This window comes from Accipiter gentilis, chromosome 11 (genome assembly GCF_929443795.1).
Source record: "Accipiter gentilis chromosome 11, bAccGen1.1, whole genome shotgun sequence".
NCBI classification, from domain to species: Eukaryota; Metazoa; Chordata; class Aves; order Accipitriformes; family Accipitridae; genus Astur; species Astur gentilis.
Genome location: NC_064890.1, coordinates 17,696,783 through 17,767,959, shown reverse-complemented (window position 1 = coordinate 17,767,959; position 71,177 = coordinate 17,696,783). Strand labels below are relative to the sequence as shown.

Below are 71,177 nucleotides of genomic sequence, written 5' to 3'. Positions count from 1 at the left end.
TCTTTTCACATTAGAATTTTCAGAAATATAATCTCTTACATTCTATTTTTATTCTAGTGGCCTTATAGAAGCAGGCTGAAAACAAATCTGTAACTGAAAATTGTAATTTTATGTAAGAGGCAGCTTTTAATCTCTTTAAACAGTACATACTACATATTGATTAATACATAATTAATACATATTAATAAAAAGTGTTCATAAAGTCTGAGTAGAAACAGCTTTCCTTTCTAATTGTTCATTTTGCACCAGTTTGGTATTTCTACTATGTGTTTATTCTAAGCTGGGCTGAGGGCATTATAGGGGTTAACACATGATAATGCCAGTATAAGGTAGAAATGTTGATTGTAGACTGTGAAGTTGGTAGGCCCAGCACTTCCTATATTTATTCAAAATAATTACGGGTGCCAAAGGTAGAATCCCCATGACTATTCATGGGAACTGCACTGCTGCAGTTCAGTCTAGTGCCCAAGCATATAGAGAGGTCAACGGCACTGCAGCCCATGGAATGAAGAAGTATAACAATTAAAAAGCACTCATGCTGAATGTCGGTAGAATATTGTAATAAAATAAAGCAAGCTTCTGTAATTGAAACATGTTCTGACAAGCCATGGAACTATTCTTAAAGTTGCATCATTTTGCATCCAAGAGAAAAATCTTATAATCTGTTGAACATCCATTTATTTGATGAAAGCTCATGGCCTCTCAGAAATAAGCTGAATTTCAAAGCATGATGGAAGGACCTGGCTATCTGAGAGAGCTTCCCTCAGGCACCATAAAGGTCAACAGAATTCCAAGCCAAACATTTCCCTGCAACAAATAGTAGCAAGTGAGATTGCATCTTAGGGACTGCATTGTTCATGCTATTTTGTGTGTTTGTGCTAGACAGTGCCCTAAAACAATCAACAGTGTTTACTTCTGAACTATTCTAGGCTACAAAAACTCATGTAGGATTTGATCATTCACTAGTAGCCTGCTCTAAACAAGATATTTAGTTTGCAGGCTGATTTTTTGCTTCTACTATCAGCTTTCAAATATTGATGACTCCAAGGAAAACAAAAGATTATGTCCTAAAGAGGAAAATACATTATGCCTTCCAAATTCATTGGTAGAAAAAAAACTTGAAAATTGATGTGCTTATGTAGTTTAGCTATTGCATCAGCATGAAAGTCGCTTCTTCACCAAATTAAAGTGACACAGCACTTCTGTGCTTACCATGCTCCTGTATGAGTCAGAGATTTTGCATAAAAGATGCATCCACCCATGGATTCCCACTTGTGGAAAACTGCAGTGAGAGGATTCTGGGTACCTGCTCTTAATGAAATAGCATGATGCCTTTCCAGTTTTAGTCGGATTGATTGAATGCTTTTTGAGTCATTAATAACAATGTCCCAGCAGCACTGGGTAGTAGGTGTGGTTTGGATAGACTACACAGAAGTGACCAAGCAATTCCCATACAGTGAGCTGGAACATGTGAAAAGGAGGATGCATGGTAAGATAATACTTCAAAGACATCCTAGGAGCACATTTGACTGATCACACTGCTAGCTAATGCTTCTGGATTCCTAAACCAAAAAGAGGACTCTTCCACACAGGGAAAAGTAGCTACAGGTGTTAGCGTGTTAACACCTACCTCCTTATGGCAACAGCGTCTTTGACTCTGAGACCATGATAATGATGAACATGATTCTGATTTCACAGAACTGCCGTTTCATTACCTCTTTCAATGAAAAATAGATAGGAAAGGAATTAGATATTCTATATGATTTATATAAGGTGCTGTAGAAGATCATTTGTAGAAGTGGACAAATAAGCAGTATGTGTTGTGTTATTGGTGGACTGGGGAAGAGCAAATCATGGCATAAGTTACACAGTCAAATACTGATGCTGTACAGGGTGTCTCTGTAGATTCAATCCTAGATGGGTTAATACAAGAATACAAGGCATGATAATAGCTTCACCTTTGCAAAACTGTTAAAAACGAGGATATTTTAGTTTGGTGGTTAACAAAAGGTTTCTACATTAGCTGCTGTGTCTTGAAGGTACCGAGATATCAACTGAAGGCCATTATAATTCAGCCATCATTTTGCTTGAAACCTGTTTGTTTTTTCTAATACTTGTACTGTAGCAGGAACTTGAAATGCAGTCATGAAACTATGAAAGATCAAGTAGTGACCATGTCCTGGGTTCAGCTGGGATAGAGTTAATTTTTACAGGAACCTGGGAGGTGGGGGCATAGCCGGGGCAGCTGACCTGAACTAGCCAAGGAGCTATTCCATACCATGTGCCATCCTGCTCAGTGTATAGATGGGGAGCGGGCCGGGGGGTGGTCTCTGTTTTCGGTGGGGGAAGTGGCGGAGCGTCGGGTCCCGGGTGGTGAGCAGTTGCACTGTGCATCACTCTTTTTGTATACTTTTTCATTAGTGCCGTTGTTGTTGTTGTAATCTCTTTGTGTTTGTCCCAGTAAACTGCCTTTATCTCAACCCTCGAGGTTCCAGTTTCTTTTTCTTTTTTTCTCTCCTCCGTCTCCTCCCCATCCCACCGGAGGGGGGCGGAGGAGTGAGCGAGCGGCTGCGTGGTCCTTTGTTACCGGCCGGGCTGAAACCACGACAGGCCATCAACTCCTGATTTGCTCTAACCCCTTTGATACAAAGGAGGTATCTTTTGCCAGTTGCCCATGTAGATTTGAAGCTTGGAAATTCCTCAGATGACATACAAAGGCAAGTAAAGGCAGGAGAGGGATTTTTTTTAAAAGAGGACTTTCTAAACCGTGGAAGCTATTTCACCAAGTAGTGAAGCTGATAAAACTATGGAAGTGGTCTGGCCTAGTAGCCCTGGGCCAAATCTAAGTTTTGAACATATGGTGTAACCAGGTCTACATTAGCAACTTGGTTCAGAGCCATAATGCAGTTTGGAAGCAAATCACTTGGTTATCTCCATTTACTCTGTATTAGTTCATTTCTGAGGACAGTTGTGGTACCTGTGAAACTGATTCTGTTTGGAAGGAAACTAAATCAGAAAGGTTGCTCCAGAAGTGCTGCAGTGCTCTTCAGGAGCAATAGGTTCCTAACTTATTTGTGGACTATACCACCAAAAGGTCTTCCAGTTCATGCCTATCACTTTTTCTTGAGCATTGAACCACCTACATAGTGGAGATGTTTGACCCGGGAAACCAGCCGATATCTAAATCGGGGTAAGCCTCCTGAGCCCCCTATAATGGAGATGTAAGGAGCCTTAGAACCAATCTCTTTGATCTGCTCATTGCACTTCTCGTAGGGGACAAAATATGTCTAAATCATTAGAAGTTCCCTTGGCTAAGACATTAATCCCAGGATTTAGGTGACAAAACTCTTGAAGTCTGCCTGCTAGAGAGTGTTACCAGACATGGAGAGTGATATTCCATTGCCCAAACCTAGGCATTTAGTGCTGTTTTAGAGGTAGAATAGCTGTAGAGTATCCATCCTAGCTACCAGTGCTGCTTCAGAGCATGTGGGTCTTTTCTGAGGCTCTGTGTCATATCTGCCTGTTGCAGGCAGACATCTGGGCTACCCAAAGGCCTCCCGATTGGCCTTAGGCACTTTGGTTTAGGCAGCTAGATCACAATTGGGTTCAGCATCCAGGTCTGTGCTAAACAAAAAAATCTGAAAAATCCCTAGAGCTTTGAACAATGAACTCCACAAATCAGACCAGGTTAGAAATCCAATGGCTTCCACGGCTTCTGTCCAAACATGGCATTTTGGTGTCTGTCCAGGAAGTGGGATGGGGATAGGAAGTGATGGCGAGGAGTTTCGTTTTAAGTCTGCTTTACCCACAGGTGTTTATGCCTTTCCAAATAGTAAGCTACTTATACATTTTAGGAGGCAAGACTCTAACACTCTCGCTAGGCTGTATCTCACTTTCCATGAAGCAAGCATTATTTATTCTCATGTATCATACTCTCTGTACAACTAAATAGATTACCAGAGAGGAGAACACAGGAAGGAGAAACTTTAAAGATTTTTAGGATTAGCAAATTAAGTTTCAAAGGTAAAGAAGACTAGCTACATTATACTGCCATTACTCTGAAGCATAAAGTAGTGGGTGGGGTGTTAACACCATTATTACCCAGTGAATTTGGAGATTCATGTAAATATTTTTTCACCTGGCTGTACATGCATGCCTGCATGCATACCCATACACTTTCTAGTCATAGTGTCTTCAGAGAGTGAAAGGAATCAGTATTGTTTTGTCATTACTCATGTTGCTTTTTTATCTGATAGTTTTCAGAAAGCCATGCTGGCATTGATTCAGTTGTGTAGGAACAGTTTGTGTGTTTTAACCCAACTTCAAGCTATGTTGCTGTTAACCCTGCAATGCATGTTTCTCTAACCAACCACATGCAACGTTGCTTGTCTTCTGAAACAGCGCAGTAGGGTTTTGTGCTTGTAAAAAGGGGAAGATGTAGGGTTTTACCTCCTCCTATTTTTGTCCTGTTTGTAGTTGGGCACTGTCAGCTTTTGTTAAGCCTATAGTTGTGTTTCTTTTTTTTACTGAGAAAGTCCATAGCACACTTCTCTCTTTCTCTCTCCCCGCTTCATGTTCTATCCCAGAGTGTTTCAAAACGCTTCCTTCCAAAACCAGAATGATTTGTGATGTTGAGATTATCAACCATATGGTATAGTGAGTGAGTCACACATGTTTTCTCAGTAGCCAGTGGTTGCTGGCTGTGAAAGACACACATAGCATTACATTAGTTTCTGTCCTAAGAATTCTAGTCACAGTCTCAAAATTTGCTAAAAAAAGCAAGAGGAATGAAATGTTGTACAAGTCCATTTTAGATTGAATATTTACTTCAACTCAATACTACTTATCTGGTTTCTATTATGGTTGCTGTTCTGACCCTTCATAGGTTTATTGTACACCCACCCTACTGTGATGGAGGAGGAAGTTTCTTATCTAAATCTAATATGAATGTGTTATTAGTTCAAGTCTCATTATTGCATTTCCTTTTCTAATCAAGGGAAAGAATCTGCCATTAGCAAGGTAATCTCTTTTCCTGTTGACTTGCTCTTATAGATACAACCATAAAAGCAATTGGTTTGAATGGCTCCTTTGCACTCAGGTTCTTTTTAAAAACATTGATTACTCCTAATTGTCATTTCTTAGCCACAGTGATTTAGGATTATGTCTTTCAGAGTCATGATTTTTGCAAAACTATTCGTATTAAACTGTCTGGAGATGGTTTGGAGGTGATTGATTTTTCAAAGCATTGCAGTGAAGTTTGATTTGTAGTTCTGACTAAATGAGCTGGTTGACTAAAACCCTGTGCATTCTTGAAAATGTATCACTTTCATCAAAATCTACAATTTCTGTAAATTTTATTTAGAATGACATGTAGACTAGTCAGCTCTAAATATGTTTCTGATAAAATGGTGTGCTCCAAATTAATTTGTCAGCCATTGCCACCTGGCAAGACAAACAGATTACAAATGTTTATCAGATTACTCTTCAGTCTTTGAATTTTCTTTTCAACATATTCATCCTCAGGATGATTGGCATCCCTTTGAACAACTACGAAGTCAGGTACAGTAAAGTTTCTTAAATATATTTGTTTGCTAGAATTAAATATTGAACTTCAGTTATGAAAAGATCCTCTTTGTTCTCCATTGCCCTCTTTTTTGGGTAGCTGTGTCTGATTTTATATTCTCTTCTTAGTTTCCCACTTAATTTTGATACTAGAAAATCAAAAAGAGAGGACGCCAATTCAAGTCAACATGCGTGCTGAGATGTCAAAAGGCATAGTGCGGAAATAGCTCTGCTTTGCAGATTTTATGCAAAGTATCGGCATGTATTTGCATTATAGTATCACTGATTCAGACAACTTCATACCAGCTGTCATCATCTCTACTACAGTAATCAGCTGAAAAACAATCAAAGTGAAAATTACTCTATTCAGATAAACTGCTTCAATCCATCTTTGATCTGATCATTCAGAATCTTGGTCTTTGTAAGAGAACTTCACCTGCATTTCTAAGCATTTACTTTAGGTTTATATTGTACTTTTAAAATATTGTACGAACCACAGAAAGTAACATTTTTAATAAATTACATGAATTAATTAAACCAGTTTCAAGGAGACAATACACTGGCATTTAAAGACAAAAACCCCTTCCTTCTACCTTAAATCCACAAACGCAACTTTAAAAGAATCTACAACCAGGATCTTTGTCTTTGCAAACGTAAATGTTATTAAAATACTAATTAATGCACCTTTGAACTTTCCAATTATATAACAAATCAATAACAAGGCTGATGAGACTGTGTCCAAAAACTGATAAGATTGAGAAAACCTATATATTTTTTTTATTTCATATACTCTTATCTTTTCTGAATTAATATTGTTCTGATACAGGGATTGTGTAGGTTTGCTTTTTTCTACTGAAACTGAAATGGTGGGATAGTTTGAAAATATTGAGTATAAATCATGAATTTTTCAACATGGACTTTCAGGGAAGTCAAGTCTGTGATCTAATGCTACTTGACTTCAAAATGACAGTATTCACCAGAAAGAGAGAATTTAATGTGTCAATTTTTATTTTTTTCAAGTTTAGCCAAACATCTTTGCCCTTCTGAGCATCCTTCTTCCTCATATAGTAACTATGCTATCTTGTAAATAGTGGCTATGTCTTAGAATATCTCTTGCTCTTGTAAGAAGGTGGACCTCAAGATCCATCTTTAACTGCAGTTATTTGTAGTCTTGTAGAAGTACTGAAAAAAGCATGAGCTTGTGAATATCAGGTCAAAAGTAGATGTCTTCCAAGAAGACTGGTGTGAATGTTTGTGTTTCAAGGTACATTTGATAGGTGATAAGTTCCCAATAGCAAAAATTGATTAATGCATTGAAAAACCTTCTAAATGTCGAGAAAGGGGCAGAAGGACTTTTTGGTAACATGATTAGACATTTTACTAGCTTCTGAGTGAGCTCAATCTACCTGTGATCACAGGCATGATTATTTTTTTAGTTAGAAACAACACATCAATGTCATTTCCTCAGTGATAAGAAAAAATTATTGAAAATTATTTAAAATATTAATATAAATTAGGTTTATGTTTCATCTGATTCAGTGTGCATCAGCTAGAGTTTTAATCCTGGCAGCTATACAGAGTCAAAAAACTTTTTTAAAGAATGTAAATTCTTCAAAGATACATTCTGATTTCTGTGTTGTTTATGGTTTTCCAAGTTATTAACATTGGGAGGCTACAGATACGTTCACTGATTCTTGGAAGTGAAGAAGTTATTTGAGTTACTTGTATGACATTGCTGTTAATATAATTTCTATTTTATTTTATTTTATTTTATGTAAGACGATAAAGACCGTAGTTGGTGCTTAAAGAGATGCTTCCATGGTTGTCTAAGTCATAGGTACTTTATCTGTTTTTGTGTGCTAGGTTAATTAGTCTAACTAAGCATATCTTAGGTAATAGTTGGTCTGGAGTATCATGATAAATAATGGGGCTGTGCTTCTCATATGTACTTATTTGCCTGTGTTGATGATAATCTGATTATCTCTATTTTTATTTAGTTCCTTTGTTGTTAATAAGGATATCCAAAACTGAAGAAAGTAAATCGTATTTTCCAGTGGAATGGTTTCTATATTGAGATTGTTTTATTTTCAGATTATTCCTTTAGTTGATTACTTTATGTCTGATAAATATACTCTCCAGATTTTCCTCTTCTGTTTCAGAGAATCTTGCTTCTGTTTTGGTTTATGTTCTCTTTGCAAAGAAACTGTTGCTACTGCCTCCATAGTCTGTGTAATTTTTTTTCATATGCTTTCCTATACTTTTACCTGGAGTGTTGATTAGTAGTTTTACAGTGTGTTCTGCTAAAAGTAGCATAAAAATATGTCTCTCCATCTTAAATGGAAGAATAATCTTACTTTATTCTTTAGTTTATGAAGGCCACACTTTCTGGTATAAGTTGGAAGAGCCCTGATATGGATTAGAGCCCTACCTGCTGAAGCAGAACATCAAAGAAGCACTCTGGGAATAAAAAGGTCCAGTTAAAATGGCTCAAACTAGATGTCTAAAAATGAATTAGGAGAAAAAATGTTGCTTTGGTGATCGTAGAAATTTTTATGTTAACAATTCTTTCATCCTGAAACTTGTTTATTGCATAGATTGGAGCCCACACTTGAAATTTGTCAATAGTGTCATGCTGGTGGCATACACATGGCCTGTAATTGTGTAAATAAGTCTCCAGGCAGAGTTATAAATGTTCACAAAATCTTACCGTTCTTACACTCAGTAAGTATAGGAGTTAGTATTTATGATGGAGGTTACTATTGAACATGATACATAGTTTGATTATAGTTTGATACCTGAACTATAAAAAATTGTCTGCCTGCCCAGAGTTACCATCCTTAGAGCTCTTCTTGAGAACTGGTCCATATGCATGGTTCTGCAAAAAAGCATGTGGGCATGCTCCAGGCAGGGTCTGCATTGGCCTGGTGAAGAGCAATTTTTCTGCAGTTTGAAGGACTGGGAATATCAGCAAAGCATATCTTGCAGAGATAAATACACTCTTTTATTAGAACAACTGACATAGTTGAGGGGCGGACAGAAGAAAGAAACTTTTGGATGTTACCAGCATTTTTTCAGTTCTGCCTCTTCAGTTATCCTTGCCTACAAGCACTGCAGGGAAAGACCTACTTTACCTATTCAAGCATTCTTACCAGAGCAGAGCAAACATTTCTTATATACCCCCGTACATACTGTGTACCATGCAAAGCCATCAAGAAGATAACAAAACTCAGATTCCTGTATTGGTCTCTTAAAATAGAAGAATAAAGGACTGCAATCATCCTTTTTGACAAGCCTTTAAAACTGCTTTTTTCCGGATCATTTCCAATAATAACTGTAATTTAAACTTTTATGATAAAAGCATAGAAGTGCTTTGAAATAGCTCAGGCATTTTTCTAGAGAAGGTGATGTCATTCTTTCCATCAGCAGGAAGAATATTCTAGTCATGCTTTAGTCTTTGTTTGCTGATAAGTACAAAAGCAATTAGAACATTAGTCAGTATTTTGGTATTTAAAATTAATTACTTTCCTCTGTTCTATTATCTTTCTTGGTTAGTTTCCAGTTTCCAAAAGTCTTTCAATTGCTAAATTTGGCCTTTGGGTGTATTTACACTGTTCTAATGGGACTTGCATGTGTGTACTTGAGAACAGAATTTGATTCATGTGTATATTTCGATTTGCCTGAGATGCACCAAGATAAAAATTTGTTATAATTCCCAAGCATCTGTCTACAAACTTTCTTGGGGCATTCTCTCTGTGGAAGAAAAGAAATATTTCATAGTTATCAATGGGCAGCAAAAAATATGAAGAAAAAAAAAAAGTAAAAAACTTTTCTTGATTTTTGTTCCAGTTTTAAATTCCTGAGCAATGAGATTAAAGATTCAGTTCTGTACTAGCTGTCAACTGGACAAGACCACAGCTGGCTCTCACATACATGTTCAAGGGACATATTAGGAATATCTTCACTGATCTTCAACTTTCTTCTCTTCCCTCATTGGGATTGAGCACCACTGCAGATGATTCTTGGGACATGGAAGAGTCCTTGAGCCTGGAGCCATCTCCCTGGGAGCACAGGACATATAGCAGCTGAAAGGCTCCATTCCATGTCTGTGACTGTGTTTTCCAGAGTTCTTGGTGAAAATCTGTGATTCCCTCTAAACTTCCAACACAGAACTGAGTAGAGTGGCAAAAATATGATAGAATATGATTCTTCATTGGTCTCTGGCGCACTTACATGGGTATTATCTAGCTTTCACTTTGGTTAGGATATTTTACATTTTTTCACTTCAGACTCACTTTCTCAGATATGGTTGTTTACACAGTACTTTCTACTTCTGCCAAGATACTACAAGGACATGCTTGATTTTCACTGTGGAAAATATCAGATGCAGGGTCCTAATGAATAAGTACGCCTCTGAAAGATTTGGAAGAGAGATAGCTCAAGTTTGCAATGATTTAAATCAATATTTTGGTAATGCAAGTCATGCTGAAGAATACCTGTCTGCTCCTGTTGATTAAAAATATGTACCTGCTTAGAAGTGTTCCTTAATTAATTGCCTACATTATCATGTAATGATCCTGTTCAGTACAACATAAGGTTGCTAGGAGTAAGTACTTTTTATAGGGATCGTAGACTCATAGAATGGTTTGGGTTGGAAGGGACCTTAAAGATTATCTAGTCCAACCCCCCTGCCATGGGCAGGAACATCTTTCGCTAGATCAGGTTGCTCAGAGCCCCGTCCAACGTGCCCTTGAACACTTCCAGGGATGGGGCATTCACAACTTCTTTGAGCAACCTGTTCCAGTGCCTCAAAACCCTCATTGTAAAAAAATTTCTTCCTTATGTCCAATCTAAATCTACACTCTTTTAGTTTAAAACCAGTAGCCCATGTCCTATTGCAACAGGCCTTACTAAAAAGTCTGTCCCCATCTTTCTTATAAGCCCCCTTTAAGTACTGAAAGGCCACAATAAGGTGTCCCCAGAGCCTTCTCTTCTCCAGTCTGAATAACCCCAACTCAGCCTTTCCTCATGGGAGAGGTGTTCCAGCCCTCTGACCATTTTTGTGGCCCTCCTCTGGAGCCGCAATAACAGGTCCATGTCTTTCTTGTGCTCAGACCCCAGAGCTGGATGCAGTACTCCACGTAGAGTCTCATAAGAGTGGAGTAGAGGGGGAGAATTGTCTCCCTTGACCTGCTGGTCACGTTTCTTTTGATGCAGCCCAGGATACAGTTGGCTTCCTGGGCTGCAAACGCACATTGCCAGCTCATGTCCAGCTTTTCATCCACCAGTACTGCCAAGTTCTTCTCCATAGGGCTGCTCTCAATCCACTCATCCCCTAACCTGTACTGATAGGGGTGATTACCCTGACCCAGGTATGGGACCTTGCATTTGGCCTTGTTGAACTTCATGAGGTTTGCATGGGCCCACTCCTCAAGGCTGTCAAGGTCCCTCTGGATGACATCCTTTCTCTCAAGAGTATCAGCTGCACCACTTGGCTTGGTGTCATTTGAGATGAATGACCTATTATGAAATCAGACACTGAGGAGAGAAAGTTGGCTTTAAAAGTTATGTTGTTTGCTAGATAGGTAGCAAATGGGTCATAGAGATAAACCTTCTAAGCTGTGCTACCTTCCTGCATTCTTCCCGTTTGACATTGTGAATTGTACTTGTTATGCAATGTATTATTGTTCCCAAGTTAACTACAATTGCAGCCATTACTGTGGCCTCTGTGGACCTGTGAACAAAGTAAGGTGCTTTTACAACCATGCCATTTCTCAGGGTGGAGCCCTGTGATCAGTCATCTTTAGCACCAAGATTTTAGGCTATAAATCCTGCAGTTTACTGGCATCGCTGCATCTGCAGTTCTGTCCCCTCAGTGGTAATTAAAGGCTTATGTAATAAGCAGTAAAACAGTAATTGACATGTGTGTGCTTTAGCCTACCGAATCAGTCATCCTTTAGCAATTCTTTCTCTGTTAAGTGTCAGGGAAGAAAATCATAAAGTACTAAAACTGATTGAAAAAAATATTGTGTTAGCTCAAATTTGACCTTTACTTTCTAGGGACAGAAGCACATGTTGGTACTCAGGGGACTACCAGCGAGTGCCAGAGCAGACTAGACACAGCACTGCTAAGAATTCCTGCAAGACATTCCTGTAGTAGCATGGAGGGTCCTAAATCATGGACCAAAACACTATTACGTTAAAATGGTGTGCAAGGAAGAAATAAGTGGTTTCTCCTTGTCTAAACAAGTAAGAAATATGGATGGGAAATGCCATTCCGGCTAGTGGTGCTAGTACACCTTGGTAGGCTTCCAGTAGACCAGAGAATATTTTATCAATTCTGTGTTTTACAGTTGAAGGCTTTAGCCTTAGCTAAGCCAAAAAGAGTTGTCAAATTAATAAGAATAAAAAGAAATAATCATAAGCAAGAATGGTAAAAAGAATGAACTTTTTACTTCTTCAACTAGCATGGATCACAGTGTAAGAATATTAATTCAGGTGACTGCAGACTATAAAGGATTATATCCAATTTGCTCAGTGGAGGAATGATAAATAGGTACCCCTGTGTAACATTTTTAAGAATACAGCGTTATATTAGTGATCCATTGGCTCCTGGAGCACGTCTGAGGGGGTCAACAGCAAAAGTCTCTGTTGCATTGTGACTGTCAGCATTAAGCTGTGGTTTCTACACAGCTGTTCTGGCTTGCAGAAGCGGTTACAAATAATGGCAATGAAATGTGCTACATGTGGTACAACCCGAAACAAAAAGGATGTTCCTGGACCAGAGATCTTACCATCCAAGTGTAAGAGGGATAACACATGATGTAGCTGGCAGAATGTAAAGAACCAGTGAGATGCTAATGGCTGCTCAGAAGTGGATTTGGCAGACTAATGTTCAGAACAGACTTTTGCAACAAACTTGACTTTAAGCCTCAATATAAAGAGCTTTACAGGTGTTTGTGAAGGATTAGAAAATGTAAAGGGCAATACAACTGACAGAAACAAAGTGTTCCTTGAAATTGTGGGTGTGGCATACCTAGCTATTTTCAACAATAAAGGTGGCAACACCATGTGCTTCAAGGCCAGAAGAATGAATGTTGCAATATCGAGATAGAGGATGACAGAGTACTCGTGGCACAGGAAGACTACCTTGAACGCATAACTTGGATGACAGTGCCTAACTTTTTCTTTTTTTTTTTTTTTTTTTTTTTTTTCAGAAAACGAAATGTGAGTACACTGCAAGGTTCAGAGCGGAGCTCAAGTACAGAAGCTTTTTAGCCCTGCACTGGCTCTGAGCAAAGCCAGCTGGAGTGTCTGTATCGTCCTCCTGAAGCAGAGAACTGGCCCCAGGCTGGACCTGCTTAAGAACAGACAGGCAAGTGACATTTTTCTCCAACCTCTATAGGAGAAATTCAGAACCAGTAGGTTCGAAGCAGGGTCGGGGTGGAGCAGCTGCGGCTCACTCTGGCCTGTATTTTGGGTAGGATGCTGATGGTTATAGTGGTACGGTTCAGGAACACCATGGAGGACCTGAAAGGCAGCAAAGAATTAAGAGTTTAATCATAGTGAATTGCCGTCAACATCTTTAAGGCAAACCCAAAACGTTTTTTATGGAGAAGGCGGCGCGGTTAGATCGAGAGGTTGGTGGTACCGAATGTTTGCGGTGAAGGTATCCATTACGTTTTCACCATCTCGGTAAGGGAAGAGTTCGTCGCCACTGCGATGGGTGCTCGATCCTCCCGCACAAGCACGGAAACACTCCGCACGCCTTTCTCCGCGCTGAGCCACGGCCGTGGCGCCGGTGCTTCGCGCGTGCCGGCCCGGCCCAGGGGCTCCGGCCGGGCCAGCCTCCGCTGCGGGCCGCAGAGCACCTGGCTGTCGCCCCGGGGTGAGGAGGCAGAGCGGGTCGGGGCCTGCGCCTCCGCCGCCTCCGCTCCCCCGCAGCACCGGGCAGCCTGCCCGCGAAGGCCGGCGAGGGCCGCCCCGGGCGGCGGAGCCAGGCGTCCCGGCGGGGGAGCCGCGCGGCCCCCCCCCAAGGCCCCGCCCCGGCGGCGCTGGCGTAGCCGCTGACGCCGCGCCCCGCCCCGCCCCGGGGACAGGCCGGCTAGCGGCGGGCGAGCGGTGCCGTTAGCTGCCGGGCCTGTCCCGCGGCGGCCGCCCGCTCCGCTGACGCCATGCGGTAGCGGGCTGCGGCGGGCCCGGGCTCTCGGCGGCCATGGAGCAGCTCCCGGGAGGCCGGCGGCCCCGGCTGGTTTCCTCGCTGGGGCTGGGGCAGCGCTCCTGGGAGGTCACCTTAGACGAGGAGCGGGGGCGGCTGGCCTGGCGCGACCTGCGCCCGCCGCGCCGCGGCGGCGGTGAGTGGAGTGGAGCGGAGCGCCGGGCCGGGCCGTGGCGGGCGGGCGGGCGGCCGGCCGGCCGTTAGCGCACCTGCCGCGGCCGCCCGAGGGGCCGCCTCTCCTCAGCGGCGCGGCAAGGGCCTTTGCGACGTCCCCGGCGGCGTGGGGCAGCGCGGCTTCGGGCACGGACGCCGGCGGGGACGGCCTGCGGCCGGCCCTGCCCCCGCCGGGGCGCTGCCGGAGCCGGTCTCACGGCGGCGGCGTGCGGTTGTGGTCGGCTCGGAGCACGTTGGGCTTTCGGAGCGCCGCGTTTCCTGGACTCGGGCGCCTTTTCGCCCGGCGGAGGAAGGGCGGCAGTCGGCGGCAGCCGGCGCCCGCAGCAGCCGGCGCCTCTGGGGTTCAGAGTCCGGCGGCGGAAGAGGGAGGGCGGCTTCATCGCTCGCCGGGCCGGGCCGGGCGGCGCCGGAGCGGGGAAGCCGCAGCGGCGGCAGGACTGTGGCCGGCGGAGAGCCGGCTGCGCCCGGCGCGTCCGCCGGTTAATCGCCTTGTGCGCTTCGGGACGAAGCTGGGGGCTGCTCGCGGGGAGCGCGAGTGCGGCGAGTTGCCCGCTTTGCGGAGACGGCAGCTTCAGCATCTGTTCGGAGCGTGCGCGGGGTAACAAAGGAGGGAAACCTGTCCCTGCAGCTGGACGAGGAGAGCGCGGATTTGTGTAGCTGAACCCCATTGTTTCTTGGCGCCGCGAGCGGGTCGCAGTCTGCGTGGCTTGTAACCTTGTATTCAAAGTAATCGCAGCAGGACGTGGTAGACTTGCAGTACTTTGAAAGCAACTTTTTTATTTTTAGTTACATGACTTAGTTGTGCTTAAAAACACTTTCATACTGAGGCAGCGTTTCAGGCAATTGCTTTTTTTTTTTCTTTTTCAAATGATGTTTTTTTAAAGCTCTTTGCTTTATTAAGGGCTTCGTGGAAATTTCCGAAGAACGTTTTAACTTTTGCGAGTTAAATATTTAATGTAGGCTAATAGTTTGTACTGGGGTAATAAAGCTGTTTATAGTTCCCCTTTTCTGCGATTAGAATAGTGCCAACTTACAAAACTGCAAGTGGAAGAGGTTACTGATGAAGTTACCTGACAAAATTTCAGGATAATTTCTGCAAAAGTCTGCACATACAGTATATCAAGCTGTCTACTACACTTTAGGTAGGATTTTATCAGAGTCTTTGACCTTGGGTTTTTTATGTAGTAATTATTCTCATTATTAATATAGCCCTATCGGCATGGTGTGTGAACATCTGAAAATGTGTAATGTCCTTTTCATGGCACCTGCTGTAGAGTGGAAAACTGCTGTCACCCTCATTTTAGAGGTTGGAAGAACTGAGACAGAGGGAAACTAATAATAGAAAGGTTGACTAGAAGCTTATCTGAGAAAGGTTCGAATATAGATGTCTCCGGTCCCAGGCAAGTTCGCAAACTTACATAGTTAAATAGTTCTTCCCTTCTTACTGTGTAACTTTCTTAAATATTTTCCTGATTTTATCATAATATCTTATTGGCTTGAGGCTTTTTGAAAAAAGGTGAGAGAAAAGGGAGAGGGAGAACTCAAAAAGAACTGTAAGAATTTGATGTTGTAGCCTACATACTGAGAATTGGTCATGTGTTAAATACATCTCTTAGTCACAGTAACATAAGAATGGAATTTGTTATCATTCCTCTGCTATTGTGCGAATACAACTTGACATAATCTAGTTTTTATCAGCAGTACTGCTGAAAATGTATTTGAAAATTCTTCAACTTAATTCAGATGCGCAGCTAAATGAACCTAAGACTTTGAAGACAGATTAGTTCTTTAATTCTGCTGAGCTTAATATATTGGCGTGAAAAATAAGCTGTATACTTTTCAAAACGAAATAAAATGAGTCTAAAGAAAGGTATCTGGACCTTAAATTTAAAATACAAAGTTTTACAGCCTTTTGGAACAGTTGCTTCCACTGGGTAGAGTTAGCCCCTGCTTTGGAGAAAATTTTGTTGACTTGTGCAAAATCCTTCTAAAAATGCCTTTGTAAAGTTACCAGCTGACTTATTTGTAGGCTAGAGCAAGTTCAATGGGAGCTCCATTCTACTGTGTGATGACTGACTTAAGACCATGCAAGAGTGCCACAAAATCACACTAGCTCTCTTACTAGCACTCCAAAGTTTACAACTGCTTAGAGTGTTAGGTTTTTCCAACTTTGTAAGTTGTAATTTTTCCCGACTTACTCCTGGTGGGCCAAAAAGATTATGAACCTGTCGTGAAGCCTGTTCCAAAGTAGATGTCAGAATGCCGAGAATGGCGGAAGGAGAGTGAGACATAGTAGACCAGACTCTTTCTGAGGCAGTTTCTGAAGTGGTACACAGTTGGAGATTCCTTTGGAGGCAAGTCTGGTTACTGAATGTGGTTGCTGTTCTGTAGCACAGCTATTTACAAGATTTTGAAAAAATACGATGTGGAATCAGGAGAGAAAAGGGAGGGTGGGAGAACAAAAATGCCTAAGTGTTCTGGAGGCACAGGTGTAACTTATGTAGAGAGCAATGCAATTGATGATGTACCTCTTCTTCTTAACAGCCTGATTAATTCATGCGTTTCCTGCACTTGTGCTTTAATACCATCACAGTTTTATATTATTGCTGCCCTGTTTTTCTTTAAGCTCTTTTAAGACCTGGGATGGCTCAATGTGCTCTCTACAATTATTTTGGAAATATGAGCAGTGTACATGACAGTATATAAATAAACTTTATAATATGGAAGATGGTTAGTTAGAAGCATGTAATTTCAGAGGAGTTGCTTGACCAAGATTGGTATCTTTCTACAATTTAGCCTTTGACTACGTGACTACTGTGCATTAAGCCTAAATACAGACTTAATTATGCAGTATAAAAGTGCTATATTTTTTGTTTAATGGGTAGTTACTACAGTGAAACAGCTGTCTTTAAACTGAAAAAACTCAGTGAAGGCTACTTATTTTCTGAGTATTTATTACTGTCTTGGATTTAGCTACATAAGTAAAAATGGTTTGGTATATATTTTGTCAAGGTTTTCAGACTTTGAAAGGTAGGGAACTAGAGCTTTAGTTAGGTGTATTGTAGAAATGTTGAAATATCTACGCTCCCTGTTGAATCCAAATTCAGGAATAGATAGGCAACAACAGAGACTTTGTACTACTGTCTAGGCAAATATAGTTTTACAGAATATGAGGAGATTCTTGTGTTTTCTCATGTTTGTACAATGATATTAATATATATTTAAACCCATTCTGTCAAAATGCATTTTGTGAAGAAAGAAGTATTAATTCAGGAGAATTATTTTTCATGCTGTCATTGAGAAGATACCGACAATAACAATAACATCAAATGTTTGTTCAAGTTATGGTGTGTTTTCAAAACCTTAAATCCTAAATACTGTTTAACTTCCTTTCCTACTGTTAGACCTTGTTGAACAGCATTATATTTTCAAGTTCTGTCCTCAGTGTAATGAGGTTCCCCTTTCCTATTCTTTGGTTGGTTAGACTTGTTTGAACTTAGAGGGAACAGTTTTACCTGAAATTTTTCATGTGTTTCTCTGTTACTTTTAGCTATGCACCTTTTTTCCTAGGTGTGCCTTCATCTTCAAATGTTCTGAAGAATGTTATTTTTCAACCTTGAAACGTTTCTCCATGAGATTTAGTTATTAATAATAAGTAACAAATGCAAAGCTGGGCAGATGCATTGTTTTATATACTCGTGTTGATGGAACAATCCGGTTTTTCTCACATAACACATGATAAAACTTTGTGTACCAAATTTCATAGCAGATTATATATTGTACATATGTACTTACAGGTAATTTAGAGGTATTGGCTAAGATAGTATTGTGCCTGGCCCTAAGGCATTACAAACGCAGAATGAGATTCTCTTGTCATTTTTCTGGGTTTTTTATTTGTAAAGCATGAGCATGAAGGGGATGATCAAACTAGGCTCCGAATTGTATGCCTTCACTTACTGTGTGCACTTTCTTTCAACCCTTCTATTTCTTCCTTCAGAATTCTCCTCCCTCAGTGTGTCTTTTCCAGCTTTCCCCTCAAAACAACCACTTAAGGAAGCCTCAGTACTAGTGTGCACAAGACCGATGCCATTCTCAAGTTGTGGATTCTAAAGAATGGTGTAGTTTGATAAACACAGTACTAAGACAGCAGAGGTGGGCCTGCTTGGAAACAGGGTCTGTCCGGCACCTGTAATGTGTTGGCATATCCTTAGTCAAGGTCATTTTTAATCAGTTGTTATCAACTGGCAATGGGCATGTGCAGAAATCTGAACTGTGTTTTTTCTCTAGGCAGTTTCCACTTCCAGCATCCACACTGAACCAGTAGGGTGTGGGGAATAATAGCTCTAGAAGGCATTGCTTCTTTGGAATGTGTCATCTTGGAAGATACATTATTCAAATGTAGATGCATACTACATTAAATAGTACATGTTTTTAACCATACAGCTCTTTGGTGTTTGTTTTTTTCCCTTAAGGTGAAGGAAGTGCATCTTATTTCTTGCTTTATCATTAAAATATTCATAGTTGAGTTGAAAAGATTTAATTTGGAAATGAAAAAAATCAATGGGAAAACATTCAGTAGTACGATTTAAATATGCAAACTGATCCAAGTTCAAATTGCTGTGATTTGATTCAAATTCAGATATGTGATGTGAAGTAGCAACGGTGTGTCTGATCATAGTAGGAACAGAACTATTGTCTATTGGTTTACAAAGTACTTGAAGATTTATTTAAATAAATAAATAATAAAAAAGCCGATTTCCCTATAGATGGTTGTATATTGTTAGATCATGACCTTCAGATGTTTCTGTGACTCTTCCACAGTTTTGAATTAAATCATTTAGTCATGATACCTTTTTTTCTTACCCTTCCCCCAGGATGTGAATTGCCTGTAATTCTGCTCTATATCCCTATCCATCATTTTCTCTTATTCTGGTCTTTATCAGACACAGCTTTCTGTAGTGCATGATCAATATAATGCAGTGTGCCTTCTGATGGAAAACATTCTTGTTTTCTTGCTCTTAGGTGAAGGCAAAGCTTAAACTTAGGCCAAGATAACTTATCACTCATGTGGTCTCTAGCAGTAAATTAGTTTTCAAAGTGACTGAAAAAATACTTTAAATCTGCACCCCAGCTTTTTAGCTGTTACTATTTTTAAGTCACAAGAGCATACTAATAAATTAATTTTGAATGCCACTGCATCTGTGGGCCTGAGCTGAATTTTAAGAATAAACCTAATGCTGTGATCAGTGGTGTGTTTATGCTTTTGCACATGTCTGTGTTGCTTTGAGCTAACACATTTCTGAGGGAGGAATTTGGCCCGTAAGATACATAGCTGGCAATGATGAATGAACAGATCTTGACTGAGGTTCTGAGTGAGTTTGCGTATAAACTCAGTAAGTGTTGCGTGGGAGTGGCAGACAGTGATGATGTACCAAAAAGCCTTTCTTAACACAGAGGAAGACACTTCACAGCTGCCAGCTGCATTTTTTTGCAGAGAAAGCCCACTGTTTGTGTGCTTACCTTGTTTGGGTTTTTTTCACCCACATGCTTAATGTGGGGAAAAGTAGTATGCATCTAATGCAGTATTTTGCTGATTTGTCAAGAAGAGTATCTGTTAAGCCTAAGAGCACTGTGACCCAGAATGAGTGATGAATAGCACAGCCAGTGTGCTGGGAAGACTATCACCTGTCCATTGTGTGTTTTGTTTTGTTTGGGGTTTTTTTGCCATGCCCCTCCATCCAGAGCAGCTGGATGGAGAACTCGTATTTAGTGTGTCATGTATGCTAGGCATTGAACAAGGTGAGACGTGAAAACATAAATGTGTGAAGATCTTTGAGAGTAAGCTTAAGAAGATTAATATGTACTTCAGTATTTCTGAACTCAAAATTCAGTCTCTTCAATCTAGATGTGTATGTTGAAGAAGTCAGTGTTTTGCTTGGAATTTTGTCTAGGAACTGTTGTGTGCTACTTGGTTGAGTGTATTGTACAGAGCCAAGTGAAATTCTTTGTTTGGTATGGTCTGAGCCCATAGTTCAACTTTTTCATTAATGTTGATCTAGTAGTGCTGGTGTAAGTATCAATTTTCTGTTGTTGTTAATATGGCAATAAGATTTTCCATGTTTGGGGAGATATTCATAAAGGTGAAGGCCTTTATGAGTGAGCACCTTTATGCTAAATCAGTGAAAGAAATGGCTCATGCTACTTGATAATGCTACAAAATGCTACAAAAAATGCTTGTAAATGCTACAAAAGTAGGTGTGGGAAAGGGCTATAATTAGTACACATGTGAACCTTCTTGACCTCTCAAAAGAAGGTGGGATAGACCTACTTATTTTTATGTAAAGGGTGGGGTTTGGTAATTAAATGGTAGATGAGGGCATTGTTTTTATTGGAGCAGGATTGTGCTACTTGTATTGAAGGTCTCTATTTGATTTCTTCACATTGGAAACTTCTCCCTTCTGGGAAAAAGGGGGGAGGGTGGGACTAAGTAGTTGATTTGCTTTCTGATTAAACAGTATAACACTAAGTCAAATAGTGATAGTCATATTTGGACTGATGGAAATTCTTGAGCTCTATTCAAACACAAATGCCACTGCTTTCAGATTTGTTTTCATAAGCTGTAGGGAATGTTCTGAGTAACATGTTTGTATTTGAGACAGCTTTGCATCTTTCTGGCCCTCTGCAATTACTGTATTAGGTAGTGTGTGGTTTTGACTGCCTTAAGATTGGAGTATACTATCAGGGCAGTGGAGTTGCCTGATGCCTGTACAGTGCCAAGTAGTACTGAGGGCCACAATTGGCATAGCTGGTATTCATAGAACAGAAACTTCTCAGACTTTTATGAAACACAAAGTTTTACAGAGGCAAGGTGGGATCACGCTGTTCTTTGCTTTTGCTTTGTTCTTTTTTTTTTTTGTGGTGGTGGGGTTTTGTGGGGTGTTTTAGGAGTCTGTTTTTTTCAGATACGTAACTCTTGTGGCTTAAGATGGAAAAATGTACGTATCTGACTAAAACATTTACTCTTTGCTTTTTTGCTGCCTCTGTGAAGAGATTTGCTGGAAAAGCAGAACTTTCAGTCATGCGACTGTCAGAGGGAGAACACATTTGAAGAATTAGGAGAGATTAGTAGAAGTGATTTCAAGGTCTAGGGTTGTTAATATAAGCTGTGTAATATGTGCTAAAATATATGCTCCAAAGAAATGCTTTCAGTGATGCAGATTTGGAATTTTTTTAATCTATTTGCGATCTGTACAGTTGGACAGCTTTCTCTAGTATATAGAAAATGCCTAATAAAAGAATGACCTCTGTAGCTACTCCTAGCGTACATGCTAATAAGTATCCAGTATGTAGAACTATTTCCCAAAATGTTCATTAGAGTATTGTAATTTAAATTCTGATCTGAATGTAGTTTGTCAGTTTTGGAGCATATCTGTGAGCAACAACAAAATGAGTTACCACTTAAGTGCAATCTTTATAAATGCAACAAGCCTTCTTTCATATTCTGACATATGGATAGGTGGCATAGCCAGTAGAAAAATGAAAGCTAAAAGCAGTTCTGGGAAGAAAGCTTAAAGAACATGCTCCCTTTCCTTAATTTATTGTTCCATCTCTGTTCTGTGGTTTTTTTTCCCTTGGATAAATGGATAGGTGTATAATCATATTGAGATCCCATAGCAGATCTTTTCTCTGAATGTTAGAAATACCAACTAACTGTTACTATCCAATATTAAATACTTGATGTCATCATAAATGTGTATATGTATGGTGTCTATATCTGTGTACAAGTGAAGTGTTTTTAGTGAGTTCATTTCTGCTCTTGGATCTTTATAAAGACATTCTGTGGCTGCTACATTTCCCCATTGTGCTTTCAATATAGTAAATGCAATTATTATAAGCTGCAATTTGTTTCGTAAGTAGTTAAAACATTCAAATAGAGCCAGATTCCTAAAAGACCTCACTATGAAGTTTGGAGGCTACGTTTCTTTGGAATCAAGCTAAAAACCTCTGGGAAGATAAAATCCCTAAAGGAAGAGAAGTCAAATACTAAAACACCTCTAAAGGAAAAAAAACAAACTTGTGTGTGTAGTCCACGACACATCAATAGACATGACAACAGGTAACAACTCTGTTGGCTGAAACAAATAAATAGGACAGGAAAAAAGAAAATAAAATTCAACTAGTGGCAAATGAATTGTAGTTTCCACTGTTAAGAGCTCAGGAAAATTTTTTATTTTACATTCCTCACCACTACCATGGTACTTCTGCAAAATAGTGAGGAAGATTAAATGTAAGATAAAACCCAGTAACAACAGTATCAGTGTTTGTATTTTATGTGTTTAATATCTCTTTATACCTCTATCTCTATTTATATATCTATCTATATATGAGAGAAACAAGTATATTACTCTTGTTATTATATGAGATTATATAATCTTATGTAATTAAATGTTTTGTATGTGTGTATATACACAGAGCACATGCTTGTACATAAATAGAAAGCATGCCTTTTCAATTCCACCTTTTTTTTTTTGAGATAAGGTAAAAGCAGAGAAATTTTGAAATCAGTAATGAAAAGGAGACAAAATCATCCACTTGACACAAGAAGACTGAGAAGGTGTTGAGGGACTATAAGAGACAAAAAGAGTGAGGGTGTAGGGAATTCCTTTATAGTGTAAAAGCAAGAAGCCTTTAGTTCTGGAAAAACAACTGGTTTGAAGTTGATACAAGGGAATTACATTTAGCAGTACATAAACATAACATCTATAATTTCCTTTTTAGGAGATGCTGAAGTTTAAAAGGTTAGAGGGATTTAAAGTCTTAAGAATTCATATGAATGCCCTTCTTTTGTAAGCCAACTACTTACTTGAGAATAATAAATAGTCTCTGTAGTCTCTCTGCACTAAATTTACTTGCACATTCTTTGAAATAGCTTCTGCTATTCACTGTCAAATATCTGGACTAGATGTCATTGAAGGGGCAATTTCATAACTCTGAAATGAATGTTGCTGGATTTTGGCTTCATGCAAAAATGTTTTTATACTCAGAATACCTAATTTTTTGAGAAATCATAGACATTTAAAATATTATTTGGAGTAATTCATAGGTGGTTATGGGTTATGTGCTTTGACTAAAGGTAAAAGCAGATTGAAAATATTTAGCAGATTTCTACTTATGCTCTTGGTTGTGCTTATTGAGCAGCTACACTAATTGTATATCTATATCATATTGTGTGTAGAAATAATAATTCCAGTGCTGTTGTAAGATATTAATGTGTAAGATCTTGTGTTCATACAGAAAACTGTTTTGTACCAACCTCTGACATCATTGCTGTAGAAGAAAGTGAATTTAACAAGAAACAGCATAATATTGGCAAATGGCAAAAAATGGCAAAGCCACATGCTTTCACAGGTAAGGCAAATACAGTGTCAGGATGCTCGTGCTAATTACTTTGTTGGAGGTACTTTAGGACAGACTCAAAAGGAATCTTCAGAATTTTTTTTACCAGAAATGATGCATTGAAAAACCCAAGCCCCACCCCCTGCCCCCCCAAAAAAACCCAGTAAGCCACCAACCAAAAAAACCCACAAAACCAAACAGACCAACCCCTGCCAAAAAACTGCCAGTTTACATTTAAAGATCCTTATTTTGGAATCACAGAATGGTTTGGGTTGGAAGGGACCTTAAGGTCATATAGTTCCAGCCCCCCTGCCATGGGCAGGGACACCTTCCACTGGACCAGGTTGCTCCAACCTGGCCTTGAACACTTCCAGGGATGGGGCATCCACAGCCTCTCTGGGCAACCTGTGCCAGTGCCTCACCAGCCTCACAATAAATAACTACTTCTTTACATCTAACCCAAATCCACCCTCTTTCAGTTTAAAACTGTTACCCCTTGTCCTATCACTATGGGCCCTTGTAAAAAGTCCCTCTCCAGCTCTCTTGTAGGCCCCCCCCTTAAGTACTGGAAGGCTGCTATAAGGCCTCCCTGGAGCCTTCTCTTCTCCAGGCTTGAACAACCCCAACTCTTTCAGCCTGTCCTCATAGGAGAGGTGCTCCAGCCCTCTGATCAGCTTTGTGGCCCTCCTCTGGACTTGCTCCAACAGGTGCATGTCCTTGGAAAATAAAACTGTACCTTTAAGAACACATGCTGTGTTTAGTTATTTAATGAAGGAAGTCCTAACTAATGTCTTATGTTTCTGCTGCTGAATGACTCTGCAGCAGGACACTTGCTTTCTACTACTTGACAGAAAATTGAGAGAGGCTGGAAAAATGAGACCTGAATGTTTAGGGGTTTTAAAATTATCCCTAACCATCAGATTGCAATAGTATGCATTTAAAGGTTCTTTGTATTATTGACTGTATTCTTAAAGTGCTAGAAATAAATTTCTGTTTGTTTTGCGGAAAGAGTGGTGAATTCTGTGCTGCAAAGCTGGGGCAAATGTGATTGCTCCCATGCCAAAACTTTATATTGCAGAGTACTTTCCTCACATTTAGTCATTCAGTAACAATGATTGGTGATACTTTAGATGGAAGGGTGAGGGTGCTTCCTGTCTCACCAGCCTACTTCTTAATGCACAAGAAAACTAAATCTTTTTTCTCAAATTTCAGCTTTATGAAATTAAATTCACCCTGTTGGTTACATGGGAGCTGATGCGAGAGTTTGGCTTATCCTCTTAAGCTTATGGCATTTTATATTATTTAGACGTTGCAGACTTCCATATGTATAAAATAATATATAAGCTCAGTGAACTTTTGTATGTCTATAATCAGTTTATGGAAAATTAATTGTATTTGGTTTAAAAAGAAATTTATGTTTTGGTATCTGCTATAGGGTAATTGCCTAGAGCAAGTGTTTTCTTTTATGTTTTTGTTTTGACTTTTTACAAATGTCCTATTCACACTCTGAAATCTTCTGTCATTTGCAGAAATGTGTAGTGGGGGTTAATTACCACTTTTTTCCAAAGGCAGATATTTTGGAGATCTCTCTGAACTGCATTTGTCATTTCACAGAACTGTCTCATTGTGCGTCTTCTTTTTTTGTCGTCTTTTTTTTTTTTTTTTTTTAATTTAAATAGTTTATTACGTGAAGAAAGCTCGAAATCACCGCTGGCGGTGCAGTGATGTGACGTTTTGGTGTGTTGATGAGCACTTGTGTAATCAGTGGATACAGGCGCTGAAAGAATTACTTGAAATGCAGAGTAAGTCTGACTAAACTACTAACATTTGCAGCACCATTTAACAGGCCTGTGTATCAGTTAATACTATTTCGATATATCTGCTTTTATGAACTCTTAAGAGCAGCTTATGCTTAAAAGCTGAGGGAGCTGAGAGATGAAGTGTCTCATTCTTCTTATCGCTAGTTTTGTGTCTCATACTCGCTAAATTTTAGTGAGTGTTTTACTCTAATCAGTCAGGACTGTAGGTGTCTTATAATTTTGCCCAGGTATAAATTATTTTCATAAAATAGGGACACTAATTAGAAGCTTAGCAGAGGCTTTAAATGACTGTAGCTTTGGAGAAACTAAAGGGCAGATGTAAGCTCAGAGATTTGATCTCCTCTAGAGATCTGAGAACAAGAATTGTAGCAATTGTAAGATTTATGGGTGGCTTTTTGTGTGTCTGTCTTGCCTTTCCAGTCTCTCTCATCAACAGTGTGCCTTATGTAGTAAGAGTTGCCATTAATCATTTCTGGGACTCTTGGACATCTACTTCTTGGAAGGCTAAAAGTAGTTTTGCAGGAGTTATTCTTGAGATACCTTGATAGATGTCAGGGAGTGGCAGGAGCAGAGCAACTCTGTGACAAAAGGGAGGTCAAGGATGACCATAACACAAGGTAGTGCCCTCACTGATGAGGCTGCAGTCCCACTGTATCTGAGCAGAGTGGGCAGAGCAGGGATGGGGATAGCAGGTCCTGTTTACAGCCCAGATGAGACAAAGTAATCGGGTCCATCCAGGGAGGCCAGACAGGAGCAGCAGGAGATGGAGATAGAGGCAGGACTGGAGATGACCTATCTACAGCCAAGGTCTGAGGTCCATCTGAGACAGCGCCAGAAAAGGGACTGGATGCAAGTCCACCAACGATGTGACTTAAGCAAGTACTTAAGGCTCACAGAATAAAAACAGATATTTAACAAAACGTGTTCTTCTGAACAGCAGGCATTGGAAGCATGCATCTTACTAATGTTTTTGTTTTGTATACGTTACACGAAGTATCTGACTTCCAATAAAATATTTCAAAAAATGGGGTTTGTGCATCCGTTCAGTACACTTGTGACAGATGTGGCCTGGGCAGTCATCTCTGAGGTGTTCATTCTATTGGTAACAAACTATTTCAGAAAAGGTAACAGGTTCTCGGAGAGCGTGAATGGCACTTTAGGTGTGTGGCAGCTTTAAACCATTCAAACAGTTAGCTTGGGTGGATTTATTATGCAAGTGTGCTGATCTAATAACTCTGTTTATTCTTTCCTTTTAAAATAATAATTTAGAATGCCATCTGAGGAAGTGCAAATTTTACAACAGGTCTTTGTGTTCTATACAAAAAAGGAAGGCTTTCTAGGCGCAGCAAGCATTAGTGTTTTGTGTATCTGTTAGTACAGAGGTGTAGTAATTGTTTTCATTGCCACCACCATAGTTATGTAAATCCATAACTATTTGAATAAACTTGATGTAGTAATATCAGTGGTGTTTTCTGGGGGGAAGAGGTTACACTATAGGGCAAGCACTTGCTGTGCAGCATGTAGTTTTGTGAGGTATTCTTATTGTGTCTTTATCACAGAAAGGAAATGCATTTTAACTATGTTACCATAGCAAGAACGGTATTTAAGTAAATTAATGTAAAAGTATTTCTATGTATGCTTCACGCACAAGTGCCTTTCCTATTGCTGCCCTTGGTTTGTCTTTTGTCTTGTATGCCTGTGATACTAACATAATTTAGTGGGAACGTACCGCAAGAATAATATGCATAAGAATGTGAGACATGGAGTCAGATCAAATGATGCTGAATTTCACCTGCTGTCTTACTACTGTCAATATCCTCAGTATAATAAAGAGGATAGATGAAGCAGGTTTTTATAGCTCTTTGATAAAGAGTTAAGAGTTATAAGAGTTAATAAAGAGTTAGAAAAGGCTTGTATGCTGTGTTCACTTTGTTTACAGGTTTATTTTTGTTGAATTTTTGTTTTGTGTACAAAAGCAGTGTACTATAATGTTTTTCCTTACTGCAGAGTCTAGACCAAAGCAGTTGCTTGTGTATATTAATCCATATGGAGGAAGGCGACAAGGGAAGAGGATTTATGAACAGAAAGTTGCTCCACTCTTCAGTCTGGCTTCTATCTCCACTGATGTTGTTAGTGAGTAATGAATGTTTTAATTTCTTAACAAACACAATATGAACTCTTTCAAACATCTCTGAGTACCTTAAGTTCTTTCTTACCTTTTCTTAATAAGGAAATGAAATGAAGTGGTAGAGAGGGAATGTTTTCTAAATAAAGCATAGGTAGCCAGATAGATGGTGACCTTACATCAATTTTCTGCTTACTAAACTAAAGCCTCTGGTACTTTTGAGCTCTTTGAGCTCTTCATTTAAAAGATACTGCCTTTCTTCTCTTTTTCAGTTCTACTCTTAAAACCAATTGTTCATTTGCAAAATTTTTTAGTGAAATATTTTTCCATATATGCTGTGTTGCCTATCTCCTTCAATTCTTCCCTTGGCATAAAATCTTTTGAAACACATTTTATGGGCAGGCTGTTTTATGGTCACATTGGTAATAGAATCATGGTTATTAATGAATTAATAATAATATTTTTACAAATGTATGTTATACACCATTTTATAATAGTATTTTTATAATAGTAATTTTTAATGTGTTTATTTCTTCATAGTAACTGAACATGCTAACCATGCTAAGGACAATTTATTTGAAGTTAATATTAATAAATATGATGGGTAAGTAACTTCACTTCCTTTTTTTTTTTTCCTCCCCAAGCTGATACATTGTGTAATCTGTCTGTTCTTGTCTCTAAAATAATAGCCTTTATTGCCAATATGTTTATTGCAACAGCTGAAAGTTCAGGGGCATATTCCTTTCCATAGGAGATCCACATTTAGGAGTATCAAAGGAAAACTAAACTGTTTCAGTAAACCTCTTCAACACACAATGTATTCAAGTGTAGTATAACAATGTATGCATGAGGTTTGTGTTCAAAAGATGAATGTAAGGTTAATTCTGCTTGTCTGGAAGTTGAGCATTCTGTGATAGCTCGAAAGCTACCTTGAAGTCTTTTGTGGTATAGGTGATCTTGACTTATACATGACTCCAAAACACTGCATCAGTAGTATTCAGCCTGTGTGTAAAAACCACGAACTGTTTAGAAACGTTTCAGATAGCGCCTCTTGCTATGTAGGATTGTTCAAATAATGGCTACATCATCTGGCTTTATTTGTGTTTGTTCTGTTGTGGAATTACTGTTTCAAAAGATGACCTAACTGAATGGTGAAATTGCTATTCCATTGTTAAATCTGCTGTAGAAGCAGAGTATTTTAATAAATAAGCTAGTCATTCCAGTTTCCGGTTCATGACATGAAACAAGTTACATGACTGGAAAATCATGAAACTGTATGCAGAACCTATGCAGATAAACTCTCATAACTACAGTATTTTAAAATAGTATCTTGTTGTGCTTGTTGACATGTACATTTGAATTGGTAAGTTGCAAAAATAAAACACTTTCTATCTTTTCAGAATACTTTTGCTAGGAGAGCAGCTCTATGTGCATTGTATAAATTGAGTGAGGGCGTGATGTTGACAAATTGTGGTAGTAAGACACTACATTCACAGGTTGAGTTCCTGGACTTCACCTGCTTTAAAATGAGTTGACTTTGAGCCATTTTGACTATACTGGGATTTTTCTTAATTATGCAGAATTGCAAGGAAGGGAAACTGGCATCTTAGAAAAACCTAGTTAGTTAAGATTTTTTCCTTTTATTTGACTTAAGTGATTTGAAATAGATAATACTTATGGTTGGTGAAATTGTAATACAGAACAGAAAAGGGAAGCAAGTGAGCCCATGTCCACCCCTAGAAAATTGGTTTTTACAACAAGTGACAGTGACCAATTGTAGTGGTACCTGAAGTGTTTTTGACAGATTCAAACAGTCTCTTATTGAAGAATTTTTTTTTCTGTGGTGGCATTTTTTTGTTTTCTCTCTAACATGACTGAGCTAAAAAATAAGCTAGAGAACTGCATCTTTTTGGAATCTCATGATTCTTCTATTCCCAGCCCAGTCCTTAGTGGCAGTTAGCTTGGGAACTGCAGCTTGTCTTTCCAAGCCTGATTTTTGTCCATCAGATACAAGTCTGTTTCTGTGGTGAACAGTGGTTAGGAAGGAGTTCTTGTATTAATACTACTTCTTAAATAACAGATCATGTGCTTATATGGAAGATTTTAACAATAGTTGCACCACATAAATGCATGTGTTTCTTCAAGTTTGATTGACTCTTCTCACATACAGGAAAAGCTTCTTTGGATTCCTACAACTAATTGTTGTTCACCTGTCCTCTTAGATGGGTTCTGATAAATGGCTTTCCCTTCATTCAGTGATGAGCTGCTTCATTTAATCTCCAGATTCCCTTTTCCCTTTAGGCAAAGCCATGCCTGTAATTTTGGAACTAGATACAGGATTCTTAATGATAACCACTTCACTGCTTTCCAAGTGTATTTACTTAAGACAGCTTATTTAAACCTCTCATCTGTGTTGCCTATTTGTTCTTCCCACTTTCCCTTACAAGAATTTCTTATAGTGAGTCTACTTATCTAGTAGCTCAGTGTCAGAACAGCTTCTCTTTAAAGACAGTTACTTAAAATATTCATTCAGTTACAATGTAGCAGGTTTTTGTACATCACTGTGCAGAACAACTAGAGCATGCTGTAATACTGTGCAGGTAATGACCATGTTTTGAATAAGTCTGACATGTATGAATCGCTGTGCTTCCTTACCCATATGCCTGTTGCACAAGCCTTTGTAAAACTGCTTCAGGTTGGTTTTTTTCCTAGTTCTTGAATTAGTTCACAGAATGGTTGAAATTTAAAAGAACTATGGTCCCTTCTAAACATTTGTCTTGTAGACTTGGTTGTCCTGAAGTCCTTTAGCATATGTAGTTTACCGTTATCATCTGTCTAAAAAGTGAAATGCTAGTCCATTAGAAAAATAAACCCCAAAAGTAAGAATTGCTCTAAGATCTCCCTTACAGTAGTTCTTCACTAGGGGCCTTCACACAGGTGATTCGCACACATCTGACTCGCGCATTTCATGTGACGTTTGCAATGAATTTGGTCATGCTAATACTGTGTATGTGAACTTCTTTATCTGTCAATATTTACCCTTGATAGGTATAGACATTCACATTACTCATCTCTGAGCCTGGATATAGTATTGTTATAAAAAGACTACTGAGACAACATTGGCCTTGAACTGACATGGAAATTTTTGTCCACTTAACCTTTTTCTTAGAGTCTGCAGAGAAAGATGAGATGGGCTACAGTAGAGGAATAATGTAGTTAAGCTGTAAGAGAAATTAATTACAAAAATGAAAAACAAACATCCTTTTCTCCTTCTCTCCCAGTCTCTAGGGTCTTGACTTAGAGTTGGACAGCATATATTTTTAAGACTGTCCTCTCCATTCATGAAAAATTGACTGGGTTTTTTCAAGCTTTCCTTCTGCTGACAATACAATAATAAGTAAATTTAAATCATCAGTACTTAAAATTTAAATAAACTAACTTGTCCTTTGAAATAAGTGCTCACTCTGCAATACTTGTTGCTGACTATGTGGAAGAGTAAGTATTAGTTTATACATTGGAAATGATTGCTGTCGATAACAGTAAACATTCCTAAATATGTATGCTGGGGACTATGTGCATAACTTTGGATTCGTCATGTGTTCCGTTAAAGTGTATTTGAATTAGTTTTTCAGTTGAAGAATGTTTTTTAGAGTTCAGGGTGTGCATTTGATTGTTGTGCATGAAATGTATACTACTGTAAAATAGTCTTTCACTTCCTAGTATTTGCTTGGCTGTGGACTCTCTGCTGAGCTTTAACATATTGAGGATCTGTGTAGCTGCTGCACCAGCTCTGACCTGAATTAAGTTTGCAAAACAAAGTTTTGCATCTGGTAACATTTAGAACTGTTTCATTATGAATGGTTATGTAGATATACATGACTTCTGTCTGTTTGATGGACTCTCAGCATGTTCAAAAGAGCATGCAAGCACGCACTTTTCTGTGTTTTGACTTTCATATAATGTATATCCCTCTTAAATCAATAGTGTAAAATATACTTCTGCCTGAAACCACAAATATTAACGTACTTTTCCCTTTTTAGTAAAGGTACCCTAGTTCCATTTTGTTTACTTGAAGAGCTGTATGTACAGTCCTGTTCATTGTTTTCCTTGTATAGTGAATTTCCACTGATATTTGTCTGTCTGCACACAGCAATAGAGGATAAATATTTTTTTTAGGTTGCATTCCAACATTTTTTTTCTAACATTACAGATATGTCTAGGTGTATTTGCAGTTGTGTAGCTTGAATTTTTTTTTCCTGCTTTTTGTTAATTGCCAAGTTGACTGTTGCCTACCGTATTCTGTAAAAATGGAGAAGGAGAATAGAACAACTATTTTTGATGTGCCCAGTGCATGCCCTAAGTAGAACACTTGCCGTGTTGTTTATTGACTGTTAGTGTGCATTCTAATTTGTGTTTCCTGGCAGTGTTGTTTGTGTTGGTGGGGACGGCATGTTCAGTGAAGTGATGCATGGTCTCATTGGAAGAATGCAGAAGGACTCTGGCATAGACCAAAATAATCCCAAAGCACCGTTAGTCCAGTGCAATATAAGGATTGGCATAATTCCTGCTGGTAAGAAAGGGTTAACTTTCAGTTTACTTTATTCATTCTTGAAACTTCTTCTTATTCATAACTTCTTGAATTTAGGCCTAAGTGCACTATATGAGCAATGACATTCTGTAAAGACACCTAAAGCTGTTTTTATCCCAGATTATTGATCACATGCACTTTTATGTGGAAGGGTACTTTGTAAAGGAAATCAAATCTTAATGTGCAACTTTAGAATTTAATTACTTTTTTTAGTGGCTTATTGTGTGTTAATGTTGACAGTAATACCTTTGCCCATCTGAACACATTGAGTGAAATTTACTGAATTTCTCCACTTCCAAATGCTCCACAAATTTAGTTAGAATTGTAATGAGAGGCTCCTACTGGTCTGGCACAATCCAAATAAAAGCTGAGCTTTCTTCTCCCCCCCCACCCTCCAGCTGTCATCACAGAAAGCATAAGGCAAATACTAGTGAGGAACAGTCCTCAGGTTCCAGACCAAGTTGCAGTTTCTGCCCCTTTTTAGAGGTGCTATATTTTCCCAGTTCTCAGTGTCAGCCACCTTTTCAGGCAAACTTGACTACTGTCATTGAGAGGCATTTGAGAGAATTCATACTTGGAATTCAGGTTTTTGGTGATAAACTTACTTTTTTTATTGGCCATAGGCACTCTTTGGGTCTAGTGTCCCAGGTGTTACCTCAACCTGCCCAAATTGGTCCCCAAGATTTCTTCAAAAGTGGACTTACAAGATGACTCTCTCTTCCAGGACTGGATTCAGTGTTGCAACACTTTAATAGCATCTGCAATTTCGAGGACTCTGGAAAGACAAATTGACAGTTCAGTGTCTTTTCTATGTATGCTGTTCTTTTTTTCTTGCCAGATGCTTGAGATTTGAATTAAAGAAGTGGGATATGAAATAAACATTATGAGCTTCTGACTAGAACTAAGACACAGACTTTATAAGAAAATTAGCACAGGTTGTAAAAATACATCAAGTGATATATTGGTACCCTCAGACTTTAGGTGACTGATTTTATACTCGTTATATCTTTGTGAAGAACGTATCCAACCCCAAATGGTCTGAATTGTTGGTTGGATGAAGCTTAACCCTTTCTGCTTGCAGTACAATAAGGGTTAGATATCTGAAAGTTGCAATGTGAATATCCCCTTATGATTTTTCATTCTCTTTGTTACCTAGCACATTAAGGGTTCTGTATAACAGAATTACTATTTATACATATATTCTGATTTTATTTGTTAAAGCTTCGTATTAAAGTCAGTTTGTATAATAAACTTAACAAGAATAGGATTTGAAGTGTTCTACCCTTCATTTCCCTTATTTGGGCAAATTTTGTGGACTAAAGGTTTTTGCTTACATAGTTGGTTTCAGCCAGAAGATTTTTGCCTGGTGATGTTTGTGACCATAAGGAGATACAATTGAAAAAACAATCTCAATATTAAGAGCTATTTCTTTATCCTTAATTAAAAGTAATTAACTATAAGCATGTTAAAATTGGAAGATGAACCTTGCTTTTTCAACAATTTCTTAATGCATTTGTTCCAATTGCAACCAAAAAGTATGATCTTCACTGATATTTTAATATTGCTAACGTGTATCAAGTCACTTTCTTCTCTTACTTTAATGTTCTGTTTGTTGTGGTTTTTTCCATTGTAGCTGTTTGCTATTTGAATGTGTACTGCATGCTCTAGTCCTTGAACTAACACGGGGTACAGCGTTGTAATCAGTGCTATGATTCAAATATTTTCTCCAAGTCATTATTTAGATCCCTCAAAAATTATTTATAATGGTGTATAAGGAAGCTGGCCTTGCAGTTTCTATTAATCAGGTTTCTGGAAGTGCAGAGGATAATACATATCTTGATCTATTTGTATATTGTACAATATTTAAAGTGATCCTTTGCTGAAAATATGGGAAAGTGCTTGTTTACTGAAAAAGGGAGTCAAATCACTGAACAAATCTTAACCTTTTCTTAATACATTTAGCCATCACAGGGACCTTAAATTGTCTATGAAATAGCCAAACCCATGCATTGCAGGGTGATCAGGAAGGCAGCAAGAGTGGTTTGTTTATTTTTTTCCAGCCCTTGGTGAAGCAGTTCTCTGTTCGTCTTTTGTCATGGAGCTCTGACCATGTATTGACCCCAACAGTTTCCCTAGTTCACAGACTAGTGCAAGAAGTCTGTTCCAAAGTAAGTGAGATCCTTAAAAAGACTTTTAAAACTAAACTGACAGCCCTAAAATAAAGCAAGTCAAGAGGAATAATGAAATATAAATCATGCATCTAGAAAAACTTCACCCATGGTGCTCCTTTAAGTTCTTTATAACCAACCTTTTTCTTAATCCTAAGAACTCATTAATGGATATTGAAAACAAACACTACCCATAGTTTAGAGATTAAGTTCTAAAGCTCTGTGTGTCTTCTGATACATGGAGACAGTTTGCTCAGTGAGGACAGGAGCTTGGGGTAGAGTGATGCTGAATCAGTGTTTTTGCCTTTTATATCATTCAGTTCCTAATGTCAAGCTGTGTTAACAGAAATATGGCAGGTTGTATTTTGTGGTTATGATTGAAGAGTGTCTGTCTGTATTCAACGCTCAATTCAGCAGGCTTAATCTTTGCTCAGAAACTGTTGATTTAATTATATAAGGTTTGAAATTACAAATGAAAGAGATGCTAAATGCTAAACCACTCTCATCTATATGACCATTTTTGAGTAATTAGCTTTATTTCATAGGCAGAATCCCATTGTGCAGACTCTTTAATGTGGATGTTACTTGTAAATCACGATTCTAACTTTCTGGAGAAAGCCCCTGCTTGCCCCCCCCCTCTTTTTTTTCTTTAACAGGTGTGTCTGTCTCCAGACAGTCTCTTTCCTTAGTGTGTCTTCTGGTTAAAAAATACCATTTATTCTTATGCTTTATGGTACACTTTTATGAAATAACTTGTGTTTTTATTGACATGAATAAAGTCTTCTACTTGAATGGCAGTTTTAATTTCTGAATTTCTCTCAGTTGCAGCCATTCTTCAAGTCTGCCGGTGTAAATGGACTGCTGTTGTAAACAGATTTGTTGTTAAGGTACTTAGAGGTTGTAGCAACCTGACAAATTTTTGCACTGCGATGTGGTAACTGGTAACTACAAGTCGGCGTGCCTACAAAAACTTCAGTTTAGTTATCGCTTCCTCCTAGTGCCATCTAGCCTTAAAAGCACATTCAAGCCATGGTTTCTCACTGCATTCAGTGTGGTAGGTCTGTACAACTTAGAAACCAGGAATCATTTCTCTTACAACATGTGGCACTGAGGTTTCATCCACGTGTTTTATTATTAAAATTATACCCTCTGGAGTAAGCTAAAGTAATTCATTCTTCTTGCTAAACCTGGCATAGAATAGGAGGACAAACCTCTCAACTGCTGTTGGAGGACTTTTACTCACTCTGTGCTGTGGCATAATATTAATGCATTAATTCTTCCAAAACCGAAGTCTGCCAGCTTACACTGGGGATAGGGGAAAAATCTTCCAAGCACTGGGGAAGATTGAGTGAAGTGTAGATACAAAGTGTTAATTGCTGTAGTGATTTCTGTATCCAAATCCCTCTCACTTTTGAACACTGTAATGTCTAGGATTGAAGCATGCAGTATGATTATAATCAGCATGTTCATGTGTAGCTGTAGAAGTTAAGAATGCTAAAGACAGTGCAGGCTTCTTATGTGAAGGCAATATAGGAAAATGGTGGAGGGTTCATTCACGAACTGAAAAACAAGATGCAAGAAAAATCATGAAGTGTGACTGGACTTTTATACTACTGTCATCTGGCCCGTAAAATTTATCTTCAAAAATGCGTTAAAGCATAGCATAAAAAGCTATCTAATTCTTTTTTTTTTTAATTAATCCAAGTGATGTGTCCACAGCCTTCTCTTTTACAATGTTTCTAATATTTAATGATCTTTGTGGTTTAATTAGCATCTCATTTCAAGGTTCAGTATGTCCAGTTTGAAATCTGAAGTGCAATGTTTTGTGTTCCTTCTTCAGCATTTTGAATCCATTGTACTTCTGGAAATGACAGTCTTAGAGCTAAATACTGCTTTTAATACGGTGGGGCTGCTATGAGGGCAACTAAGTCAAGATTACTTTTCACTGTGCTGTTAATTTCATCTCTTAAATTTGCCATTATTGTATTAATCCATTTTTGTTGTACTGTGGTACTGAACTTCTGCTGAAGTGATTATCTACCAAAAAAAAGGACCAAAGTCCTTCCGCTCTGTTCTTTAAGCCAGTCTGTCATTCTGCAGATGTTAAACTTGATTTCTTGGTTTCTGGACGCAGGAAGGAAGGTGTATAAAACTTCTGAGTAGGAACATGACTGTATGCCCAGGCCATTCATTGCTCCCTGTAACAGTAGCTTCTCCACTTACTTTTGAATGTGTCAGATCTTTATCATTTGAAAATCACTTCCCAGAAAAGTCACTATCTAGATTTTTCAAAATACTAAATGCTGCTTGACCAAGCGTATGCAGTTACTCTGTCTTTAGCATGACTCACCTGATATTTCATCTGTGAGGTGACTGCATGGATTGTGACTTCACAAAAATACTACAAACATATGGGTCCCCCACTGAAGTTGTTGTTCTACCTGTTTGCAGTACAGAATCCTGTTGCCATACTAATTTGTCTCTGAGGATTCTGTGCTGTGGAAGCACCTGCCCCTGTCAAGGGTGTCTCACATGGAGCAATGCTCATGAGCACTAAAAGTATTTCTGTTTTTTTATTAAATTCATTCTTGTCTATAGGATCCACATCTTGCTGACTGTTGCTTCTGTCATCTGCTTAGTTTAGTACTTCCAGTTCTTTGGAAGTTGTTTAGTTTTCCATCAATAAAAGCACAAAAATGAATACTTATAGCCCACAGCATGCTTGTGTTTTGGTTTAAGAAAACTTAGTTGTAAGTAATCTAATAATTTTTCAGATGATTAATTCTAGCACTTAGGTTTTTTGGTGTGTTTTGGGGGGCCACAGAATCAATAGTATGAACCATTCCGTACAACCAGTAAATCATCTGGTTTTGCTTACCGCTTTGATGGTTCTGTGACCAGCTTAAAGCTTGTGAGGTAGTGTCTGAGCACCTGTCTGCATGACTTCACTGCTCACAAATACCCGGCAATATATGCATGCCAAGGGGAAATCTGGTGATTTAGCTGTACTGTATTCTATGTAGCGCAGTCCATCCCTTTGGTTTCTTTAGTCTTGCTTTAGCAAAAATGTTTGATGGGAACTACATACTCTTTAATATTTTAAATATGTATCTTGGTCATTTCTCACTGTGATTGATTAAAAGGAAGGATTTCCTTGATAATTTTTAGATCTTTAAATTTATTTAAAAAATTAGTGTTTAAACTTGGGGAGGGAAAGAATGTAGAAGAACTTGCCTATATAAGAACTGTGTGGCTGTATGATACCTCCTAATAACAAACAGACTTTGGGGAAAATGGATAATGAAACAGGGCTCTAGTTTACATAAAGTATGCTAAAGACTCAAAGTAATTATAATTAAACAAAGACTAGTTGATGTGCCCTCTTCTGCATGCTTCATATTTTCAGTAGGCTCTTAATGTCAGAATATCTGGGATGAGAGCTTTCTGTAGTTGGGAGACTTCAGACATTTAGTTTGGGATTCAGCTACCTTTATATGGTGGTATGGTGTCACCATCGTTGAACTCTACTAGCCCTATGCAAGGCAACTATTGTACTGGAGTAGCAGTTGGAAGCCGAGCAGAGTAACCTCCAGTACTTGAATACTGGTGGTTGGTGTCATTTAGGTAATGGAGTTATTCTCCTTAGGGTGAGTTTCAATTTGAAATTGGTACTCAAGTTTTCATACTTACATTTAGGTGTCTGCAGGTGAGATGGGCATCTAAACTCATCGTATAGCCAGGGGGGATCTGGTCAATATGGTCGGTAGAGCCTGTAGATCTTGTGTTGCATCTGCCTGTCTTAGGAAACAAGACACCTGCACAAGGCCCTTCAGATGGGGCCTGTGCGTGAATACCTTGAATCAAGCTCAAGCTGCCATCAGCATTCCTGATGAGATCTCCTTGACCAGAATGGAAGCTCTGACATAGTCTGCAGTGTTACATGTACACATATAGCTACTTCTAAATGTCTTAACCTGAAACTTAATCATTCTCTTGCATGCCAATTTTCTTTTCTTCTAGCACACCAATACAAAAATTAGTTTCCGCACTGAAGATCTTTCTTTTTTAATGAATTAGGGCTCAGTTAACAAGCAGTCCAACTACTTTCTTCACATGTGCATGTAGTTCTATGCAACCCATAAAACCCCCTTTTATTTTCCTTCACTCAGGCTGTTGCCCTTAAAAAATCCCCAAAGAAAATCTGGCAGACTACGTGTATGATTTTTCTGTTGGTATAACCAGAACAAACAACATCCACCACCTAACACTAGTCAAGGATCATGCTCTATGAAAGCTGCTTGCCCAAATGGAGTGCTCTGGCAATCCTAAACTATTAATCAAGGAGTATTAGTCAAACTATATTTACTTTCTACTCCTGCTTTCCATATCAGATTTATACTGATAACATAAGCCAGATTTTGGTGGGGTTTGCATGTGCATCTACTCAGAGTGCTGCTTCAGCAGTAGTAGAGTCCAAATCTATTCAAGACACACCTAATGGTCTAGAATTCCTGTTTGATTATGAAGTATTCAAAGAGGTTAAAATCCTTAGTCATTATGAATATTTTGGTGACCTTTAAACTAGTACTGTTAGGTTCATGCTTGGTGTGGTGTTATGACCAGTTATGTTCTATTGGAACATATGTAAGGAATGATACTGGGTTTGTGGCTCCATACTATCGGTTCTGAGAGAGGAAAAAACCACTATTTTACTGTTTGTAGTTGGTACTCCTGGCATGTCTGAGAAAGAGGGATGATTTGGCAGTTGGGGAAGACACCAACAGTGTTTGCCAGTCTCCCATTTTAGAATCTCAGAATTAATGTCAGACTTGAGATCTAATTTTAGCCCTCTCTTGCTAGATAATGAATAGAAATTAAAATAAGTTCTATAAAATTGCCCAACAGATAAATTGGCTTTTAATTGACTACAGAAGAGTATAGTGAGATAAGCCTCTGGTGTTAAAATGTAGCTTGTATGAATTCCCCTCTTCCCATCTATAGTGTAAGACTACTTGAAAGCTCTGTTTACATCAAGACAAATGTGACTAAGGTAATTCTAATAGCAGAATGCAAATGGATCTTGAAGAAATGAGAAAGGTTGGATGAAATGTTAGGCTTGTACACTCAGCAGTAAAAGTTCAGGTCAGATCTTTTAGTGGCTATTTTTGTGTCTGTTTATTTTTCTTTTCAAAAGTAGTGAGAATTTTCTTTTCTGCCTAACTAAAATTCATGAGTGTAGGAGGCAAAATGAAACTGAAAAAAATGGCAGTAAAGCATAGCTTCAGTATCTGAACTGTCCTTAATGTTTTCTGCTATAAAACTCCAAATGCAGCATGATAACTTCATCTGTACTGAGAGAAATTGGAGTCCCATTTCCTGTGCAACAGCACATACTTGTAATGGTACGCTTGCACCATCTTGAACCTCAGCCTTGTAGAGAGAGATCTCTTTAGTCACACTGTTTCTTTTGTTCTGCAGTTCTGTTATATTCTCTTAAATTGGCTCCTGGAGCTGCTTCTTGTTCCCTGTGGCAGGCTTCTGCATAGTGTTTACTTGATAGAAGCTTCACTTATGCCCTTCGCTGGTAGGGAAAGTGGTGACCATTTCCTGAGAATTAAGTTGGGAGGGAAAGGATTATCTTTGCTCTTATTGATAACTGTATGTCCCCTGACAGTTTTCAAAGTGAGAAAGAACCAAAAGCAGATTTTAAATAGTGATTGCTCATTCCTCCATTTTTAGTTTTCCATTTCAATTTGATTAGGCCTGAGAAATTAAGTACTCAGTATTTGAGCTGCTCTACATCTAGTGTATCAGTAGCAAATCTGAGAACATATATGCGGACAAAGTAAGTTTTTGTTTTCAGATATCCAGCCTTGACTTTAAAGGAATTCAATTTCAGGGAATGGATGGGAAAAACTACAAGATAAATTTGGATTTAAATGCTGCAACAAAAATGCTTTGGTATGTTTGGCCCTGACTTTCAAGTCCCTGCTGCAGAGCAGGATTCAGAATCCTACATTAGGCTCTTAGATTGTTTTTTACAGGGGTCAGGGAGAATTGCCTGTCTCTAAAAAGCACCTAAAATAGAGTGGATGTACTGAGTGGTGGCCTGAAGGTAGTTAGTAACAAAGACAGAAGATCAGTGAAACCTAAAGCTTCCCCCTTTCTTCTTGTAGGTATTTTGCTCAAGACTGTAAAGGCACATCTCTGTTCACTTTGCTCCCCTATCTGTAAAGTAATTCCTGAAAGCAAGTGTTTACTAATTTTCAAATAATAGAACTAAATAGTAATTTCTGGTTTAAGATGCAGCTGGAGGAGAATGGGATGTTGACAGTCTGGAATTTAGATCACTCCCCCAAAAAACAGGAGACCAGTCAACTACTTTTCATGAGATCTCAATAAGTAAGAAATCTTAAGCAAAGGAGAATCAGCATATGCCTTCCTTCCCCTCTGTCCTTAATTGATATAAAAGCTGTAATGGAATCCTGAAATTTTTCATATGAATTAACTTATTTCCCTTCGCAAACTGCTATATATTTATTGCTTATATAGTGAAAATCTTTGTACTTTGTATGGAGAGAAATAAATTCTACTGGGGGTGTGTGTGTGTTACAATTTAAATCATAATATTTGTATCCTTATAGATACTTTGTTCCATAAAATAGAAAGGGGCAGGCCAAAGGAACATAATGCTTTTATCTGGAGGACCATGCCAATACTTGTTTTGAAAAAATATGAATTAATCTCTAGGTTTTTATTTTTCAGGATCAACAGATTGCATATGCTATTCAACTGTTGGCATTATTGATCCAGTAACATCAGCTCTTCATATTATTGTAGGTGGGTGGTCACAGTTCACTGTTTTGTTATGAAAATTATTGAAATAGCCAAAAATAGTAATTCCATTTAGTTCTTTCTATATGTTTGTGAAATATAATCTGAACATAATGGCTGAGTTGAAATACGAAGTTTTTGTCTGGGATTTAAGTCTCTGAAATACAAGAGGATAAAAATTAATCGCTTTCTCTACTGTAATTCATTGTTTTCAAAGGACCATAATGCTTTGAAATTTTATATCTGGTGCTTAAGTTTTCATGCATTCTGGCATGCTCTTGAAAATAGCAGTAAAATACAATAAGCAGCGTAAGTTGTTGGTGTCTCTCTGAGAAATCTATGACAAGTAGTATTTTGTACTAGTTGCCCAATTGTCCCTTGCGGTTCAATGTTTCTGTGCCAAGTTAGAAGTATGGCTTCTGCTTGACTGGAAATAGCTGATAATTTCCCCATTTTTACCATCTGCAAGTCACGTATTTGAGGAGGAACTAGGGAAAACAACTGCTTTCAATAAATGCTTTTTGATGTGTTGTCATCAGTAGGGATGCTGACATTGCCACTTCTCAAAGTCCTCTAGTAATGGAGTCCCTGAACTGCACGGGGGGCTGAAGGAGACAGCTTGGCATATTCATTGCACTGTGATTTGTGATGTCCATCCTATCTTGCCACATACCAAAGAATCATAGTCAGCCAGTTTGAAATACTGAGTTTTGAAAAATTGTGCAAGGTAGCCTTCAGTTATAATGATGTTGCATAAGCATAAAGGTTAGAATTTCCAAGTGATTATTTCATTATCACTTGTTATTGAGTGTTTGACAGTTGCAGTTTTAGAAGCTGTTGTTGCAAAGGTTTACGCATGTGCTTCTGTTACTAACCTATGGTTAAATATCTTCGGCATATGTAGAGTTTAGGCCATTAGACTAGGATTAGAGAGAGACACAGTTTTAGTATATCGTAGTATTTTAGCTGGATGGTTAAATGTGCATATATACACATATTTAGATTTTTAAGAGTGTTCTCACTTATGTGAAGGGTTCTTCGCAGTAGTCTGGTGGAAGGATGAGAGACAATGGGTATAAAGTAAAACAGAAGAAAAAAGAAAAAAAAAAAAAAACAAACAAAGAAAAACACCCCCTACCCCCAACCCCCCACCACCACTCCAAAGCTTACACTATGAGGACATCAGAGAAGTGGTATACTTTCTTTCTTAGGGATTTTCAGGACTTGACTGGATAAGACCTGAGTAACCTGATCTGACCTCATAGCTGAGCCTACTTTGAATGGGAGACTTGATGAGAAACCTCCTAAGGCCCATTCCAGCTTGAATTATCCTCTGATAGTATAACATATAGGATTAAGTTGTATCTGGTAGATGTACAGATACTGCATTGATCTCTTCTATAACATCCCCTCCTACTGCTACATAGTAACTGAGTGTAAATTCTTCATTGTTTATTTTTAGCATACAGACCTTTTCACTTAGTACTTAATGTTTTTAAATATTAAATGAAATTAGTATTAAAAAATTGGTTTTGCCTTTCTGCATGTGTAGGTAATATATATGGATATATGACATATATGTTACAACATAAATATAACATTTTTTACTTTTTAAAAATCAGTAATGTTAAAGTTACTATCATGTTTGCAGCTGCAAACAAAATAAGCTTTAATAGAATCTTGCACTTCTAATCTTCCTAGGTGACTGTCAGCCTCTGGATGTCTCTTCTGTACATCATAACAACACATTTTTGAAGTACTCTGTATCATTGCTGGGTTATGGTTTTTATGGAGATATATTAAAAGATAGCGAAAAGAAGCGATGGATGGGTCCGATGAGATACGACTACTCAGGTAACTTTTGTAATTATTACATTCTTTTGTCAGCATGTAAACATACTGGAGCAGTTGATGTGATCTCTCAAAACCAAGCTTCTCTGAAGCTTTTAAACGTAAGAGGCAGACTGAACCTGATTCTAAATTCCTTGTGGTACCAGGTACATTGGATCACATTATGTAAAGCTCCATAACTTGGGGCATAGTATTAACAGTGTGCTCATTAAAGTTGTTTTGAATTTGACTATATAGCACAGTTAATTTATTAACTTATAGTTAGTATTTTAACTATTTTGAGCTTTATATAGAACTGAAAATCTTATATTGAACTGTTATAAATGGTGTTGGAAGCAACCCTAATTCAAATTTGTTCAATAAACATTTTTTATTAATAAAAAATTGCTAGTGCTGTTCTGTTTTGTTAATAGAAGCGTGTTGCTAAAGGTCACCTAGTGATAGCTACCTAAAAAAGTAGTATCTTTTCTGTGCTAATAATTTTTACTATCATATCAATCAGTTAGAGGTAGGCACTCCTCCGTCTTGGACATTTAGCTGATAGAGTGAATTGTTAATTTTGCCCTTCTTCCAGCACTGATTATGGAGAGAGCTGAGTGGTTTACCCTAGTTAGCTAATATTTGGACAAATCCTATGCTACTAGAAAGTATTTTTTGCTGCCGTTGATTTGTTTTGTGTTAGGGAAAGAAGATACAAAAGCAGAATTTAAGTAGCGTAGGCTAATTTTAAGATTCAACAGTGATGTACAGCTAAAATTTTTAGTTGGCTCTTAAAGGTGTCAAGCAAGGTAATGGCACTATTGGTAAATGTTACAAAGTTGGGGGGTTATTTCCTTGTCCTCTACAGTCTAAAACACAGTAACACAAAGAGCTGTGAGCTTGAGGAGAGCGACTATTGTTTTGCAGTCCTTAGAGAAGGAATGAGGAATATTCAAGGGATGTATGCAGAGGTGTTCATAATGTGAATTTATAATGACTTAATGCTGCTTAATACCTTTTTTTATGTAGGCTTCAAGACTTTTCTTTCCCATCATTACTATGAAGGAACAATTTCTTTTCAACCAGCAAGACACGCACTGGGATCTCCACGAGATAAAGATAGCTGCAGAACAGGGTAGGCTAATGTTTATCTCTAGATATTTGACATGAACTGTTTGAAAAGGCATGTGCGTAAGCAGAAGTCACAGAAATGTTGTTTTTAACACCAGAACACTTACTCTGAAAGATACAAGCTTTTAAAAAAGTTTATTGACTCATTAAAGAGAACACCTTATTTTATCAGGTCAGTAAACAAAAATGTAATAAAATTGTTAGCTTGTCGCCCCTCCCCCAATTTTAAATTAAGCAAAGTATAACAGCACATTACCCAGTTACAAGATGCTGAGGGTACTATGCTGTGTTACTGCTAATAGATGAAAAGTCTGGATGCATCGTAGCTTTTACAAATGGAAATAATTATTCAAAAATTCTCAAATGTTCACACTGTAATTGGATCTAGCAATTTTAGCGATTGTCTTAGTGTCATGACAACAGCTGGCTTGGCTTGTCCTGAGGATAGGTCCTCTCAAGAATCAGCCTATTTAGCTACTTTTTTTATAGACTACTACTATGCTGTGTAAATTCTCTGTGATATTCTTCACTTGCTTCTCCAATCAGGGGGCCTACCTTAATCTCCCAGTGTTCCTTCCTTTCCCTTTGCTTTCACCTGCTTGAAGTTATGCACTAGTATTTATTATTCTTCTTCATATATGAATGTAGCTATCGGATATACAGTAGTTGTCACAGCAGCAAACAGCACACCAGGATACAGAGTAGCTACAAACGTTGGCCTGAAACTGTGGAACTTGTTGAGACCCTGCTGTAATAATAGTGCTGTGACATGCTACAGAACATGGTCTCCAGTACTAGCTGGAGTAACTATCCTGATCCATCCTGTGCCTTGATGCAGGGGAAGCTCCAGAGGGAGAAAGCTGTCATCCAGGTCTCAGTCAGGGAGTAAAAAGTGCCTGATGCCTCACAGGGGATTTTATACATCCTGACGTAGAGTGCCTGATGCCTCATGGGAGATATTATACATCCTGATAATTGCTGGAAGGGCAGTAGGGCTGGACACAAGCAATTCGGGAGAATCCTGGAGTGTGGTGATGACAGTGATTGTGCAGGTGATTGACAAGCTGACTAGAGGAAATGCTTTGCTGGTCCTTTTACAGAAAAGGAAATTGTGGGATATGATGGTTGAGGGCAGTCTGGCAGTGGTGGCTGTGAGATTATAGAGTTTAAAATCCTGAGAGAAGTAAGCAAGACAAAAAGTAGAATTGCAGCCCTGAACTTTAGGAGAGCAGATTTTGGTTTATTCAGAAATCTTGGCAAGATTCCATGGGAGACTGCCCTGGAGGACAAAGAGGCCCAGGAGAGTTGGTTGGTACCTCCTCAAAGCACAAGAACAGTCCATTCTGATATGCAGAAACTTGAGTAAGCATGATAGAAAACCAACACAGGTGAGCAAGGATCTGAGAAGCAGAGAAGGTGGAAGTGGAATGGGTTACTTTGGAAGAACAGAGACATTGCCTAAACATGCAGGGATGGAACTGAGAAAGCCAAAGCTCAGGTGGAGTTGAAATCAGTGAGGGATGTGATGGGTGTTACGTATTATGAAGGGATTATGTAAGTATACCAATCATAACAAAAGACTAAAGGAACTCTGGGCCTGCTGCTTAGTGGAATGGGGAACCTAGTGGTAAAAGATACTGAAAAGGCTGGAAAATTACTCCTTTGCCCCAGTTTTCACTGACCCCCAGGCCTTACAGGTCCCCAAGCCCATGGATGAAGGGGAGGCAGTGGGTGTTGCATACCTTGACTTTAGCAAGGCCTTTGATACTGTAGTATTGTTAAAACCAAATTGATGAGGTGTGGACTAGATAAGTGGATGGGTGGAAAACTGGCTAGACTACCTAGAAAGGTTATGAGTACCAAATCCAACTGGCAGCCAATTACTAATGGTGTCCCTTGAGGATCAATACTGTGGCTAATACTGTGCAAAACATCTTTTAGTGACTGGGACTGTAGCAGAGAGTATGCTCTCAGCAGTTTTATGGATGATACCAGAATGGGAGGAGTGATTTACAAGTTGAAAGTCAGGGCTGCTATTCAGAGGGACCTTGGTGGGCTGAAGAAATGGCTGATAGGAACCTCCTGAAGTTCGGGAGAGACAAACATCATGCATCTGGGGTGGAATAGTCCCATGCAACAGTACTGACTGGAAGGCAGCTCTGCCAAAAAGAACTTTGGGATCCTGGTGGACAACAGCTGTACCTGAGTCAGCAGTGTCTCCTTGCAGCAAGGAAGGCCAACCGTGTATTGGGCTTTCTAAGCAAAAGAGAAGACAACACGTCAGGACCAGTGATTCTTTCCCTGTACTCAGCACTTCTGAGATGAAGGACTGGCTCCAGTATGTCAATGTCTTTGCCGTGCACTGCTACGGCAGTCAAATATTGGAACAGGTTGCCCAGAGGTCTTGTGGACTCTACCCTTGCAGATATTCTAAACTTAATCGAACAAGACACTGAACATCCTGATCCTATAAGACCTGCTTTGAGCAGAAGTTTGGAACCCATCACAGGTCCCTTCCAACCTATGTGATCTTACGACTCTGTGATGCTGTTATTTCTGTCATCCAGTAATGTTCGGCACTGTATTTAAGTACCTATACTGCCTGCAGGTCTATCATGATTCATGCCATATCAGGGTTGTCAGTGCCATGCTGCATCTTGTGGTGGGAGAAGGTCTTGTAATGATTGGCTAAAACAAAAAAAGTTGAACTGAATAATGGTGTTGTTTTCAGGAACTGAATGGAATTTTTGTTTTCAGATGTTACATTTGCAAGAAAAGTGAGCAACAGCTGGCAGAACAGCACAAGGAATGTGGATTAAAACGTGAAGGTAATTTGTCATAAAAAGTAAGATGTTGTAGTGTTATACAAATTATTATTTATCAGAATAGATCAGTTCAAGTGTGTGTACGTTGTTTTTTTTTTAAAAAAACATTGTGAGTTACTAGATAATCCATTGTTTCTTTAAGTTTAAGGAAAATACATGTAAATATGTGAAAAATATGTAAGGTGTCTCCTCTACCCAAACCTCAGAAAATTCTGATAAAATTAGTGTAATTACTTGTATATTTCAATGTGTTGAGCTTATTTTCTTTAAGAAAGTTATATTCTGTGAGCTAGGACTCTGTTCTTTTTGTGACAAGGACTTAACTGATAAACTGTGAGGTAGTATAGAAGGAAGCAGTTCATGAAGATAACTTGTAGAATAGATCAGGATTAAAAATCTGTGTTTGTTAGCACAAAACTCACCCTACGTAAAGCTGTTTATTAAATAAATATGAGGCAGTGAACTTGGACAACTAATAACTGATCTAGTGGACTTAAGTATTTCTGTACAATACCCTACCCATACTCAGTATAAAAGATAAATTAGATTCTTCTTCTCTTTCTCAGGTTACACTATCCTTATTCCTCCCCACCCCCCCCCCCCCCCACCCCATTCCAGTTCCTGTGTACTTCCATGGATCTTTTTATGGGCATAACTTTTCCTTCCTTTTGTTAATACAAGTCTTAATGTACTGGATTCTGTGCAGCAATCCTACTAGTTGTATCTCTTTATGTCTGACTACGATGTCCTTGTGGCCTTGCTGGAGTAAGATATGCAGATTCAGCTGGCCAAGTTTTGCCTCTAGTCTCAGTTTGTCATCTTGGATAAACCCCTCTTAAACAGCAGGCAGTCTTCCCATGGGTGCTTGCTTCTGCTTTTACTCTCTCTTTTTTTTTTTCTTGTAGATCCCAGTGCATAAACCCATAATTTTCTTGACACAAACATTGGTCCTTATGACCTAACTTATCTTATAATTACAGTTATTTAGCACAGTATCTGTGCCAGGTTCTAGACATTTGTTAGCAAAAAGAGTATCATCATACTATAGAGATTCATTGGTAGCATAAAGACTGTATATAGATTTCTATCCCAACTTGAATTCCTGTAACACATGCTTATATATAGTGCTTGCTTTCAGATCTTTGATATAGTCAACAGATGGCCTGATTGGAGTATTTCTTCAGTTGTTTTAATTTATGCCCAGATTCAGCTAAAGAAATTGCTTAACATAATATTTTCTTAGGAGCTAAATCTAATAGGTTTTTTGTTAAGAAAAAAAAAATATCTGTCTTTTTGAGAAATAACTGTAGTTAGAAATTGCCAACATTTTTCTTTTGTGGTGGGTTTTGGTTTTTTTCTTTTGGTTTGTTTTTTTTTTTGTGTTTGGGTGGGGGTTTGGGGGGAGGGTTAGGTTTGGGGTTTTGTGTTGTGGTTGGTTTGGGTTTGGGTTTTGGTTTTGTGTTTGGGGTTTTTTTTTTTTAAACCTGTCATTTTGTTAGCTTTGACCCAGCAAAGGAGCAAAGGCAGAAGAAAGCTACATGTTAGTGAGCAATCAAGACTGCTTTAGCCAGCATTGCACAAGACATTAAGCAGCTGATTATTTAAGATATTGTTTACTTAAATCCATTTCACTTCTGGTAGCTGGCTTTCTTTGCAGTTCAGTCTCTTCATTCAGTACTGGTAAGCAAACAATAACAATCAGCTACTCTTGTTTTGCAATAAAAGTGATTTTAAATCACCACCTCAGATAGGCTTTTTACTCAGCAGAGTGTATTGTCTGACTCTTTCATTGTGCCTACTTGGTTTGTGTACAATTCAGGTAAGTTTAGAAGGATCCTTCCGTTGGCTGTCACTGAACATATTTATTTGTATTATGCAGAAGTCTATGTGCATGTGCTGAGTAAACTTTTGAGTGTTGGTACTTTACACTGATTTCAGCAACTTGCAGTATATATACACACAATAGACAGTGGAAATGAGTGCTGTTTATGCTCTCCCTGCTTATGATTGCTCTATTGTATGAAAGATAATGTGGGTGAATAAATTGTGCTATTACAGTGATGCACCCTGTAGAATGGTTGTGAAAACAGTTGATCATTTAAAATGTGATAAATACCCTGACTCTGTTCTTACTTGAACAGTGAAGCTTTTTTTGAGTAATGTGCTGAAATTTATACTGAATGGTACTTTTTCACCAGGTGAAAACAATCTATTACAGTAACATACATAAGCATTCTACCTTAAGTAATTTGAAACTTATTACAGTGAGCATACTTCAAAAGTTAACATATATGTAGACACACTATAGACTAAGTTATTAAGGTTTCTCAGATAAACAACAAAAGGATTTATCAGTAAAGGGTATTATTTTCATTTTGTTGCTTGTGTATCAGAAAAATGCCTGGTTTTCTTGTAAATAAGCACTTGTATAGTTCTGGACACAGATGTTTCCGGTTCCAGTAGTTTCTTATGTTCTGTTCAGTTACCTTCATCTCGGAGCAGCACCTTGTTGTTTGCCTGCAGCCTGAACAAAGTCATTCTGCAGTTTGACATTTAAGTATTTCTCATCTCTCAAGATATACATTTTGAATCTGATTTAAATTATTTCTTTCTGTAATGTCCTCTTTGAAAGCAACATAAAAAGATAGCAGTAAAACAAGCAATACTAAAACCACTCTGGCAAATGATGTGAAAATGTTGCATTTAAGAGCTGCATTTTTTCTTGTTGTTACTGATTTGTTTATCAGGAAATAGAGAGGATAGTCTAGATGGAAAAAGAATAATTTTTTTAGTTTCCTTTAAGTCTTTTGTCACATTATAATCCTACTTTATTTTTCCTGGTATTCTGTTTTTCTTGGTTCTTACTAAAGAGTCAGTAGTAATAAGTTCCAATGAATAAAAAATCAAGAAGGCAAGAAAAGTTCAAAGAGTAAAGAAGAACTACAGAATACTTTCCAAACATTTTTTTTCTTACTTTTTCTTTTCTGATGTATAAAGCTTGGAAGAGGTCAATTCAAAATGAATGCATCATAGGCTTTAGGTCCAAAATTACCTAGAAAATTGTAGTAATGATTCTATAAAGTAAATGTGAAGTTCCTAAAACTAAAACAGTAAAGAATAGCAGAATCTCAGAACATGAAATATATAGCATAAATATCATCTATAGTCCCATGAAAGAAGCACCTTGAAAATAATTATATGTTAACCAAAGTGTGGGAAACTGAATAATGTTAGATTTCTAAGTCCGTACCAGTTAATATGCCTCAAAACATCTACCTTGCTGTGGTTTGATAATCAAACTTTAACAAGCTTATATAAACAAACTTACCGTTTGTTGTTCATTCCTTAATTTTACCCCCATCATCGACAATGGCACCTCACTCCTGAACTCCAGTTTTAGAACCACGTGTATCTCCATAGACTATTCTGCAGTCATTAGTTCTGTGGAGTTGTTCGTTTGAAATGTGAGGCCACTTATATTGTGGGGAAAAAAGGAGTATTATGGCTGCTTTTATGGCTTTTTCTTATTGTAGTGAGGAAGGCAATTACGTGTCATCTAAAAATGCAAAGGCATTTGTATCTATTTTTACCCATATTCCAGAAAATACAGTTTAGATGACAACTCTGTGCAGTGCCTGTCAGTGTTTATTTGTTCCAGAAAATTCCTCTGCCTCTTGATAGTATTGATGCTGTCACACATCTAAGCTCAGTCTAGGTCAATCTCTAACAGAACAGTTTCATGTTGTTGAAAACAGACTTTTGTATTGTTTTCCAGAAATCTCTGAAGATTTATGCACAGGAAAGTTCAACTCTGCTAATAGTATTCATCTTCAGACATTGGGGGTTGGGTTGGGGTGGAAACAGACTCCTGATCTGCTGCCTGCTGATCCTTGCTGAACCCCGAGTCATCTCTTCCCCTTTTTCTTAAATATAATTCTTAAACATAATTTGTGGCATCAAGGCAGAAGAGGAATAGTGATTTAGAAACCAAATGCTAAACCACTGTCTTTACATCATTGTTTCTTTAAGATTAACATGTTGAAGAGCAAGAAAAAAAATTCTAAAAAGTTAAAAATCCTCCTGAACTTTCACGCTACAAGAGTTTTAACTTGCCTTTGTCTTTTCCCTGCCAAAGGCTTTGTGGTTTTACCCACATTGATCCTGAATTTGACATGCATATATCAGAAATGGTGAGCAGTTTTAGTACATAATCACAGTCTGTGAAGGGAAAAAGCAACTTTCTCTGTTACTATATGAAAAATAAATATTTTTTAATGCAGTTTATTTAAGATATTTATTGACAGTGCATGAGTATGCCCAGTAAAAACTTCTAAGTTGCCAAGAATGATTGCTTTTTAGTGTTCTTCTGAGTAGAACAAATAATAATCTATCTCCATGCCTTTATTGATGTGTTTCAGAAGATGAAGAAGAATGGAAGGTAATTAAAGGGAAATTTCTAGCCATCAATGCAGTAAATATGAGCTGTGCCTGTCCACGAAGTCCAAAAGGTCTTTCACCAGCAGCTCATTTGGCAGATGGTTCAGCTGACCTCATTCTAGTTCGTAAATGCTCCAGATTTGATTTTCTACGGTATCTTGTCCGACATACAAACCAAGATGATCAGGTGTGTATTCCCTTTGACAATGAATTCTCCAGAGTCAGTCCAAGTTGTAAATACTGATATTCTTATATGACAAAAAGAACATCTGCAAAGCAGGTTGGTTGGTGGTGTGGTTTTTTTTCTCTTTAGAAGTTTATACATTTTGGGTGACAATCTCAGCACGTGTACCATTCAAAAAACACCAAATAAACCCACCACGTTTTAGCTAGGTCAAGTCTTTGGCCATAGCATTCTAACAAAATTCCACTTTTGCTAATTGAATTCTGTTTCATAACAATTTCCATATATTTACTGTTTGGACAATATTTAAAGTGATTTTGTCACAACTGTGCCCCCATGCATTTGTCATGAAAAACTGCCCACAGCAGTATAACATAGCTGAGATAGAAGATGTAGTGAAGAATAATAAATCACTTTTTGTAAACTGTATAAAAATGTGGTTTAGAAGAAAGTTACCAGAACTGCATTTTGCTGTAAACTGCAGGCTTTTAGCAGAATTTTACTACCTATATGTGTCCAGGATATGAGCTCTATGCATTCAGCTTTCAGATTGTTCCTTGCATATCTTGTACCTGTCAGGATAAACTACAAGGGAAGGTTCATCACTGCTTTGGATTGTAGTATCTGTTGAAACCAGAGCTATGGCTGTGAATACACATTTAATATTTGTCACAACCTGATATTATTAAGGTGTTCTGGAAATTATCTGAACAATGGACTAACGTCATATCTAGTTAGAATAGCAATAATAAATCTCACTTGTTCATGATGCTATTCTTCCTTGTCTGTAGAAGAATTAGTATAGATTCTCTTTCCTGTATTTCCTCATTACCATTCCCTGGGATGTTGTGTGTGTGTGTATGCATTCTTACTTCCTGCTATTCTCAGTCTCCTCTTCTTCTCTTCACTTCTTCCCACCCACTCTCACTGTTCCCTTGATGTGTTTGATTATTTGAAGCCTTCCCTGGCTACCTTTCAAATTGGCTTCAACATTTATCAGGAGACTACATGCTGCTTGGACTTGAGACATGAGAGCATTCATGGGTGGGTGGATCTGTGCAGCCATAGATACCAGTTTTTGCAACTAAGCTGTTTGGACGGGCACACTGCTTAGTGAGTGAGCCTCATGGTATCCGTAAGCCATTGCTTCCAAGTGTGGAGTTTGGCAACTTCACAGCTTGTTTATTGTTGAAAGTCGAGGGAACTTAAGACCTACGAGGTCCCTTCAACTCTGATGCTTTTTGTGATTGCCACTGTGACCCTTCCTCTTCCAGTGCTTCCCAACTGGTTTCTCTCTGGGATATGTTGGTTTTGCAGTGTAGATTAAATGCAGGGTTGTACATATGTCCTCCCCTCAGGTTAGTGTCTACCATAATAGTGGGAAATCCTGTTTGAAAACTTAAGAAAATGTGAAAATAAAAAGGAAGAAAAGGGTTGACTGTACATTAATACAGACTGGTTTATGGGTATACTGTTCCTTTTTTTTTACTTCTGCTTCCATGCCATCCCCTTCCTGTAGATGCACACAGACATACTCCATTCCCTTCGCTAAATGACATGTCAGTATTTATTACAGCTTGATAAATGTTTAAGTCCATATCAGTTAAGTTGCTTTCAGGGCAGGTGGGGGCACCCTCTAATTTGATTGTTGCTTTAATTTACAAAGCCTGTTTTAAAGCATTTGTACAATATTGTAGTATAAATCTGAAACCTCTGTTATAAGAGCAATCTCTTAATTGTCCTACTTCTAGCTGAATTAACTAGTTAAAATTATTTTTATTTTGTTGGAATGTAATAATATTGCCCTCTATTCTTATTTTTGCATACATCCAGCTCTGATGTGATCACACTGCCATGGAATTCTCACCTTCAGGGCATTGTTCCAAATGCAGAAGGCTTTCAAAAAAGCCCATGTGTCTTAAGGACTGTAGTTGAACAGGTCCTGAGGATGGTACAAAGATCCAATCCAAACCTTTTTTACTTTGATTCCATGTTATAATAGTTTTTAAAAGAGTATTTTTAATAGCTTTTATACCCCATTTACTCATAATCTGAGAACCTGTTACCTGATTATCTATAAAGTGGCAGTATTGCAGCTACTTGAAGAGGACCACTGAAAGTAAGTTTCCATTTCGGTTTTATTGTTTCTGACTTGTGCAGTTTTTTTAAAAACAAAAATCACACTATGGTTCAGGTAAGTTTCTCTAGAAAATTGGAGTGGACAGACTTTCTTGAATACGAAATGCTGCGTGCTGAGTTGCTTTACAGATTGAATGTGTTTAATTGTAATTGCCTGGTTTGCTGTATTTTTTTCTTTGTAGTTTGACTTCTCATTTGTAGACGTTTATCGAGTGAAGAGTTTTCAATTTACATCAAAGCTTTCAGAAGACAATGAAAGCAATGTCACGGACATAGGAAAGAAACGTTTTGGCCAGTTCTGCAGAGATCATCCAGCCTGTTGCTGTAATAGTGCTAATAGCACCTGGAATTGTGATGGAGAAACTCTGGACAGTTCAGCAATTGAAGTGAGGTAAGCATCAATTTTTCTTCCCATATATCAGAAATCATTAAGCCTTTTCATTGATTTTTAAAGATGCTCATAAAGATATCTCCAAAAGATGCCTCTGCATAGCACATTTGAGTATTCTGATAATAAACTTTATTTATTTTTGTTACTTTTTTGAGTCCTTTCCAGAGAATACTCCAACCATGTATATTGTAGATGATCAGTCTGAGATAGAGGGATGGCCCTACCTTTGAAGTCATGCTTACTTCTTAGGAACTGATATTATGTGCTTGAAGTGCTGAAGGTGAAGGTGGTGTTGGGAGGATTCTTTCTACATGAGTGGAGTACCTCATGACTCTGAGCAATAGCTTTTCCCATGAAACTTAAGCTGAAGTAGGCATCTTTGTCTTAAAGAAATACTGAGTATTTGTGGGGTTTTGATACACAGCACAGAGTCTTATCTCTAGCCTTGGCATGTGGAGAAAGAAGGTTGCAGTTGTGCATATCATGAAATTAGAAGGGATTACAGGTTTGTGAAATTTGAAGTAGTGTTTTTCTTTGTTGTTTTGGGGGGTGGGGTTTTTTTGGTTGATTGTTTTTATTTGTTGGTTTTAGAACAAAGAGAACCGAAAACACAATACAAAATATTTACATGGAAGTGTGTTCATTTAAAACATAATCACTTAGTAGTCCAAAGTGATTTTTTTATAAATATTGTATAAGATCAGCTCATTTAAGTGCCCCATAGAACTTTTTTTGTGGAAAAGAGGAGTAACAGGAGTGATGGATACATGAAAGCATCCAGCCTTCTTTGCAGGGGAGGACTGTATCAAAAATCAGAGCATGGTTTCTGGAGTCTGGAGTAAGGAACTTTGTCCAACTGCTTGGAATTCAGGGACTGTTAGAATTAAATATGTAGTGCCCATTTATTTTGTATTGATTTCTGTATTTTTTCAGGGTTCACTGCCAGTTAATGAAACTATTTGCAAGGGGAATTGAGGAAAACTGTAAAGGTGAAGCTGCCTACAGCCAGAGTAGCGTTGAACAATTACTATAGACATTGTTCCTCCAATGAGGAGAAGAAAAAATAAAAGCTCAAGGAAATTGAGTAAATATGCATTTTAGTCAAATTGACAAGTATTTTAAAATTTTAGGTGTTTTTTTTTCTATGGCTTCAGTATAATTTTAGACATCTTATTGCATTGTGTAATTTTTTTAAAAACATTGTAATCATTACAATATATCTTTGAGCAATGTAATCTAAGTTATGTTAGAAAAGAGAGGATTGGTGTATATATATGTATTCACAATGACTGATAAATTCTGTGTGCTTTTCTAGAGAGCTAATTTAGCAGTTGTTTTGCAATAATATCTAAATGTTATAAAACATTGGACTTTCTATTGTCATCAAACCAAGATATCAAGACAAGGTATTTCCAGGGTCTGAGATGATGTTTTTTGCTGGGAGTGTTATGTAGTTGCATGTGACTTAAATGCTGGACAACAGTATTGTCATTCACTTTTTTTTTTTAAGTAAAATCTTTCATTTTGTAATTCTGACTATACCTTGCAACTTATCAATGCAATTCAAACACACATTCCTGGCTTTAAGTAATAACAATAAGAGTTTAGAAATACTTTGAAAAATAAAAGCACATCTGTATACAGATCATACCTTATCCTATATATTCTATTTATAAAGGCTTCCTTGCATGATGCTTTTTGGGATTGTAAAGGGTTTTATGACTGTTTGGATGATACCAAATACCACACTGCAACTGAAATGTCTTGCAAGCACTTGCAGGGATACTTACATAATACCAGGAAGGCACAGACAAAAGAAAATATAAATATCTTCTGAAACACCAGCAGTTTTAAATTTTTTTAAATATCTAAAATTAACATATGAAAAGCTTTCCTGTTCAGTACACAGTTCTTTGGAGATTGTACTACATACGTTAAAATGTCTTTGCAAAATAAAATGTTAGAATGTTAAGTTTAAAAATATGATTTGATGATTGAAAGTTTTTTAAATAATGTTTATTTAACTAAATATGACACAAAATAATTTGTTTTGTGAACTAAAGGGAAGAAACTGGCATCTGATTAGTCACGAATTCACTGTGCTGATTTGTTTTTATAGCAAAAAACATTAGACTATCGTGTAAAGCTACGGAGTGATTATTTAAGTTGTCTATGGATTTGTGTATTGTGGCACATTCATGTTCTGTGTGTAAGCCTGGGACTAAATTCTGCTGCTCTTGTACAGATTTGTTCCTGTTTGAGGATCAGAAGTTAGCCCCTGCTCTCTTGTATCTTTTCTTAAGTGTGTAGGTCTCTTTAAAACTTGCTGCATCTGAGGGGGTTTTGGGATCTGAACAGCTAATGATTTTCCATTTGTGTATATTTATTGGCACTTCTGTCATTCAGCTTGTATTAGTTTCATGTTTCATGTATTTGGTCCGTGTAAGTCATGGTGATTGGTCATTTTATTACTGAAACACTTGAAAATTGTTATAAATGGCAGATATTTTTTTTCTATTGAAGTTATTTACATTCTAGTTTTGTGTAATTTCAAAATGATATGCTATGTCTTTGCTACAAAGTATTATTCGTACTGCTCTATCTGACGAAAAGCACTTGGAAATGATACTTGCTTAAAGTACAGTCATACAAAGTTTAGGATCTGGTTTTTTTGTTATATAGTATTTCAGGGAAATACTTGAATACTTTTCCAAAAGTACTGCTGTTTACTGTCCTTACTAATGCAATGAGTTGTAATGTTGATTGATCCAGTGTTCTTCAGACATTTGTAACAGTGTTATGTATACTGTATTTTTAAAGCTATGTTTAATAAGTGAAATAGTACTTTTGAACTAAGAACCCCATTGAAAATGAGATTATGCAGTTCTACAAATGCAAATATTTTTTGAAAGTGTTGTTTGTTTAGAAAATTCTACAGGTATTGTGGTCTATCCATGAATATTGTGAGAGAACCAAGACTTAAAGTTACTGTAATTCTTGTGCAGGATATGATGGTGCACACTCAGCTTGCCAACAGATGAGGGCATTTATGAGGCATTATAGCTATCCAGATCACGTTCTGATAAATGAGAATAGGAGTAAATACTAACGAGCTCTTTCCATTAGTTTACTAGCAATTCATGAGACCCTTACTTGAAAAAAGGAGGCTTAATCTCGTTGTGAATGTATATTGAAATGTTTTGAATATTTTAATATCTGAAACTGAGTGCTTGGTGTTTCCAAAGCAAGCTGCAGTGAAGGCCTCCTTTCTGAGAAACAAGACAGAAAAGGTGGAGAAAAGATCATTCTGTAGTATGGTAATGAAGTGTGAAGTAAATAATAAAGGTGTTGCAACATAATAAAATGAAAAGGTCCTAGATAATAGAAAAGCTGCATAGTTGCATTTGAATAATTCTATTTGTAGCATATTATACTAGCAAAGCACCATGTGAGTTGTATAACATGTCTGGTTTATTTTTAAGAAGAGAGCTGCGTAAGTAATGTCTGCTTGCATTTTAATTCTAGGGTTTTTTCTCTGAATGTAGTCTTAGTATGGAAATTACGTGTAGGAAAACCAAGTTCGATTTTTCTTTTTTTCCCAATCTTGCTGGCTTCAAGATTAGAAAATGTGTTCTGTTTTATGACACTAGGGCATTTCCTTGAAAAAATAAAATTACAACATACAGCAATACAGTGGTTTTCTTCTCTACCTTTGTTCAGCAGAAATCTGGCAGCGGCGTGCTCAGTGTAACCGATGTGGGCAGATTAAACCAGGTGCAGAAGTAATTCATAAGCTTCCACTTGGGTTGACCACAGCTTTGTAGCAAGTGTGAGTGTGGACAAACACTGAGAGTGAAGGAAAGCAACTAGTGAAGCTGGACTTGCACTAAAACTAAGCAACTCTACCAAGGTAAATCGAAGATTGAAGGGAGGAGTAGAAACTTAGTTATAATGCAAGTATTCAGAGTTATCTATTATGGAAAAATCTAAACTACAAAAAATGAAAGAAAACTACTGTTCTAAGAAGTGTGAAATATGTATTGTACTATATACTATATAGTAAATAGATGGGTTTTTTAGAATTTCATTGCAATAATTATTGCAGATGCAGTACATACTCTAATAAGTAAAACATGTTCGTTGTAGATGAACAATGGGCACAAAAGCACAAGCTGCTTTTCAGCTCTATTGAGATGTCTGCTTTTAATAGTTTCAGAGAATGGTTGGGTTGGTTCCAACCCCCCTGCCCTGGGCAGGGACACCTTCCACTGGACCAGGTTGCTCAAAGCCCCATCCAGCCTGGCCTTGGACACTTCCAGGGATGGGGCATCCACAGCCTCTCTAGGCAACCTGTGCCAGTGCCTCACCACCCTCACAGGGAAGAACTCCTTCCTAACATCTAACCCAAACCCACCCTCTTTCAGGTTAAAACCATTACCCCTTGTCCTATTGCTACATGCCCTTGTACAAAGTCCCTCTCCAGCTTTCCTGTAGGTCCCCTTTAGGTACTGGAAGGCTGCTATAACGTCTCCCTGGAGCCTCCTCTTCTCCAGGCTGAACAACCCCAACTCTCTCAGCCTGTCTCTACAGGAGAGGTGCTCCTATGAAGTGTTTTGAAGTGTATTGGGTTTACATGGCAAGGTTTTGGTAGCTGGGGAGGCTGCATGGGAGGCTTCTGTGAGAAGACACCACAAGCTTCCCCCATGTGGGACAGAGTCAGTTCCACTTGGCTCCAGGATCGACCTCCCACGGGCCAAAGCTGAGCCAATTGGCAATGCTGGTAGCGCTTCTGTGATAGCATATTTAAGAAATGGTAAAAAGTACTGCACAGCAGCTGTGAAAGGAGTGAGGGGAAAATAAACATCCCTGCAGACACCAAGGTCAGTGAAGAAGGGGGAGGAGGTGCTTGAGGCACTGGAGAAGGTTCCTCTGCAGCCTGTGGGGAAGACCATGGTGAGGCAGGCTGTCCCCCTGCAGTCCATGGAGCTTAACAGTGGAGCAGATGTCCACCTGCAGCCCTTGGAGCGCTATGCCGGAGCAGGTGAATGTGCCCTGAAGGAAGCTGCAGCCTGTGGAGAGCATTGGCTGGCGGAAGTTTCTGGGCAGGAGCTGCAGCTGTGAAGAGGAGCATACGCATGAGCATGTTGCTGGCAGGAATTGTGGCCCATGGGGGACTGAAGTGGGAGAAGTCTATGAAGGAGGAAGGAGTGGGAGAGATCAAGTGTTGCGAACTGCCCACAGCCCCAATTTCCCAGCCCCCTGCACTGCTCAAGGGGGGGCGGGTAGAAGAGTCAGGAGTGAAGCTGGACATGGGAAGAAGGTGGGGAGGGCAGAGGGGAGAAGGTGGGTTTAGTGGTTTAGTTTTGTTTTTATTGCTGACTATATTACTCTGTTATTAATTGGCAATAAATTAAGTTAATCTTCCCCAAGTTGAGTCTGTTTTGCCCCCGACTGCAATTGCTGAGTGATCTCCCTGTCTGTATCTTGATCCATGAGCTTTTCATCATGTTTTCTCACCCTGTCCTGCTGAGGAGGGTGAGGGGACAGAGCGGCTGGGTGGGCACCTGGCTGGCAGCTAAGGTCAACCCACCACACGCAGTTAGTTATGCAACAAGGCAATGCTTGCAGCCGTGTCTTACGGCATGAACGGGAAGGTGGTATGTAGAATCAGAAATTTCTCTGAACACCTCTGTCTTGTAATTCAAGTATTAATTCCCTAGAACTCTTGCCTTAATCCCTATGAAATAAATGAGTAATAGGAATTAATCATTTTTGTTCTCATTAGTCATATTGCTCTTATTTCAAATTTTCAACAGGACAGTTAAGTAAATTTAATGGATTCTAACTGGTGTTTAAGTTGCAGTAAATGAATTCTGTCCATAATGAAGCGACAGTCTCCCCAGACTTCTGTCTTACCCACTGACATGCACATGATGTACATCTTGCAAAGGCTTATGCGTGTTCTTAATTAATGTGTGACTAGTCCCATTAATTAGAAGGGGGTAGGGCATTCGTTCTGCAGTCAGTCATGCCTTTCAAATCCTCTGCAATGAGAGGATTAACAATTTTTTTTTTATTCCATTTCCTACCGTTTAGAAATTATTCCTAATATGTACCTACCAAAATTGCCAACAAGAGGTTGTCTTCAAAAGATGTTTGCTCCTTTAAAACTCTTACATGTCTGAAAGGGTGACTTGCTCTTATTGGTAGGTATTTCGCCTAAAGTGCACTTTTGTGTCTTATTTCGTAGGAAACCTCCAGCAATAAATAAAATGAATAAAGGGGTCATTTCTCTTTTTTTGCATGTAGAGAAGATTTCAATAGCATGGAACAGGGGAAAAATAGAAGGGGAAAAATAATTATTCATGAAGAAAAAAACCTGAAAGAATAACTGAAGTGATGCAAATTAAAAAATCCATGGAGACCACATTCTAAAAAATCCATGGAGACCGCATTCTGGAAAGGATGAGAAAACAACTGCAAAATGAATTTTAAAAAGAAGAAAAATAAGAAATGGGAAAAAACCTCCACATTGTTATTTATTTATTTATTTATTTTGCTGGAATGTGGTGCCTAGCTGTGTGTGTTCTTTAAATGCACAGAAACGCTAGCACTAAAGGTTTGAGGAGATTGCTAGAAGTTTGACTATTTACAAGTGGTAGACAGAATAAAAGTTTCATCGCTGTTGTGAGGACACTTCTAAAAAAATGTTGGGTCATGCTATATATCTCTGCTTACAAACTTCAGCAAAATAGCAGCATCACTAGAAGGTGTTAAAGGAGAATTGTAAAAGCAACTTGTAGCAATGCACAGCATTCTGAAATGGCGGTTGGAATTTAATCTGCTAAATATTTATTTTTCATGTTAATGTTTAGCCACTGTATTTTAGGAAAGGGGAGATTGAGCAGCAAAAAGAAATGCTGGGTTAGTGCTTCAGTGCTGCTGAGGTTAAGGTGGTGGGATAGGAACTCACAGCTGCTAAGGGTCTGCCCCATAGACCTTGTCACATTAGGGAAAGTTCCCGCAGCAAATGATTGCATACAGAAATACCTATGCAATTCCTGATGGACATTTGTGTAACCTGTTCTTCTGAGCTTCTGTATAGTCTGCAAAGTGGTTTAGCCATCAGAACAGGTTGCTTAAAGATTTTTATGTTTAGAAAACTTTGGTTACTTGTTTAACTGAATCTCCCTTGCTGTATTTAAGCATGCTTGCTCTGTCCTTGGTGGGCACAGAGATCAGCTCATTCCCTACAGGGAAATTCCCTACCTACGCTACTGTGTTCCCTCTCAGTCTTCTGTTCTTTGCCTAAACGTTATTAATATTCAGACAGAAAAGAAAAAAAAAACCAATATTTGAGCACATACTGATGTCAAGAAAAACTGCTTGAAGCTGATTTCTGTTTACCACCAAAGAAGGGACTTGGTAGAAAGCAAGCTGGTATTGACAGGGTTCCTCCAAAAAAGGCATGTGTATCTGCATAAAGTCTTAAATCAGATACTTTTAGTTTCTAGATACCATGTTTTCACAGAATGCTGTCTCAAGCTCTGATGATTGCATTTAGAGGAGAGATCTCCCCTCAGCACTGCTTATCACCTAAGTAACTACTCTGAGGGTTACACTGCTGGTACATGCTGCCATGCCCCTAGTCCAAGAAGAATCAACCCAGTAAGTAGCTCTCAGGTGGTTGGAGCCTCCCATTTCCATCTCATGATGCCGGAATTTTCTAGGGAAAACAGGCAAAACCTGAACACCCTGACATTGCTGTAGTTGCAATTTCCTAGTGAAGGTTTTCAGAAAATCCTCAATACGTTGGTAGCAGGACCAGGAAAGAGTAAATATAGGCATATTCTCTCACCAGCACCGCAGATTGTGTTGGTTGTTCTCTGTGCATAGGCAAAGCTTTGAACTAACAGAAGAATTTGTATTTTTTCCTGCATAAGAGAGTTTACCGACTTGGTGGAGGAAGGTGAGGCAGGGAGGAAGCACAGGCCTGCTGCCATCTGAGCTCAGAGGAGTCCACCCTGAGGCTGTTATGGTGGGAACAGCCAGCAGTAATGCTTCCTTAGGGTGGACTAGTGCAGAAGAGGGAAGAGGTGAGCAGGAATATCAAACAATCTGTGGCTGTGCAGACTCAGCAGTCCAAGCTTACCCTCCCAGTCAACAAAACGTTGCACTGCACCTGTGTAAATTGCTCAGGTTTTAGGAGTGAAGGCCACTGCTGTCTGCCCTGCCTTCATTTGTTGGAGGAAATTTCACTGGTCTGGGATAAATCTGTCCTGTAACACTGCTGTGAAAAAGCCCAGCAGGAATTTATTAGCAAAGTAGACTGTGTTCAGTTTTTTCACTGGAACTAAAAGAGAAGAAAAAGGAGGTGATGAAAGGGTTGTTGATTCACCCTGTCCCTTACTGAAGGAACCTGACACAATGCATCTTACATTACATGAGCAAGGGGAGTGGGAGGCTACTGCTGCTTATATTGATTTCTGCCAGGGTTTCTGATTTCTACCTTCCAACAAAGGCTACTGAGATACCAGAACTCCTTTCTCTGGCATGGGTGGGGGCTAAGGAAATGAATGCTATACCCATTCAAAAGCACAAACAGCTGTATTTGACTTCCCTTCAGTCGCAGGACACAGCGTACGTCCCTCAGTGGTGACAGGCAGAGCCTCCTGTGAAGTGGAAAGTGCCTCCCCATGCTCTTAGTGCAAGGCAACTACAGTTACTGTGGGTTTAATGTTTCTCCTAAAGCCGCTAGGGTGGGAATGCATCTCTGCTGTCTTCGTAAAGACTGGGAAGCACCCATCAGGTCATGATGACCCTGCAGTGCCCTTTCTACTGACATTGGCTGATGTCTTAGTACCAACAGGCTGTCAGCCAAGTAAAGGTGCAGGCAGAGGACGTCCATCAGGAAATGAGCTTGCCATTATCTTTGAGCTAAGGCCACAGACGTTTTAGCAGAAGAGGAGGTGTTGTTGATGACCATGCAGTTGTCACTCACACATGTTGAAATGTGTGCTGGGAAACCCCGGTATGCACCAGGACAAAGATGTGGGTATTCTCCATGGCTGCGCAGCCAATATTGATAAGCAGGAGTGGCCTGCAGTCAGCAGCAGCACTGATGTGGAGTATGCCTCAAAAGCACCTGAGGTAGGATGTGCGTCTCATTGATGGCTCTGACACAAGTCGCGCTGCCTCCAGAACACAGAAGTGATGCTGGGAGCAACCACCAACAGGGAGCAGACAAAACAGGTTATACAAAATAGAGGAGATGACAGAGATCGTGCTAATGATGTCTGTGATGGACTTGCTGACGGTGAACTCCTGTGCAACAGAGTTGCGGGGGCTGAGCACAGCCAGCTGGTTGAAGGCAATACCCGCTCACTTAGCTGAGGGTGAGGGCCTGGAAACAAGTGCACTGGCACTCCAGATCTTATGGCAGCTCTTGGCCAAAGATCTAAAAATTAACCACTTGTAGGTGGTTATGTTGTGCCAGGAAGGTTGAAAGGTCCCGATGCCAGTCCCAGGTGTCTAAGACATAGCAAGCCTGATCTCATGAGTGGTGGCCACCAGCAATTTAGCCATCCTCCCATGTTTAAATAATGGCTAAGGCAGCATGACTCCTGAGAGGCATTGGGACACTCAGTGTGGTGGTTCTCCTACCTAAACCTTTCTCCAGCCTCCTGTTTGCTTTTTTGTCCTTCTCTCCTCACGTGAGTACCAGCCTGTTACAACCTACCAGTGAGCAGGAAGAATATTGAGAGAATAACAAGAGGTTACCGCATCAGGACCTTTTATACAGGGCAGCGGGGTCTATGCGGTGCAGAAGAGTTCAGATGGAGGTGCAGAGGAGTCTTGTCCCTTGGGTTTGTGTCACGTGCCAGGTGGCATGGATGTGTCGCGGAGGGGCCCACTGCAGCGAAGCAGCCGTCAGGAGTGACTGAAGAGCAGCCCTACTGCTGCCACCCCAGTGATACAGCCTATTTGTGACTGTGAGTACCTGGGACCAATCTGACATGAGGAAATAGTTGTGACAAAGGTGTATTTTCAAGGCTGCTTCATGCGGGTCCGCTGGAGGAGATGCTCAACTCTAAATAAAAATCTCAGGCACATTCTTGGATGTTGTCTGAGACCTGTAAATAACATCGGATATTTTGTTGTAACCTCATTTTCCTCTGTTCAGGCACCTGTCAAGGTCTTGTTTTTCAGTCTTGGCTGACACTGCTGACACAGTGGTGTCAGTACAGAGAAGGCTCACTAACACTGGGCGATGCTAAACATCTGTAAACGACACAGTGTTTCAAATGCTGCTAACTGGCCTACCTTGAAGAGCAGTGTGGAGAGAAAAAGGGCTCAGTGCGTATTGAGTCTAAAGGATAACGCTTGAAAATGACACATCTAGAGAAAATTGCACACGCACAAGATTTGCCTCTGGGTAGAAGCAGATTATTTTGCATACAAATATGAAGGGATGGAGACAGCACAGATAGCTCTGCCTATTACTCCCCGATGTGCACGTTGATTGAATCTCTGAACCCGCAGTCTACAGTTACCATATTGGAAATAATGCCACTAACTTTCAATAAGGAAAGAAATATAGCTTTGTTTTGGTTTTGGAGTCTTTGTATCACAGATCAGTGCCTATAATCCAGGAAAAGAGAAGATTATTTTTCAGTAAAACGTCAAACAATGTCTTTATGTGCAGTTACGTACGTCACTTGTTTTCTCCACACCCTAAGCTGCAGTGGAGAGTTCTAAAGTTTAAATCATTTTATGATGATAAACTCTCTGGTACACTGTTTAATAATTCTGCACATTAATGTAAATACTTTTTTATCTACCTTACTGCAGTGATTGCTAGTCAGTGTTTTACGTCTGACATGGTCCTGCAGCTCCCTCTACTGAAAACTATTTCTCTTGAAAATAACTCTACATTTCAGAATACAGCAGTCATTTTTAAGGTAGTCTGGCAAATCCATTTCCTATGGTTCCCTATGGATGAGATCTGCAGTAACGTACTTCAGTTCAAATTATGTGTTACTTCACACTAGTAACTTTTACTTTTCTTTACAGAATTCAATGTGATCAAACAGTGATAGATGCTGCACAAGGTTTTTTTGTCCCAAACAACTGAACAATTTGAACAATGCTGTCGTTGAAAAAGGACAGAAACATAGGTCAAATAGGGGAAAAGTGTAATTGTAAATTTTAGCATCTGGGACACTTAGGTTCTTGTTCATGTACCAGCTTTCTCAGCTCAGCAGAATTTGCCTGTGCTGCGAGTGTGTTGGGCACACTATTAAAGGCAGCTTAAATATTTGTTTCCACCACATCTCAGGTAGTTCTAGTTCTCAGTGAATGACAGTTCACTGTGCTCTGCCCTAAGCAAGCATGGAAGAATGTCATAAAGATAATAAGCTTCCATAGCTGTTAAGCTGATAGCCTGCAAGGACAGACCGTATCATTTTCAGTCGGTGCCACATGTCATATGGGAGGGTTGGGGCAAACCTGACTGGATCTGGTGTTCCTTTTCCTCTCCCTGCCAGTTCCTGGCTCTCGGGCTCAGCCCCATTTGCTCCTTTTTATGGCTGTACCAGCATTTCTGAGTGGTCCTGGTCTCCCCCAGCTTTTCCTCATCCTCATTCCTACCCTGACTTTTCACCATTCCTATTGCTTTCTTTGACTGGCGCCTTCTGCAGTTCAAGTATGGTACCTGGAGTACGGGCCTGACGACATTTCTCTCTGTTTCTTTCACCTCCTTTGCTCCACCTTTGGTACTCCCTCGGTCTGGCTGCCTACTGCTCCAGCGCACGGGCTATCAGGCTCTTCTCTATGTTATTTCTTTTCTGGAACTTTTCTGCTTGATTTTGTGATGCAGACTTATCTGAAACAAGGGACTTGTACATTTCTGAGAAGAGATGTTTGGCATCTGGACACGTCCTTGGGCACCCTAGTGTTTTACCTTATGACATATCCAAGCCATAGTGATCAGCTTTGGGTTTGTGAGCGTTTTTCTGCCTATTTGAAAAGTCTCCAAAACTCCTTTTATCAAGGGGGAATATTGATATATAATAGATGAATGACAATAGCAATAGGAAATTATTATTCGTTATGTGGAATTCAATTACAAATAAGTGCATATCCTCCAAGGGAGCATCTAAAAGCCAAGTATCACTGACATGAGGCTATGTAATGTCACTGTCAGGGTAAGGCACTGCCATATTCATACTTCTCTGTCTAAAAGACTGGGTTAAAAAAAACCACGTTGCTGTGACCAGTGAGCTTTTCTTACTTATTTCTACATTAAAAGGAATCTCCAAGGAAACAGAAGTACTGTGTGGCACTGCTAAGATGTTTGTTCCCTCTCTTAACCTTCCAACAGCCATCTTTATTGAAAACCTTTTAAAAATAATGATTTCTTTAGCATGTACAAGTATGGACTATATAAATGTCAATATTTATGCTCTACATATTTTTTCCTGTATAGCAGAGCAATGATATATGTGTAAAAGCAATTTTGCAGAAAATAGGATAGAGTGATTGCAGTGCAAATGTTCCTAGCATTTCTTGCTATAAGCTGGCTTGTTTACAATGGGATCCATAATCCACACAACACTTGACTGAAGTGCATCCTAATGTTTGTAACTGGATTTCATCAGAAACCATAAGCTGTAAAAAAGGAAAATGGCTGTTCCTACTGCCAAAAGGGCTGTGTAGTCTGTGCTGCATGTGGACGTCTTTTAAATTCACAAGTATTAGGATCCCTGGGGGCTGCAGTGGAAAATGATGAGAGAGAACACAACGCTATCAAAAAGGTAGCAGGAGAAGTACCAATCCCTCTGCCCTTGGGGGAGCAGTAGGGCAATGATACATAGCAGAGAAAAGCACAAACTGAAGCCAGACCTCTGTGTGTTTCTGTATCCCAGGTCATGTTGAAGGCTTAGCTCCTGGCATGTTGATTATGAAATCCAAACTGACCGCACTTTGGAGCCTTTGGCATGCGACCATTCCTCTTCAACAGCCTTACATAAATGTTTTGAAATTCATCTGCTCCTCAACAGAATCTTTGGAGGTAAGTACCGTGCTGAACACCAGAAGGTTTCCCCCTCTTCTGAAGGGCAAAGGGACAAGACACTGGTGGCAGGTGAGCTACATCCTCAGCTGATGGAAAACATCTCTTTTGATTTTTGATAGAGCCACATCAGTTTACCATAGGTGAAGATCTGCTGCTCTGCTCTAGCTGATATACATGCTTAATCCAAGCACATATCAAGAGGTATTGCACCAAAACTGTGAACAGACTTTGCATCCATGGTGTGACCTCTGGAACTGAGTTCTGTCAGCTATAGCAAAGAAGTAACTTTTTATTCTATTTCAGTATACTCTGAACCAAAGGAACTAGACTAATAGGAGTGTTAGGTTCATTTCCAGCTGGGTCTCAAGTAAGGCAAATTTGCATTTTCTATTGAATACACAAGCCCATCTAAACAGAGGCAAGGAGAAGACGGTCTATTGACATTATGTAAAGGCGGCATATCAGTTTAAAGGGTTCTGTTTGCCTAGAAGAGTGTGAAGGAGACTATTTAATTACCTGTCTAGGGTTGACAAAGATAAACACCCTGTTATTATTCTATGTATTTGCTTGTAACTCAATTAAGGATGTGTACTTAATTGTATCACCAATATGAAGAAATAGGTGTTAAGGTGTTTGAAAGCTAGAGGAAATGAGATGTCCCTCAAGAAACATGAAAGGTCAGGGAGTAGAGAAAGCAAGGAAGCATAAAATTATGGCATTGGTATTCAACTAAGATCAGAAGTGAAGGGCTGTGTTATCTGAATTCCCAATTGTAAGGTTGAATTGAGGAGTTAACAGAAGTGCAGACTTACAAAGCAGAGCGACACAGCACAGCAGCATGAACTAAATCAAACACGTCTAGCTATTCTGTCAGTGGTGAAGGAGAGCTTATGTTCTTGAGTTACTTCAGTTGCACTGAGTCATCCCTGACATATCTACAATATTTGCTGTCTTCAGTGTACAATACTCTTAAATGATGACATTTAATGCATGGCACTAAGTGATCAGCCTATTTCATTTTGCTTTTTCCCCATATTAATTTTACCATTAAACATAGAGAAACAAAAAGGAGATGAGTTTTTTTTGGTTTGTTTTGGATTTTTTTAAGATTAATGCACAGGGCTGTCTGATCATCTCCCTAACTGTCCCTTTTAATGTGCTAAATCTTTAGCATGGATTATGATTGCATATATCATATAAGCCAAATTGGTTACCCCACCTTCACCCGATGCACATTAGCCGTAACGATTTGCATAGCAAACACAGAGGAACAAGACATATTTCCCTGCGGAGGCGCACGCTCCGTAATCCTGCCCCTCAGATGCCGGCCGTTCCTGCCAGCATCAGCCCAGTGAGGTGATCCCAGCCCACCAGCACCGCGCGGTGAGAGGAGGAGTGAGACGACACAACAGCAAAGCACAGCCGCATGTTGCCCCTGCCCAGCCAACGTCCCATAACTGCACCCAGAGCTGCTGGTTTAGGAGCAGGGTCAGAAGAGAAAGTCATTAGGTGACTTCTTACTGTTTCTGACTATTTTCCCCTCTTCTGCAGAATCAGATGTTCTCATTGGTGCAAGTCTGAAGGGGGCAGAAAGCAGGCAGGGAACGTCACTTGGCCACGTCAGGTGGAAGATGGCACCTCTGGGATGCTATAACAGCAGAGAACTGAGGGAAAGGATCTTCCCTGCTTCTCCCCTTGCCATTACAATGTCTCCATCTAATCTTCCTTTTGACACACCTGACAATATAAACATGTTCTTTGCAACCCCAGGAAACTTCACCAGCTGCAATGTATCATTGAAACAGTTTGATTAAATTTAATTTTGCTCTTTATAATTTTTTTTCTAAATTACCTTAGCACTTTCAGAGGAAACTGTTGGGGTTTTTTTAATCCATCTGACAGCTGATCGTTTGGGGTTTTTTTTACAGCATCTGACACAGATGACACCACTGTTCTTATCATAAATATCTGCCACATTAGTTTAAAGCTGTGATTAAAGCTGCTCCGCATTCTGCTGGCAAGGTAGCTGGACCTGCACAAATTACGATAATAACCACAGAAGCTCCTTCCTGAGAAGAGTGCTGTTTCTGTAGCCTTGTCAGACAAGTGCTGCCTTTTAAGAATGATTGCTCAGCTCTAAATGACATCTTTGGCTTTCTTTTAGAAAAGTAAGTTATTTATTTTCCTGTGATTTTAACTAAAGAACACTATCATCCCTAGAGAACAATTTTGGTTTTTGGCAGCGGAGCAATTACTTTCAGCTGTATCAAGCACCTGATATTCAAAAGTCTGTGTGGTTTCATGGGTTTGAAAAACACCTTCTCTTAACGACTCCTAAGCTAGTTTCTCTGTGGGTCTCACCAGTCCCACAATCTCAGAAGTAGGTAGCTGCATATCACCTAGCCAACACTCCCTTACCAGTCATCATTTGTGAGAAAATACCTGTGTAACTGGGAGACGGTTATACTCAAAGTTGAAGCAGGAGATGAATATATATGGTTATGATGCCATCATTAAGACAGCAGAACTTTGTCTGGAAAAGCTGTTCTCATACTGGACAATAATTGCAGAGTCATAGAACAGCCAAGGTCGAAAGATCATCTATCCAAACTTTTGTGGGAAAGGGAGCCTAGGTGACATTATCTAGTATCCTGTCCAATTGTGTCTTGAAAACCTCCAACGATGGGGACTCTACCACTTCCTTGGGGGAGTTGTTCCAGTGAATGATTGTTCTCACTGTAAAAAATTTCTTTCTTATGTTGAGATGAAGCCTTTCCTGGTGCAAATTGTTCCTTGTCTTTTCCATGTGGCTCCTTGTGGAGAGAGAGGAGAGCCTCTGTCCTCTTTGTAACTGCCCTTTAAGTACTGGAATACTGTGATGAGGTCCACCCTGAGCCTTCTCTTCTCTGGAGACTAAAAACCTAACTCCTTCGGTTGTTCCTCAAAGGGCAGGTTCTCCAGCCCTTTGATCATCTTCATGGCCCTCCTTGGGACCCTCACCAGTCTGTCCACATCCTTCTTGAATTGTGGGGACCAGAAGTGGATGCAGTACTCCAGGTGTGGCTTGACAAGTACTAGGGGAATCACAGAGCCCACAGGAGGGAAGCAGATGATAAAGAAATTACAAATTCAGCAGGAACTGAAGCACTTCTGCCTTGCACAGGGGTAAGATACACAACTGACTGACAGCAGCTTGTCTCTCTGAGAGGCATCATCTCCCATCTCCCACCTCTGCCAAATTTCGACCAGCCAGCTTCCCCTGCACTTGGATAGGCTGCTAGGGGATCACCACGCTGGCAGGACTCTGGCATGTCTGGGAGAGCCCCACACCTTCTAAGCAGAGAGCGATGGCACCAGCTCTCCTCCCAGTAGTCGGCACCAAGCACAAGCTTTAGTGCTGCACTGCCCAGAGCAAGGAGATAAGCAAGGAGACCTTCAGCGGCCATGTTGTGTGTGGCCATGGCCATTGTACAGATAGCACGTATATTCCTGAACAGGGCTAGTCCCTGATGCTGGAGGGAGGAGAGCAGGACCACAGAGCTGAAGGCAAGATGCCCTGTCAATGGCAGAGCGTGCACCTGCACTAATAGTTGATTACTGACATGAATCGGGATCGTATTGATGAACAATCCACTGAGGGAAAGGCTTAAAAGCACAACTCATAAGAATAGAACACGTATATATCCAGATCAATCTATAATTCATACTTACCAGAGGCATTTTGACACTCAGTTCTTGCCATACTGAATAATTAATATATTCTTTGTGCTAGAAGTAAATAATGCACATGAAATTTATCATCCACAAAATGGTATTAAATGCATAAGACCATGCTATTGCCATCTTCTCATGCCAACATCTAAAAAAACCCCAACTTCCCAAACCAGAATGGTAAACAATGACAAAGCAAAAAAAATTATATTTGTAATCTGGGTCATTCTTAGATTCTTACAGGTTTTCAGACAAAACGCATGGTCACCAGCTAGAGTCGACATTCATGGCTTGCATTCTGTTGCAAATCAGCTTGTTGCCGTGTCTTTCCATCCTTTAGCGATATCACACTTCAGTGTAAGCCTCCCAGTGCTACAGAGCCCGGTTGCTCAGGCCCAGATGGCTCAGCCAGGTGGAGTCTACAGCGCTGGAGTCCACCGTTCTTGCCACAGAGGCTGCTTTGTTTGAGTCCTGTGTTCAGCTAAATTCTCAGTTCTCACTGTCCTGGTCTGTTTAGATCACCTGGATTAGAAAGCATTGCAGAAGAAAATAACAAATGTTTTGAGCAAATA

General features: G+C 39.1%; 1 protein-coding gene across 1 annotated transcript; it reads left to right on the top strand.

Annotated features, from left to right (window-relative positions):
* Window positions 1-13,642: 13,642 nt before the first annotated feature.
* CERK (ceramide kinase) lies at window positions 13,643-59,217 on the top strand. The gene is made up of 13 exons (XM_049813946.1): window positions 13,643-13,913; window positions 23,246-23,359; window positions 25,027-25,149; window positions 27,175-27,300; window positions 27,833-27,896; window positions 31,717-31,862; window positions 40,814-40,888; window positions 42,584-42,736; window positions 43,742-43,847; window positions 46,601-46,671; window positions 51,087-51,292; window positions 53,611-53,819; window positions 54,753-59,217. Exons 1-13 carry the CDS (start codon window positions 13,775-13,777, stop codon window positions 54,850-54,852), a joined length of 1,632 nt encoding a protein of 543 aa, XP_049669903.1. The 5' UTR covers window positions 13,643-13,774; the 3' UTR covers window positions 54,853-59,217.
* Window positions 59,218-71,177: the final 11,960 nt, after the last annotated feature.

Coding starts and splice junctions, on each gene's coding strand:
- CERK (XM_049813946.1), top strand. CDS start 13,775: ATGGAGCAGCTCCCGGGAGGCCGGCGGCCCCGGCTGGTTTCCTCGCTG. Junction 13,914..23,245: donor CCCGCCGCGCCGCGGCGGCG/GTGAGTGGAGTG, acceptor GTGTTCATACAG/AAAACTGTTTTGTACCAACC. Junction 51,293..53,610: donor ATACAAACCAAGATGATCAG/GTGTGTATTCCC, acceptor TTTTCTTTGTAG/TTTGACTTCTCATTTGTAGA.